The sequence below is a fragment of the Hoplias malabaricus genome, chromosome 2 (assembly GCF_029633855.1).
Source record: "Hoplias malabaricus isolate fHopMal1 chromosome 2, fHopMal1.hap1, whole genome shotgun sequence".
NCBI lineage: Eukaryota > Metazoa > Chordata > Actinopteri > Characiformes > Erythrinidae > Hoplias > Hoplias malabaricus.
In genome coordinates, this window is record NC_089801.1 from 57502359 (window position 1) to 57564172 (window position 61814).

A 61814-nucleotide genomic window follows, 5' to 3' on the forward strand; every position below is an offset into this window, starting at 1 on the left:
TGGAGATGTGTTTATGATACAGAGCTAATACTCAGATAATATACATCAGATCCTCATAGCTCTATAGTCCACTTCAAGAACTATCTACAGCTGAGGGAACGGCCGTATGTGTGACACTGAACACAGGTGTGAGAGTGACTGGATGAATGTGACACCGTACAGTGTGTGTGTGTGTGTGAATGACACTATCCACAGGTGATTGTGTAAATGTGTGACTGGGTGAACATGTGTAATTTTTCCCAAGTGCATGTGTGAGAGTGAAGGGGTGAGTATTAAACTGTCCACCGGTGAGAGGGTGAATGTGTGTGAGACTGAGTGATTGAAACACAACAGGTATGAGTGAATAGGTGAGTGTGTGGAAGTGTCTACAGGTGAAGTGAGTGAATCTGTCCACTGATGTGAGAGTGACAGTGATGTGAGAGAATTAACCAGCGGAAGAAAAACAGAGGTTGGAAATTTTGAAAAGTCATTTTTATTGAGGGAAAAGACCATGGAGGAGGAGCTATGGACCGATCGGGATCAAGATCGGGATCACGGATGAAGTGAAGCCGACAGACACAAACCCACGCTTGGGCTGGAGTTGATCCAGCTGCACGACAGATCTGATATCAACTTCCTCCTGTACAAACAGGGACTGTTCACAGACGTGGGCTCGGAACTAGATGAGGACCCTGGGAGTCGCTCTGTGTTTACACCTGTACACAGTCTTTAAAAGAGACAGACCACCAACTCCCTCACAGCGCAGCCAGCACACAGACACACTGCTACCGAGGACAGAGGAGGACGAGAAGAGAAGGAGGGACACCGGGGGGCAGTAGACTGAGTCTCTGTGGACAACAGGAAGCCTGCCCCCACCCCCAAGGATAGAAATGCAGGGAGCTACAGAGAAACACTGATCTACTGCTCTGCAGAGCTCTGATTGGTTCATAAATGCAGCCATCAGCCAATGACCCTGGGGTTACCTCCAATGAGCTTTAACCTGGACTAGAATTTACACTATTATCTCCAAGGTTGCGTTTAAGCTACTTTAAAGTGCACATGCACCTATGCTGACCACCCCCAATGCGAAGTGGTGGGTAGAGGGGTGTAGCGCCCCCCATTGTTGGGCTGTGGAGCAGTGGAACTGTGTTCTCTGGAGCGATGGGCTTCGTCCTGTACCTTCGGGACGAGCTGAAGTGGGTTTGTAATCCAGAACAAATCCTCCAACGTCAGGAGCCAATCTCAATTATCATGACATAGACGTATGCCATCAAATCCTCACCGCTATCTAGCATAAAGCCTTCCCTGTCACTGTGTTAGTGGGACAAACCCCCAACACAAGTGTCCACAAACTCCTGGCCGTACAGTGTAAATCAGTAGGTAGGGATTAACCCTTTAATCCTGGCTTAATTCCCTGCCCCTGGGGGAAGTTAGATTAAGCCTGAACTGAACTCTGAAAGACGGCGGTTCTGCCTCCGCAGAGCGAACTGAAGAAGACGACAAAATGAAAGAACGAATGAATAAAAACATACAACTGATATCTCTGAAGACTGTTAACTCTTTCATTCCAGAGTCCAACAGGTTCTAGCTTCAAAAACAACATTAACCCAGAAAAAAAAAAAAAAAAACAACATAAAAAGAAAACAACTCCCTGACGCTCGCTAGAGGACGCCAGGTCACCGCTCAGGACTCTCAGGCTGTCTCTTATAACACTCCCTCTACCTGCTCCTTCTTCTCCTCCTGCTGCTGCTGTGCTTTCCCTTCATCCTTCTCCTCTGCCTCCTGCTGCTGCTGCTGCTGTGCTTTCTCTTCATCCTTCTCCTTCTCCTCCTCTGCACCCTCCATCTCCTGCGCTCCGTCTCCTTCATCAGACTTCATCCTCGTCTCCTCCGGCTCTTTGGGTTCCTCCTGTTCTTCATTTTTCTCATTCTCCTCCTGCTCCCCTCGCTCCACCTGGTTCTCTGAAGAAGGCTCTCCACTGGCGGCAGGCTCCGCCCCCTCTTTCTCTCCCGGACCCTCACTGGTGGGATCACCTTCGGCAGCCTCCATGGCCCCGGGGTCCTCCAGGTCTTCATCGTCTGCTTCGTCTGTGAAAGGGTTCTCACCCTGAGAGAGAGAGACACAGAGAGAGAGACAGAAAGAGAGAGAGTAACGTGCGTTACTGCCATGAAGGGAGGACCGCTCTCCAGATTAAGCCCCTCAGGACAGAAGAGATGCGGGAGAAGCAGTGGTCCACAGATATTTTACCACCCTGTGTGTGCGTGTGTGTGTGTGTGTCACCTTCAGGTAGCGCTCCATCTTCTGCAGAACAGGTTTGTGGTTCAGGATGCTGCGGGCCACAGTCAGACTGGACTTTCTGGACACGTCAATCATGCGCTACAACAACACAAGCAACAACAACAAGACTTTAGAATGGCCCCCTCGTCTGAGTCTGACCAATCACAGCGCTGGACCTGCGTTTATGTGAGAGCACAAAGACGGGGTTAAACGCAGCAAATTAGACACAACGAGCACGGAGCAATAAGAGCACTGAGTAAAAACAGAAGAAAGAGAACTGAGCGAAAATTGCTAAAAAATCAGAGCTTCTGCTCCTCACTGCTGTGCGCTCGGGGTCAGGGGGAACAGCGAGCGACTCATTATCATTTAAAGGAACAGGTGCTGAAAGCAGGTGTTCTGAACAGGGCTGTTTAGACAGAGGGAGAACACTGCTGTGGGGCAGGAGGTTTTGGGAAGCAAGATAGTCGCTTTAAAGCCCATGTCTGTAAGAAACGTGTGTCTGTGTATGTTTGTACACACATACCTTGCGGTTGTAGTTGTGATCGCGTGTTTTCAGGTGTTTCTGAATGAGGGAATGCTGCATGGGAATGTAGAGGTTACAGGCCGAGCAGTATGCCGCTTCCACTTTCTTCATGAAGTGCTCCATCTCAATGTCTGTGAACCAACCGCTGGTCAGTGATGGAGTAAACAAGCACGAAAACATTAAAACTTTAAAGAATATGTAAAAAAAAATTAAACAAACAAGACTCACCTCTGGTCAGGTCACCCTCTTTGTAGAGCTGACAGACTGCAGCGCTGTGGTTCTTTATCTTACTAACCGTCTTCTCCACACTCTTACGCTTAGCGTTCAGATACTCCTGCACGCACACAAATCAAAAAGTGACGCGTGATTAAAAGGATTTTATTAAGGATTTTTCATTTCCTCCACTGACTCTATTCCACGTTATTAAACAGCTGTTATACTGACGTCTAGTTGCCACTTTGTGCTATACTTTATAGTAAACATAGCTGGCCCCATGTAGGTGACCCTTTCTATGGAGCTATACTTCATAGAAAAGACTGTAAATATAACATATAAATTATGGATTGCACCTTTAAAGGCTAAGCACCAGCTATATGAAAGTGTCAAACAAATAAATACAGTGGAATATGAGTTCCTAACTTGTGTTTATTGATAGTGAGAAAAAATGTTATTTGTTATATGTTATACTGATATATGTTATACTAATTCAAGGAATAAGGTTTAAAAGACCGTTCGGTCCTCCCCAACGGTGTTCGGAAACTCTAATAGGTGTCTTGCATGTGACGTAGATGGTGGACAACTCTAGAAGTTGCACTTAATTTAATGCAAAATGACGAAAAGATGTGTTGTTTTTGGCTGCAATCATTCAATGTACAGTGGGACATCAGTGCACAAATGGCCCACAGATCCCAAAATATCCAGAAAATGGACTAAATGTTAACTTTAAACGGGCACTTTGGAAAGGACCCTCCGCTCACTCCGTTATCTGTAGTGTTTATTTCACTGGTGCTTTTCCAACAATATGGGCATGTAAGGACACCAACGAAAGGTGTTCAAGAGCCTCTGTAACATGGAGGTAAACAGGGTAAGGACACTCACCTCGCCTGATTTAGTTGGTGTTAGTTAACGTTAGATTGACTTGCTAAACTCGGTGGCTCAGATTATACTCGGCTACGTAGCTGCATTACGGAGGTTTATAGTGTCGGATGAATTCGAGTTCGACTTTGATCACATTTACAAGAATAACGGTACCTCTAAATTTGAGTTTAGCTTATTGCTAGGCTATTGTCATGAATAATGTTGGTTATTTAGCTATAGCTAGATACTGTCATAACAGTCAGTCATAACGGTGTTTTACGGAGGCTTTGTTCAGCTGTTTTCCGTAGCGAGCTCGGGTTTTTCCTTCAATTTTATAAAATTGTCAGTTTTAAAGCAAATTTAGCATGCTATTTTCATTTTAATTCATACTTATTTATCAGTAACTAAAATAATGTGAAATATTAAGTTTATTAAGTGGTGCTTAGCCTTTAAATGGTTGAGACCCCTTCACTTTCTCCTTTAACTCACTGTTCTTTAACCCACACTTACTGGAGATTGTTTTATGCTCTTGTAAATCTTTTCCGTCTCCAGCTAACTTATTTTGGAAATGAATTTTATTTGGGCAGTGACAATATAAAGACTATAATTTCTAAACATTATATCTATAGTGAGGTCATAGTCAAAGTCACTTTTACTACCAACAAGTGCATGTATTTCAACAGTAAGAGTAAGAATCAAAATTCTTTGTCATCTCTGAACAAAGCCGTTCATGCTCCACAGAGAGGGTCCCACACAGCGGATTAAAACAGGCTTTACTCCAGAGCCGGAAACACTTCCGGGCCACTAGGTGTCAGAGAGACAGCTGTGTTATGAGCCACCACTGCAACTGGCGGCTTATCTGCTGAGAGAAGGTGGAGGTTACCAGCAGGAAGCTCATGGTGCGCTTGGAGAGGCGGCTGGACAGGAACTTGATCACGTCTTTGTGGAACTTGCTCTCGAGGTGAGCCGCCATCTCGTCGCTGTAGAACGAGCGGAACTTGCAGACCGAGCACACAAACGATATCCTGAGGACAGCAGGGACACAGGAAAGAAGACAGATGAACATCCAAATAAAGATGCTGCACTACTGGACAGTGGTGGTGAATGGAACCAGGCGTCTCTCTTTGAAAGCTCCTCAGAGACCGTTCCATCATTACACTCCTCCTATAAAGCTCTTTAGACGGGGAGAGGGCACTGCCGCTGGTGGCTGAGAGGACAGCAACTGTGTGGGGATTGTGAGGCTGACATGAGACGCCTGGTTCCATTCACCACCATTCACTGCCCCACTCTGGACATTCCACTCCACCTTAAAAAGGCACAGCAGTCATACCTGAATTTAACACGTAATTTAAGGTGGAACACCTTATTGAGAATGGAATGTAACTCAGACCGTAAACAAAGACAGGCTCTGACCTCCGGGCAGTGATCTTGACCCCCGACATCTCAAAGTAGCCCCTCTTCAGCTGGATTTCATTAGACGCTTGCTGATTCTGCAGCCTCATCCTCATCTGAGACAACTCCTCCTCAATGGACAGAGCTACAGAGAGAGAGAGAGAGAGAGAGATGAAAGTGAAAGAAAGATGGAGAAAGGGAAAAAAGCAGAAAAGAAAGAGTGTTTTTGAGAGTAATGCTTTAACACACTCAGTTTCCCTACTCATCATGATGTTAGCTGATCTCCTCCAAGCGTGTTGAGATCCATTAAAGCGGGGTCACATGTCTGTGTCTCACTAGCCCCACCCCCAAGCCACACAAAATTAGACATGTGAAGCAGTCGTGACTGAAGTGAACAGAATCTCCACTCACCACTGCTCTGTCCTTCAGTTTCTGGATTGTCCTGCAGCACAAGAGACAAGGGTCAGCTCTCTCTCTCACTCACAGAGTAAATAATATCTCACACACAGAGATGAAACCTACCTCTGTCTCCTCTGTCTTATCTGCAGAACCTAGACATCCAGAAAAAAAATACAATCTATTATAATAAATGTTTCCAGATGTTTCTCCAGGGACAACAGACCTTCAGTCAACATCTGAACCATGTTCTGACCAAGGAATCACACTGTGCGCTGTGCTGGTACAAGTGGATCAGACACAGCAGTGCTGCTGGAGTTTTTAAACCCCTCAGTGTCTGGACTGAGAACCAAAAACATACAGCCGACAGCGTCCTGTGTCACTGATGAAGGACTAGAGGACGACTGACACACACTGTGCAGCGACAGATGAGCTACTGTCTCTGACTTTACATCTACAACGTGGACCAACAAGGGAGGAGTGTCTCACAGAGTGGACAGAGAGTGGACACAGGCTGTACGAGATAAAAGTAGAGAGACTTTACCAGAGCCCTGCAGCTTCTCCTTCAGCTGAGCGAGCTCCTCTTCTATGGACAGGACTGTAGAGAGAGAGATGAAGGGATATGAAGGCTCTTAAACAGTAGTGTAGGTGAAATAGAGAGGACAGGGCAGGCTGGACCCTCACCTTTACATTCTCCTTCAGCTGCTTTATCGGAGGCCTGCAGGGGACAAGACACAGGTCTCTTTCAGCAGACATTATGTAGTTTCTAATGCAGATCATTATCAGACTCTATTTCACATACTGATATGTCCTCACTTCCTACTCTACCGGTTCTGTCATTAAACACAAACTAGAACTGCCACCCCCTGCTTTTGCCCCTGTGTGCACTTTCTCCTCACAGAACAGAACCGGGAAAATGGGCGGGGCATCTGGAGGCTCAGGTTTTGTTCACATGACCCCACACAGCCTATAGAAGAACACCAGAACCCTATCCATGCTGAAAAATCCCTCAAAAGATCCCCTCATTCTCACACAGGACTCCGGATCTGGATCTGCACTTTTGAGAGTACACAAATAAGGGGTGTGTCCCTTAGCAGCCGACCAATCAGAGCTCTCAGTTCTAGTGTCTATTATTAGCAGCCCACACCTTTGTCCAGGGCGACAGAATGGCCCACGGTGGCGCTGGTCTGTGGGGATTAAAACTGTGGTTCTGTTTCTGTGAAAACGGTTCAATTCGATTGAAACAGTACTTTTAAAGCAACTCTAGGTAGAATTTTAACCTTAAAGTTATAACTTCAAAATCATTGTGATACTTTACTGAGCTGTAAAAGGGAGAATAGAAACTCTGTTCTGGGCTCAGGACTGAAGAAACTGCACTATGTATCTTTAGGAGGAGCATAGGAAATCACTCCATCTACATTAACCATCAGTACAGTGCTGTAATATTTAACTACTCTCTGCCAACTCTAGGGGGAGCCCAGGTCGTCAAATACCAAATCTTACCTAGTGTTGCATTATAACTAACAATATGAATACATTAAAACCAGGATATGCGCTTAAAAGGTGCAGGCAGTAATTTTCCCCACTGTTTCTACTTCAGGATATGATACAGCTTTTATACTGACACCTAGAGGTCAGGAAGTACCAAAGCATTACTGATGAAAATGAGATTGTTCCTTTAAAAGGGCACCTAAGAGGATGGTCGACTAATAAACAAAGTAAGAAAGGTAGACTTACTGTGTCCAGATCTCCAACGTCCTTCGTGTCCTCCTCCTGCTCTTCTTCATCTGCTCCACAACACAGGGCAAGGACAAGGACAGTAAGGACAAAAGAGAGACACAGGACGAGACAGACTAAGACATTGTGTTCCCCTTTGCTGCAGTAACAGCTTCTACACTTAGTTGTAGATGTAGGAACATTGCTGTGAGGACCTGCTTGCTTTTAGCCATGTATATATCAGTGAGGTCAGGTCCTGATATGAAAATTAGTTCTGGCCAATCCAGAGCATCCCATTCTATTTGCAGTGGTCTTCTATGGAGGGTTTAAAGCAACACTATGTAGTATTTTTACCTTAAAATTACAGCTTCAAAATAATTGTGATGCTCCACTGAGTGGTAACAGGGAGAACAGAGCCTCTGTTGGTGCTACTCCAGGCTCAGCACTGCAGAAACTGCACTATGGGAGGAGGGTAGGAAACCACCACCCCCTGTTTTTTGCTTTTAGAATTTTACAGTGCAGCAAAATTAAATTACACCCTGCAACTGTAGGGGGAGCCCATGATCAAAAATACCAAATTACCTAGTGTTGCTTTAAAATTTTGAAGCAGGTGATTGTAACTAACGTCCTAAAGGGTGCATCACCTGGGCCTGAGCTACAGGTAAAAACAAAAACAGAGTAAGAACCTTCGCTGGTGTCCTCTCCCAAAGTCTCGGTCTTCCCCATCTTAAAATTGGGCTCGTCAACTTCTGTCTCCGAGCGCCTCCTCTTCTTCTGTCCGTCCTGTTATGAAGGGGGGTGGGGGCATGTCAAGCGTTAGCTCTCGAATACTCAGCCCCCAGCTCACATCTACACCTTAAATAGAAACAGCTCTAAAGCATAACATCCTCTCCACCTCTGAACAACAGGCACCAGTGTGATTTCTACATCCTGATCTGCCGCACCAAATCTCACTCTAGTCCTGCCCCCTTTAGAAGGGTCTATACACCCTCGATCAGTGCTGGGGGACAGACACAGCGGTGGACAAGTCATACAGACTCCTCCTGAATTAATAATAAAGTGAAAGCTGTATTTCCTCCTTAATCAGGACTCGTGAGAGTGTTTGGGTCCTGAATCTGGAAATGACTGGAGGACAGCATTCTCCTTGGCTTTAATCAGCTGTAGAAGGGTTTAAAATTTGCACTTTGAGCTGTATTTATATATTAAACACGCTATACAAATTCAGATTATTATCACTGCTATTTTATACAAATCCATCTCTGGCTATGGGTTTGGATTTGTTTCACTGTAAACTACACTCCATCTCCATACATAGTGCACTTAATAGATTATAAAATAGTACTGCACGCACAGAATGCACTAAATGTCAGACAGAGAGCTGAAACCCAACACCAAGTATAAATGTTTTTATTATCTGACATACACTGACCATCTGGAGTGCAGAAACTGTTACTTTATGATACACACTGTGCACTACATAGGGTGGAGTGAGATATTTGTGATTCAGCCCTAGTTCCTCAGCAGCATATAGGGCACCCACCCAGGCTACGGTGTAGACCCCTCACTGATTCACTGCAGAAGCACAACTCCTTTGAGCAACTCCTAGACTTTAGACTACACAAGCTTCAGTGGAAGGGGTTTGGAACAGGGTTTTGTGGGGAGTACTCACTCTCTGTGGTCTCTTGCGGTTTCGCTGTTGGTTGGACCTTCGTCCCCCTCCAAAGCGCTGGGTAAAGTCCTGGGGTCCACGCTGGGGTTGGAACCACCCGCCCTTGGGGTAAACGCGGTGGGACAGAAGCGAGGGAGGTTTCTCATGCCCACCGTCCCAGCCGCCCACGTCTTGCCTGCGTCTGAAACCCCGCCCCCCTCGAGCTCGCCGCATTTTACCGTAGCCTCCGTCCCCGGGTCCGAAATTTCGTGAATCGGCGTAACCGTATGAGTAGTTACCATAGTTACCGGCTCCCTGTCCATAATCGTACTGGTCGTACATGTACTGCTCGTGGTCGTAGTCATCAGAACCTGGAAACAGACGAGCAGGGGGCTGTTATCCTCCAGACATTGACTCATCAGGAGTAAATACACAACATTGAATCAGAATTAACACAAATACAGATGTGACTAGGGTCTTGTTTGAAGAAGTCTCGATTGAATATGGGAGCTATGCTCCAGCACCTGATTTAATGAAGGGTTAATTAACCCAAGCCACACACACAGGAGGAGGACGAGATGATGTTTATAAATAAAACTGGGTTTCCTCAAGGTCATAGAAATGGTGAGATAAACAAATGAACCTCAGCTGTGGATGTTGAGGGAGGAGACACTACATTTTTTTAAGTTGTAATTTACTTCCGTTTAAATTTTTATTTCAGTTTAAGCCAGCTGGTCTCTCAGCGCTATTGACACCATCTTCTCAATGAGAAGCTTGGGCACGGGAAGCCCACCTGCCCTGATGGATATGCCATGGATGGATGGGAGAGGTGGCGCCTCTTTCCATTGAGGACATTGAAGATGTATACCTATTCGGATTTATGATTGTGGGCTTTCTGCTGATTGGATTAGGCGGTGCCCTGGTTTATCTGAAACTTAAATGAGTTGAGTCAGTTGTAAACAGCCCAAAGAAACTGACCAGCATGATTGATGAGATGGGCAGAGCCGTTGGCTCACAAACTGGGACTGTGAGCAGAAGCTTCGATTCCATCAAGGAGCAACTAATGGCTTTGAACTCCAAGATTGAACGTTTGTGCAAAAATGGAACTTTGAATCAGAGGGACTATTAGCTCAAAATTAGCTTCAGGTCTCTGATTCTAACAAGCCAAACTTTATCTGTTTTGGCTGCCCCTGCTATCAGTGGCCTTGGCTGCTGATTATTTCAACTCCTCCAGAAGGAACGTCGTCATGGAGATCTGCTGCACCTCCCCTGTCTGAGCTGCGGGCTCAAGAACATGTGACTGCTACTACATTCTTGGACATTTTCACGAACTGAACCTGCCCCCCCACCCCCTTTTCCCCCTTGAACACGCCTCCTACTGCTTTTGTCATGTGTGCTAAAGGTGTTGTCTTTTTCAAGATCACACACTGTGCTTCTTTAAGGCATAGTCTATGACCTTTTTTTTTTTTACCACCACTTCCCTGTTGTAATCCAGCTGTTTCTTTTAACTGTAAGGTGGCGCGGGGCACCCGCTGCCGTCACGTCTGTTGCGAACACCTAACCCCTGTTTGGGTGAGTGAATAGATGTAAATGTAATTTCTCTGCAAGTTGTACTTGTATAACTTTGTATGTGACAATAAATGCAATTCATTCATTAAATACATTATGCACCACGTCTGAATAGAGCTGCTAAATAAATACATTTTAAATATTTTAAACAAATATTATTTTAAATGTAAGATGTTGAAGTGATAAATTGTGAAGTAGAGGACAGGCAGTGAGGTGGCATTGAGGGGCCTGGGGTTGATGTGTGTGACAGAGCAGGACACATCCCAGGTGTTTTGGAATCGAGTCCCTGTAGCGTTCATTTGGGAGGAGAGTGAGAGCGGCGTAGTGTAAACACAGAGACTTACAGTGAGAGAAATGAAATAAACCGCTGTAAAATCACCTTAACATTAAAGGCCCAAACTGTTAATTCAGTGTGCATCACTATGAAACTCCTTTTCCGTAAACTTTAATCATGGCTCTGTTAAGCGTCTAACGTCAGAGCTCATGTTTTAAAGCAGCAGCTCGTGTGAACGTTGAGGGGGAAAGTGTTCAGAGCACAGACTGACTCACAGAGAGGAGATGTAAAAAAATATAAAGAACCTAAAACAGATTTAAAGTGAGTACTCTTGAATATTTAGAGGAGGGAGGATGCCTCAGTCTCTGTTTATACTGAGCATGTTTAGACTACAGCCTCAGTACATCTCATCATGCCCAGAGTGACTGAGGGACTATTTATCCTTGTTAGTATAGAATAAAAAATAAAAACTGATCAAATAATCAATATATAACCGATAAATATTCCAGGCAGCCGTGGCCAAACTGCCCCCTGGGTACCGATGTGGTCACAGCCCCTGCTCTGGTTGTGTGTGTGTTCACTGCCGCCAACGTGTGTGTGTGAAGAATGGCTCACTAGTGTTTGTTAGTGTGTTTTCTGCCACGGACGGGTCAAATGCAGAGAAGCAACTTTCACATGTGGATCAATAAAGATGTTTCTTTTTCTAAAGAAATTCATTGTTAACCATTTTTCTGAACAATTCCTGCTGATTTATTGACTAGTTGCGGCAGCCTAACTCCTGTCCTCTATATGTATTTTACCCCCTCAGAGAAGCGATTGCAGCGTTCCCGTTAAACGTGTATTTACTTGTCCATAGGAGACATGCCTAAAGAGATTAAGGTCAGGCCCTGCCTACCTGTGCCCAGAAGTGTAGTGTAAAATCAGGGACTTACAATAACACTGTGCAAAGCACAGTACACTCCCACACAGCCTCAATTCACAGATATCAATTGATCAGTGATCAATACATTCATTCAGCCACTTAAACTTTCCTCCAACTGCGTAGGAACTGATGTTATAGCTATAAACTCCCTCACCTCTGGAAGACCCTCCTCTCCAGTTGGAGAACCCTGGAACAGAGAGGGACCACAGAATTTAACACACACTGTTACATAAGATTAAATATTATTAATCAATAATCTGAACACCAGCATCTCACAGAGCTGAAAAACACACATGTACAGTTTACTTATATTTCAGGGATTACAACTGATCACAAAGGTCACTCGGTAGAGCTACAATTATCTGTTGTTCTGCATACTTTGTTACTCCCCTTTCCCCCTTGTTCTTCAGCGCTCAGGACCCCCACAGAGCAGGTGTGATGTGGTGGTGGATCATTCTCAGTCCAGCAGTGACGCTGACGTGGTGGTGGTGTGTTAGTGTGTGTTGTGCTGGTGCGAGTGGATCAGACACAGCAGTGCTGCTGGAGTTTTTAAACCCCTCAGTGTCACTGCCGGACTGAGAATAGTCCACAGACCAAAAACATCCAGCCGACAGCGTCCTGTGTCACTGATGAAGGACTAGAGGGCGACTGACACACACTGTGCAGCGACAGATGAGCTACTGTCTCTGACTTTACATCTACAACGTGGGCCAGCGAGGGAGGAGTGTCTCACAGAGGGGACAGTGAGTGGACACAGGGTTTAAAAACTCCAGCAGCACTGTTGTGTCTGATCCACTCGCACCAGCACAACACACACCACCACAAAGTCATTGTCACTGCAGCGCTGAGAATGATCCACCCACCACCAGGGTGAAAGTGAGTTAGGAAAATATGCAAAGCAACTGCTGTTGGTCAGTGAATGTAGAAAGAGGGGGGTGGTCTTAATGTTATGGCTGATGGTTGTATTGTGCTTTGTTGGATCAGAACCTGAAGATGTTCTTAAAGATCTCGAGAAAACAAGATAACATCCCACTGGAAAAAAATTAAAGTAAGTAAAGATGTAAAATATTAAAGATGAAACATCTTCAGAGAGTTAATCTCGATTTATTAAACCAGGATTAGGTTTAAATTCGGGTTTAAAGCTGATGACGTAGATGCCCCTCTATCTCTTTTTGCCCGAGAATATTTCTCCCAAAAACATTAAACTCACATTATTAAACCCCAGGAACACTGATCTATCGCAGATAAACTCTATTAAAAACGGTAACCGAGCCTCTGCGTGAGTAAAACGGGAGACAAACCAGAATAAACAGCGTTAATCCGAATTTTAAAACGCGAATCCGTTTTCCAGGTCAGTTCACTGCTCAGAGAGAAAGGAGCTGAATTCAGACCCAACAAAACCCATTAACACAGCCAGCGGAGCCGCCCCCGGCTCTAACTCCAACACCCCGCACACCATACACAGTTAAAGGGCAGAAACAGGGTAATTTCAGTGTTTTTACCCGAACCGAACACCCGCCCGTCCATATTCATCTCCAACAGCAACACAACAGCGGCTCTGCTTCTGCTCCGAGCTTCAGCTCCCCGCCGCGGCGTCACAGCGCCCCCAGTGGACAGGAGGGGCTTTATAATACACACATATACATTACAGTCACACAGCGCCCCCAGTGGACAGAGAAGGCCTTATAACGTACACATATACAGTACAGTGACTTATCTTGGAATTATAATCTTGTGTTTGTATGAACTTATTCAGGAACCAAGGTTGTCACGTGTGTTATTTGGTTAGGAATAGTATAAAACTTGGTTTTGTCTGAATGATATTACTTTGTGTTAACATACAATCATTTATATTACTTTAACTTTATATTACTATATTAATTTATTTCTCTCTCAATTGTAATCAACTCACTGTATCCCGGAACAATATGCTCGCGTGAGAGACTCGTGTAATAAGACTGCATTAGGAATATTGTTTGACAATAATTTCAAAAGCATGATTTAGAAATCTTGGACACTCAGTCAACAGGAATCTTCCGTAAGTCTTTGTCTTGTTAAGTGTTGTAAATTGTATGTGATGCCACTGCTAAAGGAGGTTCTGTTCTAAAGAACGTCCAGTCAGGCCTTCAAGGCGAGATTCCAAAGGCTCGTGTTTAAAACCCAGTTACGTGCAAATCTCTCTTAGGCTCGCTTCTGCTTTTCGACATTTCAGCCCAGGCAGAAGGAGAGACATGCGTGGACGTGTCTTGCACAAGGAAGCAGATCTGCTTGTCTGCAAGAAGCTCCAGACATCCCTGTGCATCTGTGATGTCCTGCAAGCCATTTCCACTCCTCTCCAGGGATACGTAAGGTCACATGGTTTCATTTATTTCATAACTCAGGAGGTTGGTGCTGAATGCTTCCTGGGATAAACTATAGCCTTTCTAGAATTCAGGGTAATTATCATAGAGAAATTCCCTCATATATTAATCTCCTTGTTCCCTCATGTATCGCTGTAGTCCATTTCATTATATGAATGTATAACCAATATTAATTATTTGATATTACAATTAATAAACCAGTTGTGAGATAAAACCAATCCTTAGTTATTTGTTTGTGTGTGTGCGCCTTTCTTGTACGTAATTATTACTTTTAGTTCAGATTCACTTTCGGAGCCAAGAACCAACAGCTGGTCAATACGCATAATTCATTAATAATAATTAATTCTAGCTAATTCTGCTATGTGTAATGTGTAAGGCATTATAGCCTACTTGTCCAAACTGAGACTGAACAGCCAAAGACACTACATATTACTTAATGGCTCCCAAACATGGAGCTTAACAAAATGAATTAAATAATTAATTATTAATTAAATAAATAATAAATAATTATCACTGCCTCCGCTACATATATCATGCTATTTTACATTAATACAGTGCCAATTAACAAATCTACTTACAGAAAACGTGCTAAACAAATCTTGTAATGTGGTGACATCATAACTTACCTGCTGTATGGCAATAATGAAAACTAAAAAAAACACTACTGGGCACGGCTGTGCGGCAGGTAGTGTCCCTGGAGGTTGTGGGTTCTAGTCCCGCTCTAGGTGACTGTCTATGAGGAGTGTGGTGTGTTCTCCCTGTGTCTGCGTGGGTTTCCTCCGGGTGCTCCGGTTTCCTCCCACACTCCAAAAACGCACTTTGTGGATTGGAGACTCCGTGTCCGTAGGTGTGAGTGTGTGAATGAATACGTGTGTCGCCCTGTGAAGGACTGGTGCCCCTCCAGGGTGTATTCCTGCCTTTTGCCCAATGACACCGGCTAGGCTCCGGATCCACCATGACCCTGATTGAATGATGAATGGATAATTTATATATTACACAGTATAGGCAAAAAAATCCTGAAAAAATGAATCAGTGAGAACTCATTAGTGAAGTGTGTACAGTCCTTTTTAATGTAAGCATGCATATATTTTTTTTATTCACATTCACAGAAATAGTTGTATTCCAAACATTTTAATGATATCATCAATGATCAATGATTCATCAAACATGTTCACAATTCTCAACACAATTTCTAAGCCTTTATTTACAAAATAACATAATTATGAAAACATATATAGACTTGTTATTAGTAGTTCAGGTCTGTGATGTTGCACAATGTTGTGGTGTTTATTACAATGGAGGAAAACTGTTTAATTGTTTTGATTTTCTAGTTGTTCATAGATATTTCCTGGATTAGGGTTCCCCAGATTCAAGCAGGCGTTCAAAATATCTTCAGCGTTTTTCACTAAAGTGTCCTTTACTCCCTTCGCTGCCTGTTTTGGGTTGTCAGACGTCTTAGAAACATCAGCGCCAGCTTTGGCGCCCTTCACAGCCCCATAGATGAGCAGTACCCCAGCTCCAACTCCTGCACCTATCCCAGTAGCAGCACCTGCACTTAATGCTCCTGCCTCAGCAATTACTCCTGCTGCAACACCAGCACCTGCAGTAACACCTGCTCTTACATCTTTTTTCTCCACTGGGGTTTCTTGGGCTTGTGACACTTGACCAAAGAGCTTTGTCCATAAAGATTTTATTAGACCTGCCACTAACACTGCTGGTGCTGCTACTCCAACTCCAATTCCCAGCAGAGCTCCAAGTAACACTCCTGTGGCTACACCAGACACCAATTTCAGTACTTTGGTTCTGACTCTCTCTTTTGCTCGTTCTTTGATCATAACAAGCTCTTTTTGGTCAATTTGTGTCATGTCTCCAATCTCCCCTTTTTCCTCCTGAACTATGTTATACATTTCTTGTTTAATGGCTTTTCCAGTCTCTTCTAAAGCTTTGTTTGTGTAGGGTCTGTTCTGGTTTTGTTTCAGGATTTCATTAATGGACTTTATTAACTGATTCATTTGAAATCTGTTGCTGCGATGTTCCTCATTGCTCTCTTGAACATCAACTTCTGCTTCTGCGTTGTCATTGAGGTTTGACAGGATTTTTATCCATGGCTTTTCATCAGTTTGTTGTGACTGCATTTCCTCAATGATTTTGTTCTTCATCTGATGTGAAATGCTCAGCTTGTATATTTCAGCTATTACAGCAGAGACTCTGCTCTCCTCTGTCCAGTGTTTGTTGTCTATTACATGAACTCTGTTTCCACATTTCTCTGCGAGATCTTTCAGAGTTAGCTTTCCACCTCTTTTTCCTTCAGCATCAAAGTCATTTATAAAGTCATGGATGGTCATGTTCTCATCAAGGTCATTACCATGAGTGAAAATTAGCACCGTATGATGAAGAACATCATCAGAGAAGTACTTTATTAGCTTATCCACTGCATCCTGGCTTTCATTGGTGTATGTTTTTACCTCCAACACTAAAATAAAAACATGAGGACCTGGAGCACACTCTACGAGACAGGACACTATCTCTGCCTTAATTTCTGCCTCTGATCTGTGAGTATCAAAAATCCCAGGAGTGTCTATTACCACAATCCTACTGTCATTCGTTTCTTTTTCGCCCCTTTGACAAATCTTTGTTTCACTTTGTGCTGAACATGTTGCTTTAAACACCCTCTCTCCTAGAATTGTGTTGGCAACAGAACTTTTGCCGACTCCAGTTTTTCCCAGAAGCACAATCCTCAGCTCACGTTTTTCTGAAAAACAGTCCCACAAATTCTTTACTGCAGCAAAAACATTTACTTCTCAGAGAATACATAGTGTGACATTATTAGCTATAGCATCTAAACCCCTCCTTCATCTTATCCACAGTGATCATGAGTTGCTCATTTGAAAATGTTTAACACTTAAATCGTGTGTAAGATTTGATGAGTATTGAACGAGGTAAAATAAACCAGATGAAAAAGTTACATAGAAAGGAACAAAGAAAGCAAACAGAGAAAGAAACATGGGAAACAAACAAGCAAACACTTAACAAACCTAATATATACAACCTACAACTTATACTGCTATTAATATCAGGATAAGGAACCAAGCAGGGATGTAACTAACACTAGACTTAGACAGAATATTAACTAAAACACAGATGTTGGGACAGAAACAGAATAACCAAGAACTAAACACAAGAACCAAAACTGTGACCAACAAGGAAAGAACACAAGATGGAGACAGCTACAAGCTGAAAATTGAACAAGAGGAAAGGCCAACATGAGAATTAATAAACATTAAACAGGAACATAAGAAGACCTCAGGATAAAAACAGAAATTTACTTAAAGTAAAAATGGGAAAACAAAGAGACCAAAGGAGTACAGTGAACCAAACAAAGAAAGACACAGGCTGGGTTCTTAAAGAGAATGGGGAATCTACAGGCACTAGGACAGTATGCACAATGAGACAGTCAGCAACTGAGAAAAAAAAAGACATTCAGAGACTGAAACAAAACCTGAAACAAAAAGAGACTAAAACAGAACTAGAAACAAAGAGACCAAGAAACATACAGTGACTAAAACAGATTTAAGAGCCTACAGAGTACAAATACCCAACAAACCAACAGAGAAAGGGAACACGTGAACTATGATCACATCACACAGAAGAGGGAATCGTAATAGATAATAACATGAGGAGACCATGGCTAAACAAACCCAAATAACGGTCATGACCACGAGAGGAAGAGAAAGCACAGAAGAGAGATGAAACATGGTCAATGCTGTTACTCTGAAAAGACTGAAATATTGATGAAATCTGTAATGAATGAATCATTTCATATTGAATCTGTATTATTATAGGTTTATGATTCATTTTATTTCTGTCATTATATTTAAGATTTGTCCCTTTTCCATTCTAAATATAGATAGATCATAGATGGCTATGTACAAAGTGAAGATTAAAGGCTTATTTTTGTAATTATTTTACATGATTTTAACATCATGTAAAATGATGTTTTTCTAGATAAAAGAGATTTTCTACTTTTATACTTACCAGCCATTTGTCTGGTTGTGTTTCACTGAGTTTTGTTTGAATCCCCAGCCTGTAATTAACAACAAAACAGACCAGTCTGTTCGTGCTGAAGAACAACAAAATAAATATATAATCAATCTGCTGATGTTAAACAGATGTGGACACATGATCAGCATTCACACAAACAGCCTTGTTAGGCAACACATTCTGAAAGTTTAGCGGTCCTGTGGAACAGCCTTATTGCTGGTGTTAAAATCTGAGATGAAATGTTATTATGTCTTTTCAATGTTGCATTTTTATGTTTAGTCAACGATGAAGACATTTTAAACACCAGTTAAAAAGCAGAATGCAAACTAATTGTAATCAGTTTCAGTATATTGCTCATTCAGTTGTCTGAATGAGCAATATATGTAAATCATTGTTTGATAATTTTGGTGATGGGTGGCATTTTTATTAAACTTCTGTGCATTCTTAATCAACATGTAGATGGTTTTGGAGCTTATGACCTGTTTGGAGAAAGATAAATGTTTATTAAGATAACGTTACCCATTTTTAATGTGAAAAAGTGGGTTTTAAGTTAATGTTGATAATACAAACAGTTTTTTCAGTAAAAGTGTATGAAGTGGGGCAGCTGTAAAAACTTTAATTTGCTGTAGGCTCCCCTGCTTCACTAAACACAATCATTCACAGTTCTGCGTGTCAACACTGCAGCTTCATTTATCTTTCTTTAAAAACACTTAACGAAATATTTTGCCAGCAGGATTTGAAGGTACCACATCACATTAACACAAGACCATGAACTTCAGTTTTCCTCTGTGTCAGATTACAGATCAACACTTAAGCTCTTTTCTGCACTGTGTTATAGGAATAAACAGAAAGTGTGTAAAGTGATCTTACCTGGAACTGACTGTGTCACTGGTCTCTAATGAAGAGGTGTGTAGGTCAGTAGTGGTTCTGTGAAGAGGGTCGTCTCATGTGAAAGGAGCTTAGGAAAATTAAAGTTTTTGTTCTCCCTTTACACCAGTTATGAGAAGGGGAGGCATTTCCTGGAAATGTTTGTGGTTTACTTTCATTTTGTCCTCCCTTGCTCCCTGCAGTCAGCAAAAATCAGGTTAGGGTCAGTGCAATACTGTGATTGCTTGCAGAGTCATTGTCTCTTGTAATGCTGTCAGAAAATAATAAAGATTTACTGGACAAACTAGCCTTGACTCTTAATGACTATTAATACAATTAATTTTATTTATATTTTATTTATATATTAAATAAAATAACTCAAAAACACAATAAAGAACTACTTACTGCTATAGTGTTGGATTTGCTTGTTCTTATATTTTAAAACAGGCTGTGGCCAGACTGCATATATTTTCAGTCCACAGCATATTTATGTGCAGTTATATAATATATTAATGTATGCTGTAGTCTGTAAATCTGGGGATGTTCCAGAAATAACTCAGGTTGAAGTAAAACTTTAAAATTGGCTCATTAATCTGCTCTATCTGTGGAGGACATGGATATAATAATAATAATAATAATAATAATAATAATACATTTTATTTATAATGCACTTTACATTTCAAGGAAATCTCAAAGTGTTACAGGATAATCAGAAGCAATAAAAAATCCATTAAGAAACAAGTAAATAAAAACGAGATAATGCTCTCAGAGTGCCCTCAGAGAATCTGGGAGTGCATTCCAAAGACATGGGGCAACAGCTTGAAAATCATGGTCTCCCATAGAAGAAAGTTTAGTCCGGGGTTGCTGAAGGCGATAGGCATTGGTGGAACGGAGATGTCTTGAGGTATTGTGTGGGGTAAGGAGCTCTTTGAGGTACAGTGGGTCATTTCCATAGAGACACTGGTGAGTAAGAGAACAGATTTTGTACTGGATTCTGTAGTGGATGGGTAGCCAGTGTAGAGAATCGGTGTAATGTGCTCATATTTGCGCTTCCTCGTAAGGATCCTGGCAGCACAGTTCTGAATCAGCTAGAGCTTCTGCAGGCTCCTAGAAATCCCAATATGGAGAGCAGTACAATAGTCCAGCCTGGAGAAGACAAAGGCATGGACCAATTTTTTAGCATCTGGTTGGGGGAGGTAAGGACGGAGTTTTGCTATGTTTTTGAGATGGAGGAAAGTGACTTTGGATAGATGGCGAATGTGATTGTCAAATGATAAATGTGGGTCCAGTTTGACACCTAGATTTGTAACAGAAGAAGTGAGGGGAATGCTATGACCAGAGACAAAAGTATTACTGATAGAAGATGTCTTAATCTGATGTGGAGTATCGATGAGGAGGACTTCTGTTTTACTGAAGAAAGTTCTCAGACAATCACACCTTTGTCTCCTCCAGACATGCTGTGAGAGCTGGAGGGGTGGATGAAGTGGAGATGGAATCTGTTCTTAAATAAAGCTGGGTGTCATCTGCACGAGAATGGAATGATATCCCATATTTCCTGATGATGTTGCCCAGAGGGAGCATATAGACAGTAAACAGAGTTGGTCCAAGCACTGACCCCTGAGGAACCCCACAGGTGACAGTGTGGGGAGATGATCTTGCCTCCCCCAGGGCCACATAATCAACTCTGCCATTGCGGTAAGACTGGAACCATTGGAGGATGGTTCCAGAGAGTCCAGCTGTAGTGTGGAGTCGATGCAAGAGGATGTTATGATCCACAGTATTGAAGGCGGCAGAGAGATCTAGGAGTATGAGAAGTGACGGGGAGCCCTGGTCAGCAGCCATCAACAAATCATTGGTAACTCTGACCAGGGCTGTCTCTGTACTACGTGCAGAGCGGAAACCAGATTGAAAAGTCTCATACAGACTATGCGTATGGAGGTGGTGGTGGAGGGGTGCTGCAACAACTTCTTCCAAAACCTTAGAGAGAAATGGTAGATTGGAGATGGGTCTATAATCTTCCAGGTTTTCAGGATCTAATGAGGGTTTTTTTCAGGTGTGGACGAATAAGAGCAGTTTTTAAGAGTGAAGGGACTAGGCCAGTTTGCGATGACTTATGTATTATTGCAGTGATGAGTTGGCTAATGACTGAGTTGTTCGCTTTTATCAATGATGTTAGAAAAGGATCGAGTGAACATGTGGAGGGCCTCATTTTCTGAATATATCCCTCCACCTCTATGTGTAGTATCAGTGAAGTGAGAGAGTATGGTCTATGGCTTTAGAGTCTGTATCACTGATACAGGCGGGGATGGTAATGGAAAAGCAGAACTGATGAATTCTACCTTGTTAGAGAAAAATGTCATAAACCACACTGTTCTTCTGTGTGGTTGCTTCATGTATGGGTTTGGGGTTTCAGTAAGTGACTTATTGTAGAAAACAGCTTTCTTGAGTTTCCAAAATTATTACTAATTTTGTAAGAATAGAATTGAGACCTAACTGTGGCCAGAGCTTTAGAATAGGCCTTTTGATGGTCACGGTAAGCCTGCTTATGGACTTCCAGTCCTGTGGAAACATATCGTCGCTCAAGGGCATGTCCAGTTTTCTTTATTCTCCGTAGCTCATCAGTGAACCAAGGGGATGATCTTAAAAAAGAAACTCGGCCGAGTGTTGTGGCTGAGGCGCGGCTCAATGACTCGGCCCTAGTCTGGCAAGCCATAACTAAATAACAATAATCGGACCACGGCCGAGTTTGAGCCAGAAGCACGCTATTAGTGCCAGACTTGGCCCCGATCTGGCTCATTATCGGTTGTAATAGTTTATTTCTGTACACCTAATTAAATGTACAAATATGTACAATTGAAGGGTACCACCACAATGACAACATATCTGACAATGTAATATTAGTAAGTGTGCTTGTCATACAACCTTGAAACAATGTGAACATACAGCAATTGCAATGAATACAAATAGTACATAAAATCAATAAATAGAAAATACATGTGTAACTGGCATTGAAATTTGAAATTGGCCGTGTCATGATTTCCTAAATTCAATTAACATTCAAATACTGTTTTTCAAAAAAACAATTGGTTTTACACCCTAAGAACTGCCATTTAAATTCAGACTTTTCCATAAAAATATACTATGCTAAGGCCATATAAAAAAATCGCTTAAAATTCACCAGTAGGTTTGGAAAAGTAAAAAAAAAAATGGCAGAAAGGTACTTTAAAACAGTTTGAGTTTCCTCAAATGTGTGGAAGTACACATTTAACACTTATTCATGGCACACATCAGTTCCATCAACAGTTTGCACTGCCCTCAACAAAGATGGAAATATCATCTCTGACAGCCTGGACAACAAAGATCTTCAGGACGTGCAGTGTAGTGAAAGAACGCTCAAGTGTAGTCACCTCAGTTGTACTCCTTGTTGAATTCCAGCTCTGAATTTAAACATAGAGATTTTGTACATGTTCTGTTCTCTTCAATATATTTTCTTTAAAAAATATTTAATGAAAAACTGTAAACTGCTTATGCATGCAAATTCATTAACTACAGAACTTCAAATGTAAAAGATTATCAGGTTATAGTACAAAAGTTTATGCTACAACTGATGCTAAAGATCTCATCTAAGAAACTTAAATTAACCTCCTATCTGCTTTTCTCCCTGCCACCTGCATTTTTCACTGCCCCACTAGTTTTCTTACTGCAGTCCATCTTTACATAATTACATAAAGAAAATCAATTAGTTCATGTTCATAGTTGGGCAGCACGATGGCGCAGCAGGTAGTGTCACAGTCACACAGCTCCAGCCTGGAGGTTGTGGGTTCGATTCCCGCTACGGGTGACTGTCTGTGAGGAGTTGGTGTGTTCTCCCTGGTTTCCTCCCACAGTCCAAAAACACACGTTGGTAGGTGGATTGGCGACTCAAAAGTGTGAGTGAGTGTGTGTCTGTGTTGCCCTGTGAAGGACTGGTGCCCTCTCCAGGGTGTATTCCCTCCTTGTGCCCAATGATTCCAGGTAGGCTCTGGACCCACCACGACCCTGAATTGGATAAGCAGTTACAGATAATGAATGAATGTTCATAGTTAACTTTGAAAAAATTTTCTCTCAGTAAATGGGCTTCTATCGTTTTCAATATAACCTCCTTCAACCCATTAATCACTAGCCCCAAAATCACTGCTACTCCCTAACAAAGGATTAGTGCATGTGGAAATATACATTTAAAACGTTACATTACACAAAAAACCAGCACTGAGATTGAGAATGTATTTTAACATTGCAAGCTACTTATCTAGTACCTTAATGTGTTTAAGCAGTTTTATTTATTTCTTATACTGAGGAATGCGGTTCTGTGTGACATAAAAACCCACAAAAATGCTCACATCGTCTTGTAAAATACGCCATCAAACCACATAATTACTCAAATTAAAATAACTCATAACATGTATGAGCGATCGTCATGTCATTTAAATGTATTCTATGTCAGAGGGGAAAAAAGAGCTAGCTAGATTTAAACAGGTTAGCTAAAACGTTATCATTTGGAAAAAAAAACGGTTCGATATTACATATGTAACGTATAGCAGTTTATAGAATAACGTACATAACATTAATGATGTTAACTACATTTGGGCGATACCTAAATACTTATGTATCCGAAAATATAAGGTTAAATTGAAATACTTACGGGATGAAGCTGTTCCCTGAGGCCGGTGAGAGCTGCTCGCGCGCCGCGGTCACAGAAAAGAGCGCGAATCTTCATGTTCTTCTTCTTCTGTGTTTTTACAGCGGTTCGCTTCTGCCACCTTCCGTTTTCTCATTCTGAGTTCATTTATTTTAAAAGCTGTCGTCTTCAAAAACTTAAATAACTATTTCCTCCCTTCAGCACCGCACTGTCTCCTTATTAATCATAATTTATCATAATCATTTCTGTCGTTCATGTCCCAGTCATTACATCAATATTCTAAAATATTACAGTACAGAGCTTACACATGACTATATGGCATTTAACAAGTTAAAATAATGATTCTCTTTATTTAACATTTATTACATCATTTTCCAGACAGTTACCAGTATTTTCTTTTATTTTTAGATGTGAGTCACATACGATTAATACGCAGTATTTAATAAAATGCTCTGATCAGTGTAGTGTGCTAACTGCAATGGCAATAGCCTCGCCAGCCGACAGTGCCAACGTGCAGCCGGAACTGGGCCAGATACAGGGTGCCGCATTCACTCCGAGACAGCCGACAGTGCCGAGCTCGAGCCAGAATCAGCCCAGACCTACCTTGCTAGCTGGGTAGTTGACAGTTCTTTCTTATCCTGACTGAGACTGGCAGAATTAATATTTTTCAGATTTCTGAACCGGATTAGGCGTTTTGGTTTGGAGTGTAAACGTTTTACAGACAGCTCCATAGACATGACCTTATGATCAGAAATGCATAGCATGCACATAGAGATTTGTTATGGGGGCAGAATCAGTGATGACCTGGTCAAGTGTATGCCCCCTGGTGTGAGTAGGCACATTAACATGCTGCTTTAGATGGATACACTCAAGAAGCTCTAGAAACTCTGCAGTGAATTGACTTGTGGGTGAATCCACGTGAATATTAAAATCACCAAGGATATTTACATTGAATGTTGTTGCACAGAGTGTTGTCAACAGGTATTTCTGTGATGAAGCCTGGGTTGGATTTGGGGGTGGTGGTAGATAAGTAATATTGTTGTTGGCGTTTTTTAATATACATTTGAATGAAAGACACTCAAATGTTGACAGCTTGGGGCAAGGGGAGCAGGGACAGTTGCAGGTCTGCGTGATAAATAACTGCCAAGCCTCCTCCAAGACCTGTGCCCCTGGCCTTTTCCAAATAGGTGTAACCTGTGGAACAGGCCTCATTCAATGTAGAATAGGACTCTGGTATGTGCCAGGTTTCAGATAGACACATAAGTTATATTTCCTTATCAAGAATATGGTCCTCTATTAGCCTGGCTTTGTTTGATAAAGATTGGGCATTGAATAGGGCTATTTTAATGCTGGTAGAGGGCTTGAACCTTGGGAGAGGTCGGAGCAGGTGAAAATCCACTCCACGCTTTCCCTTACGCCCTGTCTGCCGCCGCCCTTTATTGGTCCTAGTGGAACAGCGTTCTGAGGACGTAACCAGTGACGCGTTGGAAGTTTGCCGAAGCAAGACTCCGGTCCAAGCACTGAAATGGAGCCGGTGTTGTGCCGAAAACAGACTCCCCGCCAGAATCCGACTCCCCTTTGCGTGCACGCGCCTGGCGCAGCAGTATAACGGCGTAAAGCGCAAATTAGAGTCGATTTTTTTCTGTTTATGCTTAAGGGTTAAGCTTGATTTTTTCCCTTCATTGGGATATTTCATTGAACAATCTGACGTCCTTATTTTAAATAGTTTTTATATCTTTTAATATCTTACCAAACTAATTTTTATTGCACTGCCAAAGAGGCAGACTACTGACGATTTTTAAGCTTTGTCAAATTACTTCAGGTTATCCTCAAATGCATTTTACTGTATGAGCCCATACACATACTATACATTCATTTGTTTTTTGCTATAAAGCAGCTCATCAGTGTTTCAATAATTCAAAGCAGGACTCATATTTTGCGGTTTTACCATGTAGTATGCTTTGATCATGTTTTGAAATCTTGTTTATAATAAATATCGTTGATTATCTATGTGTTTTTATTATTCATTTATTTTTAGTGTAGCCTTTACCAAAACAATGTAGTGTAAAAAGAAATAATAAATTAAAGGAGAAAAAAAAAACAACAACAGGGCTCCAGCACTTTCAGTGCTCAGACCCCTAAGATTGTATCTTGCTCAAAGAGACGTAACGTCGTGCATCACCATAGTGAGAGGTTGGGTGTTACACTTAGCGAGTCGCGTTTAACATTCGCATGTTTATTAGTCTTAATACGTTTACTATCTTGCAGACAGACGCTTCATAGATACAATTTTCAGTTTATCGTTATACCTTAACTCTGAAAATGGATCCTGTTCTGTGTAAACAGATTGTCAATGATCTTACTAACGGTACATATCCCGACAGATTAACTAAAGTGGAAAAAAAACACTTTTAGGAAGAAGGCTCACAATTACGACGTTGAAGGTGTGTTGACTCTCAGTTTCTATGGATTATACAAACATTTTGAGAGGGGGTTCAATCTCTAATTGGCAGCTGGCAGCAGGAAGGAGCAGTCAGCGCTAGTGGTGTTAGGCTGGAGCTGCCAATGACAGCCTCCTGTTACGAGTCTTAAGCGCTAACTGGAGACTGACTACGGAACGTTTTTAATGACCGCTGGCAAAAGGTAAGCGTCTGTCTGTGTTCATGTAGCCAGCTATGTGAAAATTAACCAGACGAAACATGACAGACTTTATACTACGAACATTTATTAAATGAGTAACATTGAAAGTGTAAGGTTTGTATTAGCTAGTAGAATGACGACAACGTATCGTAAACGTGTACTGTACATTTTTTTTTATAATGTATCTGAGTATGTATGATCATTTCATTTATATTTTTATAAGTCTTGGTGTACTACAGAAATTGAGACGAAGTGCCACTACAACTGTACTAGCAACCAAAGTATATTTCATGCCTTTTGATGTACAGTATTTTCCCTTTTTCTTTGTTTGCTTTACTTAATGTGACTTAAAACACACATTAAAAAGTGTAAATTCCAATATGATAAATATAATGAATGTTTACAGGCTGTGTAAATTAATTTTCAATCATTCTAAAATAAACAGGCGTAACAGTGAATAGTTTTGAGTGCACCGCTCCTGTTTTATACATAGCAATGTGTATTTCACTAAAATGCCAAGACACTTAAGATTTAAGAAATGAATACTGTGATAAAACAAAAACAGACTTTCATATAAATGTACTCAGTATAAAGTATCAAACAAATGAAAAAGAAGAAGCATAGATTAAAATAATTTATCTGGCTTTATATATTTATAGAATTGAATGCATTTCACGTTTGTGCTAATAATTATATAAACTTTGACCTAATGCAGTTATGTTACATATTTATTTGTGGTTAAATTATTTCTATTTCAAACACTTTATTTGCATCCAACATCTTTGCCTTATTCCACTCACACCATCCTTTATTTTGGTGCCTTCTACTGTTTTTGTGACTCTGCTCACATTTTCTCCTCTCTCTGTCATTGTTTGTTTAACCCAACAGATATTTCCTTTAACAAAAAGAAACATTTATTTACCAAAGAGATTCTTTCCCCATTTAAATATACCTTCTGTTCATCCCCCTATACTTATTTTCTCTCATCAGCATGGCAGGTAAGAATATCCTAAACTGTAAAGCATTTTTTTTTTTTTAAAGCTAAGCATGCATTGTCTAAAGGTTTCAGACTAACAAAGTTGCATTGAGCATTAGATTTTACACTTATGTTAGTGTTAAAGACCATTAATTTTTAGGAGGCATACATGTATGTGAAGTAGCTCTATGAACTGACCAGTAATAAGTTACTAAAACTCAAGATTTTAGTTTGTTACCCAGAAAAAGTGAAATTGATTTATTCTGCTATCTATATGTTGTTTGCCAAGCACACGATTGTGTTTAATAGATAACTGTTTGTGCAGATGTTGCTTTTGAGTTTACAGTAGAGGAGGAACTTTATTCATTGAGTGGTGACCTTAACTGCCCATATTGTAAGAATGCTTTTAAAGCATCTCGTGACCATCTTGTCACAAGGCACCTAAAGTATGCAGTATATTTTGAGTACAATGGCATTAGTAAGTATATATATATATATATATATATATATATATATATATATATATTTCTTTGTAAATGTTATCGTATTGCAGATGTTTCTTTGTTTTTTACTTTTATTTAATGACAGCAAATGAAATATACACAAATTTCTCTCATTCAGCTAAAATACATTGTCACTTGTCTTTATAGTTAAATTCACAATTCCTTGCTTCTGTGCTAATGGCAAAGAGGAAAAAAGGAGTCACTGGCATTGCCCTAAGTGCCGTCATCTCTTGGGTCGCACACCAGATTTTAAAAAAACATCTCAGTAATCACGGTGTGTGTAACTTTGAATTTCAATGTATTGTTTTTCTTGGAATGTATTTATTGTATTGTCTTGATGAATTTCAATCTCTTTTGCAGGTTTTAACGTTAGAGAACTCCTCCAGGCACACTTGCAGGTAAATACCTATCTTTAAAGTTATTTAATTATCATTTGTGGCACAGTTTTTTTTTGTCTCTTAATATCATGTTCCTTTCTGTCTCTGCTATTTGCAAACTGTCTATACAAATGTAGAAGAGCCCACCCCAGAAACAGATAGACCATCAGCAGAGAGGAAGAGTAGAACAATTTCAAGTCTGGAGTGCTCTGTTTGCCACATGACCTTCAGTAACAGGTCAAATTTGAAGCGTCATGAAGCTCAGCAACATGTCAAGGAGAGCCAGCCAGTCATCTGCATAGATGACAAAAGAGGGATTTTTGTCACCCCCAAAGATACCTATGGACCCAGGGTTGCTATTCATATTTGCAAGTCCATTCTCTCTCAGTCCTTGGCATGTGAAGTACCATTATGCAGAGACTATATGAGAATAGGGATGGAAAGTGGTAACGCAGGATTAGAATGCCAACATCTTCAGAGAACAAATCATGCTATTCCCTATTCAAAACCACCAGGGCTTAGGCTGGATTCCTTACATTCAATGGTAGAGACAGGCCTCATCTCTACTTCTCGAAAAGACGAATGAATTGATTTGAACTCCAAAAGTCTGTCTGCAGGTGTTGGTGTTTTTCCCATTTTTTGGGGAGAACATAATCTCTCGAACAGATACGTGTACTTTTCCATTTTTACTGGGATAAAAGACAACTGGTGTCAGTTTGAGAGAAGAAGAGTGACATTTGACAGTCAGTTAGGCCAGTGGCACTGCCAGTGCCGAAACAAAATGAAAAAATGTGTCCATAGATACATGTCAATGTGGTGGATTTTTCAAGAGAGACCCAATCTACTTCATGCTCAGACCCAAGTGCTGAAGACATAGATGATATTGAGGAGAACGTAAGAGAGTCAGGTGACACCATAAGAGATATGTCACAGAGGACTTCAGCAGATATATGTGAAATGACAGAATATATTTGGAAACAAAAGAAGGTGCCAGCACAGCTTAATATTGAACTCTCAAAAACAGAGCAGAAAGTTCCATCTCCCCCAGATTTGGGAGTGAAGACTCTGGTCACAAATCATGGGACAGTGTATGGGATATCCACATTGACCAAAGGTTAATTTTTGCTAGTTTAATTTTGTAGTCAGCAACTGCCTCATATATTTTTAGTTGTTTTCTTACTTTCTTTTTATACTCACAATCCTCACATTTTCCCTTTTGGCATTCCCCCAGATGTGCCAGTGTACATAAAAGAGTGCCTTGTTTGCAGGCGCCCAGTGAGATTCCAAGAGTATCAGTCTGGATATCACAATTATAACAATAAAGTAATTCTGACCATTCCCCTCTGTTCTCTGCTGACAACAGGACTACCAGTGAGTGAATAAAACTTGTCATATTATCAACAATTATTTTAACCTTCACACATTGTTACATATTATTAACAAATATGACTGTACAGTAGAGCATTACCAGAGTGATGTCTGCCACATTGTTCATGCATATCCATGAGAAACAAAAGTTCTGTACTGAACGTTCTTTTTTTTTTTTTTAATATAAACAGAATCACATTGCCGTAGGGCGATTTCTGCAAACTCTGGAGGAACATGCCAACCTCAAACTTCCTTTCAATGTTATACGAAGGGCATTTAACCATTTCTCTGCGATGAGGGACTATTCTTACAATTATTCTTGCAACAGATGTGGCCACAGCCCACCAATGTTTATTGCTGATGCCAATTGGAAAATAGCTTTTAATTTATCTGGTATGAAACTTATAATTCCTCTCAAATTGCTTTTCTTAATCTGTTCTTTGGGGACTCAAACATATTTGATGTAACACAACTACTCAAACAACTCATAAAAGGCCTGTGAAATGTTTTTTCTTTTTTTTTTTTAGCAAGTCAATGAATATGTGGACTTGCTAGGATCCATGATAATTTATGTTCAACAATAATTTGACTGTGAATATTAAATGCATATTAATGCAACACTTGGTTGTTATTTTGCTGATTTTTTTTAATGTACTAGTCCACCTGTTTAGACGGCCAAATTTGGATAATACCAGCCCTGAGGACACTCAAGTTAATGTAAGGACTAGATGGGAGATGCTTGAAAAGCGGATTGCGACTCTCAAAGTGTGATTGAACATTGTATAAACATCTTTCACAACAGTATTGTTTTAAGGACGACTCACAAATGTATTGTCATTTCCTCATTTGATATTTGATGTGAATGAACCAAATTCTCAAGGTTGAAATCAGTACAAAGTTTTTAATCTTGATTATATGCTATTTAGGTGGAGTGCTGCATGTGACCTGTATACACTCAGTAGTATATTATCAGTCAGCATTGTGGTGGCAGGAGTCAGCTCGTGACCATGGGCATGCTCTTTTGAGTTTTAAACATCCCCCCACGATTTATGTGTCTGACACTGCTGGACGTGTTGCCAGACATGTCAATAACCGGACTAACCAGCAGTTTTTCCAGCCACATGATGGTCGCCTGTGTGCCAACACAGAAGAGAACATCCAGGCCGCACTGGAGAAACGTCTTGAAGTACAATTTCCATGGGTGACAAATGTTGGCTTCTCATCAAGTTCAGACTCTCACAATCAGGAAAAATCTGTTAACAGATTTTCCTCTATGCACCCTGTGACAGGAACCAGTGCAAGATATTCATTGTACGATAGATTCCATCAAAAAAATCAAAGAAGACCAGAGGAAATTCTGAGGAGCTTAAAACTGGTGCCAGATTTGGCCATTCTGGTGAACTCTTCTGCAGCAGAACAGATAAACAGAGAACTATCATCAAGCAGCTACTCCTTGTGCCAAATGAATGATGAACATTACATGTTTTGTTTGAGATTGTATTTTCATCTTCACAACATCAATATCAACAAAAAATACGCCAAGACCTTGGAGGAGATGATGACCAAGCAAGCCTTATAGACATCACTGGAAAATTGAGAATCAGCTCTCATGGTACTTCTTTTGGGAAGTTAATTATTTACAGATATTCTGCTGAAGAATAAAATAACAATAAGCCTCGATAATAGTTTTTGGAATAAAAATATGCTTTTCTAGTGTTAAGTATTGATCTCAGTGGTAATTGTTTAAATGACTAATTTCAGCAGAAAGGAGGCAGGTACCATCTCTTACAGACACATATGAAGAACAGAGTCAGGCAAAGTCTGATGACTGTATTTTCAATAGCCATGTTCCCTATTGCTCCTGAAAATCAGGTAATAACAACTTAAACATAGCTTACAGTACACCCTTCTGTATGTTTCATTGTTTGTCATTGGCAGCATATGTAATTTTGCCATGTATTTTATTTAAATTAGGACAAACTCTTGGAGTTGTACACTGGACGAAGGAATGACCGACAAATAATCACAAGTTATGATGATAACCCAGTTACAATCAAAGACCTCCAGAGTATCTGTCCACATTATCTTCTTGACACTGAAATCGCACTAAAGCCAAGACTGCCCTGGCTAACTGATGATGCAAGAATTTTAAATATTTCTTACATTTTTTGTATTAATTAATCCCTTATTTGTTTATTGATTGGAGTTAGTGTAAAATGGTAATCTGGCCCCTTTCATTTTTATAGGTCGTCAACAGTCGAGTGGTTCAAATTGCTTCTGAGAGTTCCAATGTGAGTATGCTGTTCACATAATCTGCACGATAATGTTTTTACAGCTACATTATTAATCTCAAGGTGTGTGTTTTTTCTGTAACTATAGACTGTTGCTCTCTCAACAAACACATTTATTGTATGGCACCGGGAATGGCAAGCCAAAAGAAACATTCCGGAGAAAGAAATCACACCTCTACAGGTATCATGCCACATTAGCATAGATTTATATACAAACCCCATTTCCAGAAAAGTTGGGATGGTGTGCAAAATGTTAACAGAAAGCAGTGATGTGTTAAATAATTTATACCATACATATAGAAATTTGTTAAGGTATATGCCTATTTAGAATTTGATGCCAGTAGCACACAAATTGGGCAGGGGCAAGAAACATAGAAATATTGTCCTTTTACTGTTTTCAATAATATATAGAACTTGCACAGGATTTGTATGTCATTGATTTTTTTTTTAAATTCACATTTTAACCAACTATTGGAAATGTGTTTTGTGCAACAATGATTGAGGAACTTCACTGCTCTTTTATAGAATGCTGAAAAAGTGCTGTGGCCACGGATTGTTGGGGGAACTGTTGGTCCAGAATCGGGAAATCACTACATTCTTTGGGTATCATAAACACTGTTATTTTTAGCTGGTTACCTAATTTGTAAATCAGCCACTGTAGGTTGTAATTATTTATGTGTTGGATTTATTGTATAGGTTTTTGATATCCTTGGAAAAGAGATTCGAATTTACGACTCTAGAAGCTCAGTTTACACACTGGAAAGTGATGACATGGATATGCTAAGGTACATTGTTTTTCTTGATGTGAATTGATAGATTAACTTTATTTATATAAATATAAAGATAATTTTTACATATACATATAAAACCTCTTTCAGAAACATATTCCGTCAACATAATTCACTGAATGGGTGGAAAGTGTCAAATGCACAGTCATGGAAACAAATTGACAGTGTCAATTGCGGTGTGTTTGTTTGTACGGTATGTAATTTTTAAATATGTAAGTTTGTTTCAGCATTTTTACATAATTACAAGTATTAATAACAGGTCTTTTCAGTGAACATAATAAGTTCATTGAGTCTCTTGTAAATACATGCACCCTTATTGGCACCTACATTTTCCTGTAGAGAAAAGGTAACACTGTTTTGCATATATTTTGTGTTTGCTGTTAGATATAACGTTTGTTTTGATTGAAAAGTATATAAAAATCGAGTACTGTAACAAATTATGTAGTTTGTATCTGCAACAGATGGCTGAGTTGGACACAAGGGCTGCTAAAATATCTGAAGAAACTCTTCATTATGGACAGATTTGCCATTTACGGTTGTACCATGCTTCATGTCTGGTGAAGGATTGTGTTTCTGAGGCATGATTTAGAGATTTATATGTACAGATATACTGGAATTACTTCTCACTTAGAAAAACTTATGTTGATATATTCTGATGATATGAAAGGTGTCATCTGATATTATATAGACTGACTAATTAATGTTTTTTCATAGGACTTCCCAGCACGTTTAGACCGAAAGGATGAACAGGGTGCTATATCAGATAATAATTGCATTGCCCGAGATATCTATGCTTGCATTTTCCAGAAGACAGGAAAAAGGTGAGCACAGCGTATATTATAAAACTTTGTTTGAATTTGTAGTTACTTGTATTGTATAATATTGTTGCACAGTTTTTTGTTTATATATCATGCATGCCCATATTAAAACTGTGGAGTGGATCCAGTGTGATTATTGTGATGGATGGTTACACAGTGACTGTGCAAGGATTGATTTATCCACACTGGACAAAGATGCACCGTTCAGCTGTGGATGCCATCTCCCAGTGCCTTACCCATATGAATGGTAAAACCACATATCTTGATTCCTCATGTAAACGGGAGATGCCATATAACTGACAGAAAAATGGCAGATAATTCAACTCTATAATTTTATTTGTAGTACACATGAAGCATTGCGGAATGGCCTGGTTGCAGACTTGATTGAGGATGAAGAAATTCTGGTAGGAGAAGTGAATATGTTTTGTTTCATTTAACGTTTCAGTGTTTAAAATTATAAATAAAAGATGTCTATGATGATCAGTGAATTTCTAGATATAAATTTCTACAGAAACTCAGGGACGACCTTCTATCTGGGACCTTGAAATCACATCGACTGTTCCTTCACAACAATCCTACATTTAACCTCAAAGTGAAAGCTTTGATTGAACGTCGTTTCTGTGTTTTTGATGAAAAACAGGTAGTGTAATTTTATTCTTGGTTGGCTATTAAAATATTACTACATCTAATTTGACTGTATCTGATCTAAACATATTGCAAGCTTTGAATATGTACACTGACTTTCAGGAAGAACTTAAGAATGGCTAATCCACTACACTGCAGTGCACTTAGTTTTGTATACTCTTGTCAGAATGAAATTCTTTGTTTTATCTGCAAATTCTCTCTCTCTCTCATATATTTCCAAATTTGTCTTACAGACTACTGCTATTATCGAGAAGTCATTTGCAGTTTTAAAACTTGATAAGAGTGAACTGACAAATGTTTCTTTCGTGCTTAACGTCATCACACCAGAGGTAATGTTATGGAATCAGTTGCAAATAAGTTAGTTTCTTAGTTATTCAGTTCTCAGTTATTGGCACTTATACATATTTCCCACTACAAGGTCACTATCCTACTCTTAAAAAAGCTGGAGGGGTTCCACCGATATCAGGCAGAAATGACCTTTGCTCGTGATTGGGACCTCTCCAAGGACTTGGATGAATAAACTGAAAGCAAGAAAGTAAGGAAAGGATGCCTGTGATTTTGTTGTTTGTTGATTTTGTTGTGCCACTTAATCATGCTGTAATCTCATCCCTCTTTTTGTCCCTCCCTACCAATCTGTTACTATGTAAAATAAGGCTTATTATTGTGAATTGGAAAATATTGGCTTTTGTTTCATTCATTCATTATCTGTTACCCTTATCCAGTTCAGGGTCGCGGTGGATCCAGAGCCTACCTGGAATAATTGGGTGCAAAGCGGGAATTCACCCTGGAGGGGGCACCAGTTCTTCACAAGGCAACACAAACTCACACACACATTCACTCACACACTCACACCTACGGACACCTTTGAGTCGCCAGGCCACCTACCAACGTGTGTTTTTGGACTGTGGGAGGAAACCGGAACACCCGGAGGAAACCCACACAGACACAGAGAGAACACACCACACTCCTCACACACAGTCACCTGGAGTGGAGCTCAAACCCACAACCTCCAGGACCCTGGAGCTGTGTGACTGTGACACTACCTGCTGCACCACCATGCTGCCCTGCAAGGCACATTGTGTATTATAATTGTTAAAAGAGTAATGTGGATATTTAAATTTGTTAATAAATTTGTTTGAATACTACTCTTGTTGTCCAATCCTTGACTATGCAAATAAAGACAAAGTCCTTTAGTTAACATTTCTGTATTTAAGAATTTTTATATATTTTTTTTAAGTTGTGTAATTGATTTGAATACTGTGACTCTTATTGCTGTTGTATCCATTTTCAGTATTTGTAAAAATAATGAATGTTTACTGTTGAATAGAAAACCACACAATGTGAGTCAGCAGTTTTAGAAATTTGTGTCTTCCAGGTATGAACGTAAACAGTGTACACAGGACTAATACATATTTTGAATACATAATAAGATGCACAAACGTTGTTATTGTAAATCTAGTTATATATATATATATATATATATATATATTTTTTATTTTACACATAATTTGAATAACATTAACATTATGTTTTGTTTAAATTGTGGTATTTTGATAGTATAGTGATTGTAGTGGAGAAGAAGATAATAGATAAATAGATTCACTGCATTTTATTCTTCCATGGTTGTGAAAACTTTGTAATTAACAAATTGGGACAGTAAACACCACTTTATCAAGTTACTAGCCATTTGCAGTTACACTGCAAAGTTATAAAATATATTGAAAACTACTGGTGAAAAGAATGCATTTGACAGGCAGCTCCCAGTGTCTGCAGTGGCTGCAAAAACCTATCGACTTGCAGCCGCAACTGATTGACTGGCGGCTGCCAATGGCTGACTAGGGGCTGCCACTGATCGACTGGCGGCTGCCATTGACAGGTACTTCCTGCTGCCAGCTGCCAATAAGAGATTAAACCCTTACAGGACATTTTTTGAAACTGTTGTACGTGTTTGAAGATGTCTGGCCCCTACAGCGATCTCGTCCACTTTGTAGCCTAGGTTTCAGCCTTATACATTGTAGTAATACAGTACATTTTAGGCCATAAACAATCCGATAACAAACCTTTTTTATACAAAGAAGCCTAATTAAATAATCAAGAATACCTACCCACAACATGTTTAATTTGTGAGAGTTAATACTTCGCGTTTTTGAACACAATTTTTCCCTTAGTTGTTTTTACTCTATTACAATATTTTAGTCTGTGCAATTCCATTCAGTATTTGTATGTCTGTAGATAATTAATTTTATCTACAAGCTGGAAATTTAGTGCAAGTTTATGACTAAATCTGTTGGATTTATTCTCATCTGTTTTGATATTTTACTTTATTTTGCAGATGGTCAGTTATTTTACATCAGGTACAAAGGCACTTCCAGGGCTCTGAAAGCAAAAGTTCTGTGCGGTACAGAAGATGCAAATGCCATTTTCACATAATTTCATGCCAGCAGCCTTGGAGCACACTGTGGGCAGAAGGAGACAAGAGATGCCATCTACAAGAGGTTTTATTGGCCTGGCATGTCTTCAGACATTGACACATGGGTGATTACAAGTTTGTTTTTTAAACAGTGACTTCCTTAAACACTACATGAAGTTTAAAACAACTACTAACCTATAATGCATATACTGAACTATCACTGGATTAGGAACACCTACCTTGTATCTATATTCATTGTCCACTTTCTCAGCTCCACTGACTACACAGGAGCACTTTGTAGATGTACAATTACAGACTGTAGTCCACCTGTTCTTCAGTGGTCAGGCCCACAGAGCAGGTATGATTTGGGTGGTGGATCTTTCCCAGCGCTGCTGTGACACTGACGTTGTGTTGGTATGAGTGGATAAGACAACAGTTTTTGCTAGAGTTTTTAAAAACACTATGTCCACTCTCTGTTCTCCCTGTTAGACATATCTACCTCCTACATTGACCAACTTATAGATGTAAAATCAGAGACAGTAGGTCATCTGTTGCTGTTACTATGTTGGTCCTAGTTCTTCATCAGTGGACACAGGATGCTGCTGACAGGATGCTGCTGGGTTGATGTTTTTGTTTGGTGGACTAGTCTCAGTCCAGCAATGACACTGAGGCTTTAAAGACTACTGCATCACTGCTGTGTACTAAGAATGATCCACCCTGCTCTGTGGTGGTCTTGTGGGGGTCCTGACCATTGAAGAACAGGATGAAAGTGGGATATGAGAGTATGCAGAACAACATGTAGACCAATGTCTGTAATTGTAAAGCTACAAAGTGCTCCTGTATGGTAAGTGGAGCTGATACAATGGACAATGAGTGTAGAAACAAGATATGTGTTCCTAATCCAGTGATCATTTAGTGCAGTTTTCACATACAGAATGTAATTATTGTTGATAATCAAAGATCAACAACAAAGTCACAACCTACTGAGCATTTAGTTGCAGTTATTGCTTCATGGGTTCACACCAGATACTGAAAGAAAAGGTTGACATATTTTTGCCATTCATAGATATGTAATGTTGCATAATTTTCTTAATTAAATAAATGACAAAGTTCTCCTTATCAGCTTTTAGGACTTGTATGAAAATCTCCTGAAGTTTTAGATCTAATTTAGGGTCTCTGACCAGTGCTCTCCTTGCTTGATTTGTCTGTTTGGGTGGACAGCCATGTCTTGGTAGATTTGCAGTTGTAGAATACTTTTTCCATTTTTGGATGATGGATTGTTTAAACTTCTCAACAACTTTATCTCTGACCTGTCTGGTGAGTTCCTTGGTCTTCGTGATGCTGTTTCTTCACTAGTTTTCCCTTAAATAATGAAGTGACGTCTGAATGCAATTGATTGCACTGGATTTTATTGAGGGGTATCAGAATACATTTCAGTTTATCAGGATAGTTGGCTATAGGGTGGTGGTTCTCAAACCAGTCTCTGTCCCCTAACATTGTCTGAGTTTTTGTTGTTGTTGTTTTTGTCTTGGCCAGTTATCAATATATTGTACATTGCAAATGTTTTAGACACCTGAGAAAATGAGATTTAAAAACCTATTTATCTGAATAGTAAGAGTTTATTTACTTTAAAAAAAAACTTATATTACGTTCATAACAAATGTTATTACAGTAAGTATCAAATCATCAAATTTATTTATATAGAGCCTGTTATAACTGACGTTGTCACAAAGCAGCAGTAAGTAGTGATATTATGTATATGACTGTGTTGGTAAAACCCTTTCCAAATATTTCCTCATGGCAGTACAGTATTATTTGACTTTATCTACCAATGTTTAGTTAACTGAGCTTAAAAATGTAATTAAGTTAAATCCAGTGTTCTGTTGATTTAACAAATCCATACGATCAAGGAGAACATCTGGAAACTGTCACGCCTGTCTCTGCGGACGTCTCGCTTTCTCCCTCAGTTCAGGACGCAGTACCACTTGAGTCTGGGAATGACTCAGAAGACGTCACTTCCCATAATTCAACTGAGGGTCACATGACTCCACCAACCAATAGGAACCCTCTCGCGCACTCCGGGTCACCTGAGTTTTAACTCACAGCTGTTTTGTTTTAGTCATAATCACTCACTGACTATATAAACCCGGACTGTGGCATTTACCATTTGCGAAGTATTGCTAACCTTTATTGTTACATACCGAGCGAACCTTATGAATGAAAGCCAAACTGTGTATGACCTTACCTTATGTTTTTCTCGACTCTGTTTTTGGATCCGGACTGCTATTGTTTAGTACACTGTGTTTTTGACCTCAGCCTGTACCTCACTATTCTTTGGATTGTCCCTTTTGCTGTGTTTGCCTTCTCTTTACGGTGTGCTTTGCACATCCTTGAAGTAAATCTCTTCTTGCTAAACACCCGCGAGCGTCTCTCTTGTTTACCAAGCCTGACAGAAACAAACTTTGTTTGTCACACTCTCTCACAAAATATCTACTACATTTTAGAAAAATATCTATTACTCTATTTATGGTAATTATATAAATTTATACAAGCCCCACACAATGAGAAGATAATTAAAAATATATTAAAAATCTTTGGTGCCTAAGCTATTGCATAATACTATATAATTAATCTGAAAGCAGAGTTTCCCAATGGCCATGGACTGGTTTGTGAATAATTAGTATTTGAGTAAGTATTCTGATTTTCAATTCTAGCCACTATATTTGACCTACCAGTACAAATGAATATGCTAAATGATTTAATTATGCAATTATTACATTTTTTAAACCCTTACTTCAATTCTGCCAGGTCATGAATGCTTACATGCACCTCCTAATCAGAGATTTCAATGGGCACTCTCCTGAGAAAGCTGTGGCCATTGATACATTTGAAATGTCCCATATCTGGAAACAAAAGCAGGCAAAACTGAAAGTTTGTGGATTACTTTTTTTTATACAAACCCGATTCCAAAAAAGTTGGGACACTCAACAAATTGTGAATAAAAACTGAATGCAATGATGTGGAGGTGCCAACATCTAATATTTTATTCAGAATAGAACACAAATCACAGATCAAAAGTTTAAACTGAGAGAATGTATTATTTTAAGGGAAAAAATATGTTGTTTCAAAATTTCATGGCGTCAACAAATCCCAAAAAAGTTGGGACAAAGCCATTTTTTACCACTGTGTGGCATCCCCCCCTTCTTCTTACAACACTCAACAGACATCTGGGGATAGAGGAGACCAGTTTCTCAAGTTTAGTAATAGGAATGCTCTCCCATTCATGTCTAATACAGGCCTCTAACTGTCCAATCGTCTTGGGCCTTCTTTGTTGCACCTTCCTCTTTATGATGTGGCAAATGTTCTCTATAGGTGAAAGATCTGGACTGCAGGCTGGCCATTTCAGTACCCGGATCCTTCCCCTACGTAGCCATGATGTTGTGATTGCTGCAGAATGTGGTCTGGCATTTTCTTGTTGAAAAATGCAGGGTCTTCCCTGAAAAAGATGATGTCTAGATGGGAGCATATGTTGTTCTAGAACCTGAACATAGTTCTCTGCATTAATGGTGCCTTTCCAGACATGCCACAAGCACTCATGCAACCCCATACCATCAGTGATGCAGGCTTCTGAACGGAGCATTGATAACAACTTGGGTTATCCTTGTCCTCTCTGGTCCGGATGACATGGCATCCCACTGTTCCATAAAGAACTTCAAATCGTGATTCATCTGACCACAGAACAGTCTTCCATTTTGCCACACTCCATTTTAAAAGACCCCTGGCCCAGTGCAAATGTCTGAGCTTGTGGAGCTTGCTTAGAAATTGTTTCCTCTTTGCACTGTAGAGTTTCAGGTGGCAACAGCGGATGGCACGGTGTATTGTGTTCACTGACAATGCTTTCTGGAAGTATTCCTGAGCCCATTCTGTTATTTCCTTGACAGTGGCATTCCTGTTTGAGGTGCAGTGACGTTTAAAGGCCAAGAGATCACGAGCATCCAGTAGAGTTTTATGGCCTTGACCCTTACGCACAGCAATTGTTCCAGATTCTCTGAATCTTTGATGATGTTATGCACGGTTGATGATGATAACTTAAGTCTTTGCTATTTTACGCTGGGTAACACCATTCTGGTATTGCTGCAATATCTTTCTGCGCAACAATGGTGGAATTGGTGATTCTCTTACCATCTTGGCTTCAGAGAGACACTGACACTCTGAGAAGCTCTTTTTATACCCAATCATGTTCTCAATTGATCTAATTAGTGTTAATTGGTCTTCCAGCTGTTCATTATATGCTCAATTTCCTTTTTCCAGCCACTTATTGCTACTTGTCCCAAATTTTTTTGGGATTTGTTGACACTTATTTCCTTTAAAATATTACATTTACTCAGATTAAACTTTTGATCTGTCATCTATGTTCTATTACGAATAAAATATTGACATTTGCCATCTCCACATCATTGCATTCAGTTTTTATTCACAATTTGTTTAGTGTTCCAACTTTTTTGGAATCTTGTTTGTACAATATAATGTTTATATTATAATATTTATATTTATATTCTTTGATGGATTTACTTGCTATGTACTAAATAATATTTAGTGGGAGCGTAAAAGTAATTTTACGTATGTAATAAAACATAACTATTGTAACTTTTAGCTGGATCAACTTCAGTACAGATACATTCTTGGGATCATCAATGAGAACTGTCACTGGACACTGATGGTAATGTTTTATGGCAGTTTGAATTAAATTCTAATAGCATTTTTAACGAACTGTCATAGCTTGTTCATACAGTAGTTCATTCATTCATTAATTCATTATCTGTAACTGCTTATCCAGTTTTTTTTTTGGTTTCTGAGAGTAATTTTCTCATTTACAATAAAAATGGGCAAAGTCATATATTTTTTTGTTTAATTTCAGTTTGCTGAATGAAGCCTGTTAACTTCTGCACAACTGTGAAAGGCTTGGAAGGGTTAAGGAAGGAAATAGCGACTGCTCTTGTAAAATATGCAGTTATTTTACTTCTTTAAGTGGCCCATGTCCTGCATTTTTGTATTGTATACTCTTTTATTTTATAATCCACTTGAAATGGTTGTGCTGTTTTATAAACTATTAATTTTTACATCACCATTTCATAAACCATCACTATCCTTTAAAAGTAAGCACAATGTTTTTTATCAAAGCAATATTTGTAAATGGTCCCTCTTCTGATTGGCAGTGCTATATTGCACCTCATTCAAAAAGCAGTCCAGGCTGAAACATTTCTAATAGCTGGCGTTCATGATATCACAAAAACAAAGTAACACACAACAGGCTGATTAGTTTACTTTTGCAGATTAGTTTCAATATATAGACATTTTGACAATTTTAATAAATTAACCTACTACATATAATTTCATTTAAAACAAAATTACAAGAATTACTTTACTCATAATATGGGCCCTTTAATTTTGTTTTGGAGCCACACTGAATTATATAGCTGCTGAAAGTTTAATCATATTCTTTTTCACAAAACACTTTCAACATCACTTGTCATGGTGTTTTACTAGATGACCTAAATGATTTGTGTCACTTCTGTGGGGAGAGGGAAAACACCCAAGAAAACACTGACTGGGTAATTACAATTATTTCATCTTAATGTTTTTGTTATTTTATTTAAAAAAGTGTACAATATAATAAAATATAATTCTGATATTAGCTTATTATTCTAATGACCAACAGCCATAATGTGAAACTTTAATATATCTATATTTAAACATTCAGATTGAATGCGAGCGATGCCTACAATGGTATCACGTGAGCTGTGTAAGAATGCCTGCAGTGGACACAGACTACATCTGCGATGCTTGTCACATACACTGAACATAATTGACTGTTAAAAGAGTTGTAAATAGTTATGATTACTTGTGTGTATTTTATGAAACATTTTAATTTTTCTTTGTTTTTATTTTGGAGTTTTTAATTAAATTTATTTATATATGTTATTGGGTTTTGGGTAATTGGAGGGATAAATGTTGAAAGTTGTAATATATAATGTATTCAGTAAAGAGGACAATATAATTTCTAAAAGAAATGTATGGTTTTGGTTATTTGTATAATAAATATCCTTCTGGTATAGCTGCAGTTCTAAGCAAAATGAAATTAGAGGTAGGGTTTAGCAAAGACTGTGCAAAGCATGGATAGATGAATTTATTGGGCACCCCTGGCTAAACTGTGCATAATTTATTTTGAAAAAAGTTACACATCCTCTACTGTAACAATACTTCTGCCCCTGCTGATGCACAAATATTGAATATGTTGTGAATTTAACATATGACTAAATGTAGTAATATTGACAAAAATGCACTCCCTCTAAAACAAATCACCTCATTACAAAATTACCCCATCTACACACCAAAGCATGTCACCAAAGTAATTTTTGTGTGTATTAGGCCTTACAGCTCAGATAAGAGAAGATTTTTATTTTGTAACAGCATTGCCAAAATAGTACTCCCCTTCAAAAATCCCCCATATATAAGCTACAGTAAAATCCATTTGAGGGTAACTTCTACACACCATGACATGTCACCAAAACAAATTGGAAGTGTATCAGGCTTAACATTCCAGAGATAAGAGGGGAGAATTATTTCGGCAGGTGTAATGATAGCATTGCCAAAATAGTACTCCCCCTTTAGAAATCCCCCTATAAGCTACAGTAAAATGCATTTGAGGGTAACTTCTACACACCATGACATTTCACCAAACTAAATTGGAAGTGTATCAGGCCTTACATTCCAGAGATAAGAGGGGAGAATTATTTCGGCAGGTGTAATGATAGCATTGCCCAAATAGTACTCCCCCTTCAGATATCTCCCCCTATATAAGCTACTAAATGCATTGAGTAATATGGACATTTAACATATGTGGGGCTTTACATACCACACACAGATAAACATATTTGGAACCCAGTTACATGCAACAGTGTTAACAGGATAGAAAAAGAGCATAGTTAAACCAGAAATTTCACCATCCATCCATCCATCCATTATCTGTAACCGCTTATCCAATTTTAGGGTCGTGGGGGTCCAGAGCCTACCTGGAATCATCGGGCGCAAGGCGGGAATACACCCTGGAGGGGACGCCAGTCCTTCACAGGGCAACACAGACACACACACATTCACTCACACACCTACGGACACTTTCGAGTCGCCAATCCACCTGCAACGTGTGTTTTTGGACTGCAAAACCTAAATGAAGCAGTTTATCCGAGCATTTATTTCATGCTGATCTAAACTGATGTTTTTAACCAGGGGTTTGAGGGTTTAATCTGAAGACTGTGCTTAAATATATATTCTTTCTTTCCTTTGACAGATTCTTGTTTAGGTAGTGCAATCCTTTTTTCTGGGTTACTGGTCACAATAATGAAATGTGTATAACCCAGCTCAGTAAGCACAGTTGATTTGTTATAACACAGCTATTGTCTGAGAATATTTTTATATAGTTTAATTATTTCTTTTTAAAAGCTCTGAAAATTACAGGATTTCAGACAATGATAAGAGATTCCCTTGGTGGTTGTACAAGGTTGTGTAAAAAATAGGTTGAGTGTAAAAATAAATAAATAAATAAAAATGAAACTAGTGCTTGATGCCACTTGGCACTGTTTTCTGTGAGTGAAAAAAGATTAACTTTTTTTATAAACAGAAATAACAGGAATCGCGAGCGTAACCCTTTAAGTCCGTGTACTGCTGCGTGGGGCGCGTGCACGCGAAGGGGAGTCGGATTCTGGCAGGGAGTCTGTTTTCGGCACAACACCTGTTTTTCTGAAAACATTCCTCTTTTGGACATAACTGGGCAGGCAGGTGAATCTTGACTGCTCCTCGTAGATCCGCTCGTGCTGCTGTTGCTGCAGGTGGGTGTGGATGGCACACCATCTCAGGCACATTGATCCTTTGATGTTGTAGTGATTAAGATGATTGATCATTGATTCCATAATCGTGAATTGACATTCTGCCAGTGGATATTGTCCTAGAGGACCAGAATTGGAGATAAAAAAAAAAAAAAAAAACACTTCATATTCAGCCACGCTCCGCCACTCCCCAACATCAAAAGGAGCACACCGAACTTAACAAAAAATCATGAGCCATCGCAGATAGAAACAAGTTTTGAAACCAAAACAGCATGCAAGGAAGGTCTGTCAGACTTATAAATGTGTGAGTGTGCAACATTGTTTACCAGTGTGTGTTTTTGTGAGTGAGCGAGTGAGTGTATGATATTGTGCGGTAATACCAAGGTGTATAAGGCCACTCTGCCTCAAATCCCCACCAGTTCAAGATGGCACAGGGCTGACTCTTTCAATGAGGGAACCTCAGAACATATACATATTCAATAATTACACTGCATTGAAACAGTGCCATACCACCGCATAAAATTCATTATTCACTGAAAGTAAAATTAATTCTATAACTAAAAAACAGAGGCATAGCCTAAACCAACAGACAAAGGGCAGTCATCCTGATGAGGGATAACCAGTAAAATCACTATAGATAGAACAACCTTTGTTTTTGTTTTTTTATTACTCATAACAAGAGTAAGCAGTGTCCACATGTAATCACGTTTCTGAATGGCATAATTTCCGTGCTTATCGATCCTGCTGAGAGGCAGCTGGAAATGTATTATATTTGTGAAAGTTCTAATTTCATGGTGCACCGCGGCGCAGGAGCATGGTCCCTTTGTTTACACCCGGGATCAGCTGATCGCGCTGAAGCCGGCCGGCATGGAGATCAGGGCCGCGAACATCCCAGACGAGCTCTGGAGACGGACGCACAGGGGATGTAGAGGAGGAACGAACCAGCGCTCGGGGAAATCGAGGGCAAAAAGACGGAGGCTTATGGAGAAAAAGGGATATAAGCCGCGTCTTCCCACCGTCGTCATGGGCAACGTTAGATCGCTGGCTAATAAGATGGACGAGCTAACAGCGTTAGCCATGAGTCAGAAGGAGTATCGGCAGTGTAGTTTAATGTGCTTCTCGGAGACATGGCTACACCAGGACATTCCAGATGATAATGTTTCAATCGCTGGCTTTCAGACTGTTCGGGCCGACCGGAACCGCACCGAGAGCAGTAAGCGTAAAGGGGGAGGGCTGGCTGTGTTGGTGAACAACCGCTGGTGCTCTCCTGGTCACATTACCATCAAGGAGCGTATCTGTTGTCCGGACATTGAGCTGTTGGCTGTTGGACTCAGGCCATATTATTTGCCGAGAGAATTTTCCCATGTTGTTGTGGTCGCTGTGTACATCCCCCCCTCTGCCAACCCGACGTCGGCGTGTGACGTCATTCACTCCACCATAACGCGTCTCCAAACTCAACACCCGACTGCCTTCATTGCCATATCAGGTGACTAACCATGTCACTATGGCCAGGACATTACCAAACTTCACTCAGTATGTGGACTGTCCTACCAGAGAGGAGAGAACATTGGACCTGATGTATGCTAATGTTAAGGAGGCATACAGCTGCTCCCCCCTCCCCCCTCTGGGTGGATCTGACCATTACTTGGTCAACCTTAGTTCAAAGTATGTGCCTCAGGTGAAGTCAGCCCGTGACCATGAGGACAGTGAGGAGATGGTCAGAGGAGACTTCTGAAGTGCTGCAGGACTGCTTTGAGACCACAGACTGGACAGCACTCTATGAGCCTCATGGAGAGGACATTGACGGGCTCACAGAGTGCATCACAGATTACATCAACTTCTGTGTAGAATCCACTGTCTCAACCAGGACTGTTAAATGTTACCCAAACAACAAGCCGTGGGTAACAAAAGACATTAAAGCACTCCTCAATAAGAAGAGGGCTTTCAGAGCTGGAGACCGGGAGGAGGTGAGAACGATTCAGAGGGAACTGAAGAGAACCATCAGGGAGGCTAAGGAAAGATACAGGAGGAAGCTGGAGTGGAAACTCCAGCAGAACAACATGAGGGAGGTCTGGAGTGGTATGAGGACCATCTCTGGCTTAAGGTCCAGCAACAACAGGGGAGTAGAGGGCAGTATGGACAGGGCCAACGAGTTAAATTTGTTTTTTAACAGATTTGACACTGTGAGCCCTGACTCCTCTGCTGTCGGGCCTCAACAGCCCACTCCACTCCCCCTCCCCCCCTCCTGTGATAGTCCATGTCACACCTCCTCTCCTCCCCCACCAGGGACCTCTACAGTGAATCTCACAGCTGACCAGGTGAGAAGACAGCTACAGAGACTCCACACGAACAAGGCTGCAGGCCCTGATGGTGTTCCCCCCAGGGTGCTTAAAGCCTGTGCCACCCAACTTTGTGGAGTCCTGCAACATGTCTTCAACATGAGCCTGAGTCTCCAGAGGGTCCTGGTGATGTGGAAGACGTCCTGCATTGTTCCTGTGCCAAAGACTCCGCGGCCCAGTGACATCAAGGACTACAGGCCGGTGGCACTGACGTCCCACATCATGAAGACCATGGAGAGACTTGTCCTGGATCACCTCCGGCCCATGGTCCAGCCACTTCTAGACCCCCTCCAGTTCGCCTACCAGCCTCGTCTGGGGGTTGAGGATGCCATCATCTACCCGCTGAACCGAGCGTATGCTCACTTGGATAAGCCAGGCGGCACTGTGAGGGTCATGTTTGACTTCTCCAGTGCGTTTAACACCATTCAGCCTGCTCTTCTGGGTGACAAGATGAACGCGATGCAGGTAGATGCCCCCCTCGTGTCCTGGATTGTTGACTACCTGACTGGCAGACCACAGTATGTACCTCTGCAGCACTGTGTGTCAGACAGAGTGGTCAGCAATACTGGAGCCCCGCAGGGAACTGTCCTCTCTCCCTTCCTCTTCACCCTCTACACTACTGATTTCAACTACTGCACAGAGACTTGCCACCTCCAGAAGTTTTCTGATGACTCTGCACTTGTTGGATGTATCAGCAGGGGTGATGAGGATGAGTACAGGGAGACGGTGAACGACTTTGTTGCGTGGTGTGAGCTGAACCATCTGCAGCTCAACGTGACAAAGACAAAGGAGCTGGTGGTGGACCTGAGGAGGGACAAAACGCCGGTGACCCCTGTGTCCATCAGGGGGGTCAATGTGGACATTGTGGAGGACTATAAATATCTGGGCGTACACATTGACAATAAACTGGACTGGGCTAAAAACACTGACGCCCTTTACAAGAAGGGCCAAAGTCGTCTCTATTTTCTGAGGCGTCTGAGGTCCTTCAACATCTGCAGAACTATGCTGAGGATTTTTTATGAGTCAGTTGTGGCCAGTGCCATCCTTTATGCTGTTGCATGTTGGGGCAGCGGGTTGAGGGTGGCAGATGCCAACAGACTTAATAAATTGATCCGTAGAGCCAGTGAGGTTGTGGGTGTAGAGCTGGACTCGCTGACGGCAGTGTCTGAGAGGAGGGTGCTGTCTAAACTGCAGGCTATCATGGATAATGGCTCCCACCCTCTTTATCACATGGTAATGAGACACAGGAGCACGTTCAGTGCAAGACTCAGACAAAATGCACTACAGAGCGCCACAGGAGGTCATTCCTACCAGTGGCTACCAGACTTTATAACTCCACACTTTAAGCACGACACCTTTCACATGTACAGTAATAACAATAGAACAAATTTTTTAATTATGAGTGTAACAACGCAAATGTGCAATACTCATACTGCTGTATACAGTATATCCGTATTTATTATTATAGATGTGTACATATTGTAAAAAATTCCTTTTGTGTTAAATTTTTATTAGAGTGTTTATTCTTTTACAACTGGCTGCTACTGTAATTGCAATTTCCCCCTGGGATCAATAAAGTATTTCTGATTCTGATTCACAGAGCTGGCAGCCTGCATTCCAAATCTGGTCACAGACTCAGACCCATACAAGTGAAGTTTAAAAAAAAAAAAAAAAAATTATGCTAATTATGCTGGGCTAAACTTCTCTAGAGCCCTGTAGTGCTTTACCCACCAAATGTAAGGATAGAGACTAAGGAGAGACATATGTAAGTTTTCACTGATCATGAAAAGCTCTTGCTTCATTGAAGCAATGGGGTAAGTACACCACAGAGTGGCGCTGGGATTTTAAAGAAATTAATTGTAGAGCCCAGATCCTGAAACGTCTTGGAGATATGGTAATATTAACTTTAAGAGTGAATCACAGACCTTTGTTTAGCTGAGGTGGTGGGGGTTGTGTGTATGATTATGTGCAGTTGTTTGTTAGACTTGGGTGTTTTGGTCATTGATGGGGGCGATGATGATTATGGCTTGGGTTTTCAATGTTTTAATTTATTTAGCACAAAATGCTAGAAAAATAAATTGTGACAAAATGTCTGACCATGTGGAATGCTAATGGATTAGGGCATTTTGTAAATGGGAGCCAATTTTGTTCACTGCAGGTCATAAAAACATTCTGGTTATTAATTCAGGAGACTCATCTTTCTCCAGTGGAATCAAGGTCAGGTGTAATGTTGGGTTAAGTAAGAGTAGGGGAGTTAAAACACTGTTAAACAAGCTTTAGCAGTTTAAATGCTGTAAACAAATAATGAAATGTTATGTAACTCATTTGACCTCACTTTTGCTGGATCTGTGTGCTGAGGATTTGGAGAGGGGTAACTTGCCCCCTGCCTTGACCTAGCATTGTGGATGTAAAAGTTATTGCCCAGTGGCTAAATTCCAAAATTTGTAGCTAACTGACTAAAGAAAGTAATCACATTGTATGTACAATATGTACTGATCAGGAAGGCTTTAATCGAGTCTAGAGTTTTACAGACATAATAAATAATTAGTTAGCATAATGTGGTCAGTAGCTAGCTTCAATTCTTCTGTCACAGACAATTCACTAGATACAGAAAAGGCATTTGATAGGGTGGAATGGGGCAATTTATTTGAAATATAGGCGTTTGGTTTTGGAAGTGCTTTTATAAAATGGGTTATGTTATTGAATAAATAGCCAAAAGCTATAATGCAAATCCATGGAAAAACATCTGCTTATTTCTTTGCTGCTCTCCCCCTTTTGGGCCTGGCATTGGACCATTGACAAAAGCTGTAAGGAATAATAAACCTTGCCATGGAGTCAGTGCTGGGAGTGAGAGAGAGGATGGTAGGATGTCCGAACAAGAACTGTGTGTTGAATGGAAGAGGAGAGTCCACAAATGTGTAGCTATGAATTTAAAGGACATGTTTAAGTATCAGTTTGCTGCTTCTGCGCACAATGAGTCCAGGTAGGCTCTGGACCCACCACGACCCTGACTTGAAAATATCAAAAGTACAAGCAATAATGAATGACTTTAGTTCAGATCATTTTGCTCGTATTTTTGCCTGTAAGTTGGTGCCAGTACGTTAGGAGGAGACTCTGTACTGAACATTGAACTGTGAAACATTTACTTATGAGACTTTATCTTTTCAGATTACTTCCAGCTAATGATAGGAATAAAGCGTTCCACATACAAAGTCCGGAAGTGAGGAGACCAAGATCAGAAAACTATTACACTCTGCCCCTAGCTCTGCTTGTGAAGGTAAGGACATTTACTGTGTTTTTATGATGTTCTTGTTGGTCTTGCTGTAATAACACCTCTGGGATATCATTAGTTTCTCCTGTAAACCAGGGCTACTTTATTAATATGCTCTTTGTTTTTATTGAATATCTTTGTTAGTAACTACAGTAGTTTACTTTACTGATGGTAGTGACTGAATTTCATAGAAAATTTACTTTGAATTCAACACCTGAGAGACACACATCGCTTCATCTCAGTGGTCATTTGTTGTGTAATCCTCTATGGGATGGAGTTGTGTGCACATATAATAGTTTACCTTTGATGATTTTAATGAGAAGTTTGAAATTCCTCTATGATTCAGTGTGTGAGCTGTAAACAGTGATTGAGGGAGTGTAGGTGTGAAGTGGTTGATTGGAGAGAAATGTGGATTTATTTCCAGTTACAGTAAACTGAACCCTGTTATTCCCTCTCCATCACCACCAGTGACGTCCACCCAGCTCTAAAGAGCTTTATGTGGAATGATGTTGATGGTGAGGGAGACGATGGAGGAAAGTACTCATCTCTAATTTCTTTGGGGACTACATTGTCATACCGGTATGAATGTATGTTTTGACCGATGCATTTTTTGAATAACCATAAAACTGACTCAGGGAGGATGCGGCATATTTATAACAATGTTCTCAGGGTGAAGTCTGGTTCTATTCATCCCCTGTCAAATCTTCAGACTGGGAATTTCTCTAGAATGGAGTCTTCCTTTGTTTAGTAATACAGAGACTTTAACAATCAAATGAATTCTCTCTTCGATTCACCCTGCTAATCCTGAGATACTGATGTTTATTGGATCTAATGAAAGAATGTATGCTTTATAAGTGTACAATCTTTTTAATGTTTTTTTTGTCCACTGACTATGTCTATTTTCCACTGACACCTAGAGGCCTGTATACATCAGAGACATGGCTGCTCTAATGTGAGGAATATACTCTGGAGTATACAATCTAGTGACTTTTATCTGTCTACCACCCCCTCCTCGCATCCTTTCATTTTAACATGTGTGATTGCTCTAGCACGTGCCCTTTGTTATTCTAATTTTTATAGCAAGTACCAGCCGGGTCCCCGCAGTACAGACGCTGAAACCTTCTGACAACACGAGATGGCCACTCCGACTAAACAGCAGAAACTCGACAGCATCTACGGTGGATGTCCAGGGCTTTGTGCACAATGTAAGCCCTGTGAAAATCTCTGGTCAGAACCACAAATTTCAATTTTGTGATGCAGACCACTCGAGAAGATTTTCACAGTGGAGTGGTGTTTTCACCTGAAAAACAAACTGGGCTTATTCATTTGTAATAATTAATATTTGTCTAGAACATACTACAGTTCCCTCATACTCTGCCAATGTGATTATTTTTCTTACTTCATCAATTTGAAACAGTCTAACATCTTTAGAGAAAAGTTGTGTTAACATTAAACATTTATTTGCCATAAAGGTCATGCCGTACAACACTTCATTACATAAATAACAGACTAATAGATTTTTACCTCTGAAGAACCTTTCAAATGTTTACTAATCTTTTCCTCAATCTTCAGTTTCTTTACCAATTTAAACAAATCGTTTAAACCCGATTTAGTATATAATCAAATATGTTTTTTCCTATGGCAAAAGTAAATCTTTATTTAAATTCCTACAAAAAATTAATCCAATTATCATATATTCTCTCATTTTCCTCTCAATTTATAAATTTGAGGTCAGTTTGTGCATGTATATCAAGGATCCAGCCTCAAGCCTACTGAAGTATTTTGGAATAAATGCTCCAACAGTTAACCAAACCCTCACTATCTCAGCTCTTCAACACCACCAAAAAGTGAGCATTATTGTATATTTAGAATAGAAACAAAAATGATCACACCTAATAAGGTATTTAATGGAACACTGAAAAATACTGAGATGTAAGTCTAGTACTTCAGATTAATTCATTTTAACTCCTTTTTACACAAATTTAAAGTAGCTATATTGTCTTCTACTTGAACAATATTTGCATTTTTTGCACTCAGATTAGAATATTTTCAATAAATATAAGCGAATGCGATAATTTATATTGACAATATACCATTCCATCTGACACCTACATTAAACATATTACATTAGGTCATTTCTATACATTGTAATTACACCAAGAATAAGATTTCATACCCAATGCATTAACACTTAACATTGTAAAACTGCACTGTTATCATCCACGCTGTAACACTAAAATCATACTCCTGACCACTAGGGTTACTAAGCACATTCTTATTCTGATCAGTAGTAGTCTGTAAATGGATTCAAGTGCAGAGTAATCAGAAAACGAAATTCAACTAAAAAGGACTTGCAAATTAAAGGAAAAGACAACTAAACAGGCAAAGATGCCAAATCAAAAGATCTAAGAAAAGAAAAGCAATAAGCTTAGAAATGAGAAAAATTAATTTTTTTTTTTAAATAAGAGAAACAAGAGGCTCAAGAAGAGTTCACAGGAAAGAGACCCAAGAGAACACTAGGGACTGTACCAAAATTACCAGCCAGGCTTGTATAGCACTCTTGGAAAGAGAAACCCAAGACTGAGCACTGAGGTGCATGTTGGCTTTCCTTAAGTAGGAGAGAAACAGGTGCTGCTGATTTCTCCTAATTAAGGTGTGCTGCCTCCATCTGCTGGCTGGGGTTGGTCTAGTGGGTAACTGGGCCCCTGTCTGAACTTAATTTATTTCACAAATTAAGAAAACATCTGCTATTTCTTAAACTTGTGTGCATTTCATTTTTACATTGCAGTAAACCACTACATAAATTAAGCGCTCTACACCAAATGCACAATCATCCCTAATAAAATTACTACACATTAAAATACTTCATAGGTTAGTATGTAATTTATAACTAGATTTTTCATACATTTCACCTCTTGCGTCTGTCCAAGAACACATACTTTAAAAAATATATTTGTACTGTTTTACTCTTTTGCTACTTTAATACTGAACTGTTCTGTAAAATATTTGATTTGCCTTTGTACAAAGATGTTCTATACTTCCACTTACCATGCCTTCCTTCACATTCACTTTATCTGAAGTAAAATATTCTTGTGTTTGTTTTCTTATTCTACAGGTTGGCAAAGGTCATTGCTGTGCAGGACTCTACAGATAGTCAACATTTTTGGTTCTGCTGTGGAGGAAGAGTGCAAAATTGCTGACACGACTGGCAAGATTACACTCGTCATCTATGAGGAACTCATTTCTCAGTTCTCCCCCAGCTACTCCTATGAGATACATAACACCGCCACACGGAGCCTTGGCACAACAACATACTTAATCTGCACAAGAACAACAGTCATCAAGCAAGTACCAGATGTCTCAATTTCAGATTTCATTCTTCAGAGCACTTCACCCAGAGAAGCCCTGCACACAAAGAAAGGACAACTAACAGCCATCCAAATCCATCAAAAACACATGCACCCACTGCAACAAACCACATTTCTTTTAACAGAAAAGCTAAAAATCACCAATGTCATGTGTGCAATTTTCTGCAAAACTCTTCCAGATATACAAACAAAATCCACAGGACAGTAATTCTATCCTGTGATGGTGTTGATGCTTCCCTTACCCTATGATGGTACTTATTAAATTCCTCAGTGACCAATACATTACTCATCTTAAAAATGAAAAAGAGAAACCCAAGTCTGAGCACTGAGGTGCATGTTGGCTTTCCTTAAGTAGGAGAGAAACAGGTGCAGCTGATTTCTCCTAATTAAGGTGTGCTGCTTGGTTTGGTCTAGTGGGTAACTGGCCCTCTGTCTGAACCCTTACAGGACTCCCCCTCCAAGGAACAGCGCCCGACATTCCCAATGATGCAGCACGATCACGTTTAAAGGCCCTTATAAGCCCAGAGTTCAAGATGTTGCGGACCCAAGAGCGCTCCTCAGGCCCATACCCCTCCCAGTCCACAAGGTACTAGGTGCGGCCTCGGACTCACTGTGAGTCTAACAGATGACGGACTAGGTATGCTGGTTTCCCCATACACCAGCCATTGCGCTGGGGAATCTGGAACTGGGGCAAGGGTACTGCAAAATACTGGCTTAAGACGTGACACGTAGGATTTATGCGCATGGACCTTGGGAGACGTAAGTGGTAGGAAACAGGGTTCACTCTCCGAATGACCTTGAAGGGACCCACATAACGTGGGGCCCGTTTCCGGGATTTCACACGGAGGGGCAGATCACTAGTGGAAAGCCTGGCCTGCTGCCCTGGCCGAAAGGTAGGCCCAAGTTTTCTCCTCTGGTCAGCAGCTCACTTCTGGACCACAGAAGCAGTCTGAAGAGCCTTTCGAGATTTTTGCCATATATCTATATATCTTTACACTTATATAGCGCCTTTCTAGACACCCAAGGACGCGTTACAATCCACACTGCTCAGAAAGCTCAATCCACACACACGTGAGAAGCAGCAGCCAAACGCGCACAGTGTACTCTTGACCCGGAATGACCGTCCACCTGGAGGACTGCATCGGGCACTAGGGTTTAACCCAGGATAGAGCGCCAATCCATATCTGGGCTCACACATTAACAAATTATTAGAGAAGCCAATTCACCTACCCTCCATGTTTTTGGACTGTGGGAGGAAACCCACGCAGATACGGGGAGAACATGGAAACTCCAACCAGATGGGACTTGAACCCAAGATCCCAGCACTGGGAGGCAAATGTGCTAACCACAAGCCACCGTGCCGCTGCGGCATCGGCGAATGAAGTGTTCAGCTGCTGGAACCACTACTTCAGCCTTCTGTTCTGGAAACATACCCAAATTGGCACTCAAATGGAGACATACCTAGGGATGAGTGCAATAGAGTATTATGGGCGTACTTGGCCCAAAGCAGGTGATCAGTCCAAGAAGTATTATCCGAGACCAGACACCTTAGAGTTTTTTCCAGATCCTGGTTGACCCTTTCAGTCTGGCCATTGGACTGTGGATGAAAGCCTGATGACAGGCTCAGAGGCACCCAGTAGCTGGCAAAAAGCCTTCCAAAATCAACTGGTAAACTGGGGGCCATGATCGGAGACCAAATCTCTAGGAAACCCATGAACCCTGACCACATGCTGAAGGAGCAGTTTGGTGGTCTCCTTGGCTAATGGAAGTTTGGGCAGGGCAATGAATATGCAGGCTTTAAAATATCTGGCAACTGCAACTAAAAATGAGTGTTGCCTTGGGATACTGGTAATCCTGCGACAAAGTCTAAGGAGAGGTGAGACCATGGGCATAATTGGGATGGGCAAAGGGTGAAGTAGGCCTGCCAGTCGTGTTGTAGGCTCCTTGTTTTTTGCACAGATCTGGCAGGCAGCTAAATACACCTGAATGTCTTGGTCCACCAAACTACTAGTGGGGTAGTTTGATAATGGACTTAAGTGCAGAATAACCAGAAAACAAAATTCAAATAAAAGGACTTCCAAATTAAAGAAGGAAAAGACAACTTAACAGGCAAAGATGCCAAACCATAAGGTCTAAGAAAAGAAGAAAAGCAATAAGCTTAGAATTACAAGAAAATGTTTCTTTAAGTATAAAATAAATAAAAAAAGGAGGGGGGGGCAGCATGGTGGCACAGCTGGTAGTGTCACAGTCAAACAGCTCCAGGGGCCTTGAGGTTGTGGGTTTGATTCTTGGGCCAGGTGACTGTCTGAGAAGTTGGTGTATTCTCCCTGTGTCCGCGTAGATTTTCTCCAGATGCTCCAGTTTCCCCCCACAGTCCAAAAACACATGTTTGTAGGTGGATTGGTGACTCAAGTGTCCATAGGTGTGAGTGTATGTGTTGCCCTGTGAAGGACTGGCGCCCCCTCCAGGGTGTATTCCCACTTGCGCCCAATGATTCCAGGTAGGCTCTGGACCCACCATGACCCTGAACTGGATAAGCAGTTACAGAGAATGAATAAATGAATGAAATAAACAAAAGACTCAAGAAGAGTTCACAGGAAAGAGACCCAAGAGAACACTCTAGGGACTGTACCAAAATTACCAGCCAGGCTTGTATAGCACTCTTGGAAAGAGAAACCCAAGACTGAGCACTGAGGTGCATGTTGGCTTTCCTTAAGTAGGAGAGAAACAGGTGCTGCTGATTTCTCCTAATTAAGGTGTGCTGGCTCCATGTCTCCCTCTGCTGGCTGGGGTTGGCCTAGTGGGTAACTGGGCCATTGTCTGAACCCTTACAATACTTACAACTATCTCAAAATAACAAATATCTTACATGAAACATTTTTATTTTTGTGCATTTAATTATTACATTGCAGTAAACCACTACATACAAACTGGATTCCAAAGAAGTTGGGACGCTAAACAAATTGTGAATAAAAACTGAATGCAATGATGTGGAGATGGCAAATGTCAATATTTTATTCGTAATAAAACATAGATGACAGATCAAAAGTTTAATCTGAGTAAATGTAACATTTTAAAGGAAAAATATGTTGATTCAAAATTTCACAGTGTCAACAAATCCCAAAAAAGTTGGGACAAGTAGCAATAAGTGGCTGGAAAAAGGAAATTGAGCATATAACGAACAGCTGGAAGACCAATTAACACTAATTAGCTCAATTGACAACATGATTGGGTATAAAAAGTGTCAGTGTCTCTCTGAAGCCAAGATGGTAAGAGAATCACCAATTCCACCATTGTTGTGCAGAAAGATAGTGCAGCAATACCAGAATGGTGTTACCCAGCGTAAAATAGCAAAGACTTTTAAGTTATCATCATCAACCGTGCATAACATCATCAAAAGATTCAGAAAATCTGAAACAATTGCTGTGTGTAAGGGTCAAGGCCGTAAAGCTCTACTGGATGCTTGTGATCACCGGGCCCTTAAACGTCACTGCACTTCAAACAGGAATGCTTCTGTCAAGGAAATAACAGAATGGGCTCAGGAATACTTCCAGAAAGCATTGTCAGTGAACACAATCCACCATGTCATCTGCTGTTGCCAGCTGAAACACTACAGTGCAAAGAGGAAGCCATTTCTAAGCAAGCTCCACAAGCTCAGACATTTGCACTGGGCCAGGGGTCTTTTAAAATGGAGTGTGGCAAAATGGAAGACAATGAGTCATGATTGGAAGTTCTTTATGGAAAACTGGGACGCCATGTCATCCGGACCAGAGAGGACAAGGATAACCCAAGTTCTTATCAATGCTCCGTTCAGAAGCCTGCATCACTGATGGTATGGGGTTGCATGAGTGCTTGTGGCATGGGCAGCTTGCATGTCTGGAAAGGCACCATTTAATCCAGAGAACTATGTTCAGGTTCTAGAACAACATATGCTCCCATCTAGACGTCATCTCTTTCAGGGAAGACCCTGCATTTTTCAACAAGATAATGCCAGACCACATTCTGCAGCAATCACAACATCATGGCTACGTAGGAGAAGGATCCGGGTACTGAAATGGCCAGCCTACAGTCCAGATCTTTCACCTATAGAGAACATTTGGAGCATCATAAAGAGGAAGGTGAGACAAAGAAGGCCCAAGACGATTAAACAGTTAGAGGCCTGTATTAGACATGAATGGGAGAGCATTCCTATTTCTAAACTTGAGAAACTGGTCTCCTCTGTCCCCAGATGTCTGAGTGTTGTAAGAAGGGGGGATGCCACACAGTGGTTAAAAAATGGCCTTGTCCCAACTTTTTTGGGATTTGCTGACGCCATGGAATTTTGAAACAACATTTTTCCCTTAATGATACATTCTCTCAGTTTAAACTTTTGATCTGTGATTTGTGTTCTATTCTGAATAAAATATTAGATGTTGGCACCTCCACATCATTGCATTCAGTTTTTATTCACAATTTGTTTAGTGTCCCAACTTTTTTGGAATCTGGTTTGTAAATTAAGTGCTCTACATGAAATGCTCAATCATCCCTAATAAAATTACTACACATTAAAATACTTCATAGGTTAGTATGTAATTTATAACCAGATTTTTCATACATTTCACCTTTTACGTCTGTACAAAGGCAAATCAAATATTTTACACAATAGTTCAGTGTTATTAAAGTAGTAAAAAAGTACAAATATTTTTAAAAGTATGTGTGTTCTTGGACAAAGATGTTCTATACTTCCACTTGCCTTGCCTTCCTTCACATTCACTTTATCTGAAGTAAAATGTTCATGTTTGTTTTCTTATTCTACAGGTTGGCAAAGGTCATTGCTGTGCAGGACTCTACAGATTGTCAACATTTTTGGTTCTGCTGTGGAGGAAGAGTGCAAAATTGCTGACACGACTGGCAAGATTACACTCGTCATCTATGAGGAACTCATTTCTCAGTTCTCCCCCAGCTACTCCTATGAGATACATAACACCGCCACACGGAGCCTTGGCACAACAACATACTTAATCTGCACAAGAACAACAGTCATCAAGCAAGTACCAGATGTCTCAATTTCAGATTTCATTCTTCAGAGCACTTCACCCAGAGAAGCCCTGCACACAAAGAAAGGACAACTAACAGCCATCCAAATCCATCAAAAACACATATGTACCCACTGCAATAAACCACAAATTTCTAACAGAAAAGCTAAAAATCACCAATGTCATGTGTGCAATTTTCTGCAAAACTCTTCCAGATATACAAACAAAATCCACAGGACAGTAATTCTATCCTGTGATGGTGTTGATGCGTCCCTTACCCTATGATGGTACTTATTAAAATCCTCAGTGACCAATACATTACTCATCTTAAAAATGACCCCGAAGGCATCGAGGAATACTTTTTGAACGGCCAGACATTTGAAATGCAGCACAGTGTAAGTAATGTTGTGACTAACATTAAGCTATTGCTTGAACATGCTACTGAACAGGAAACAACTGTTGATTTTCCCCATCCGCAAATGTCTTCACACGATGCTACTTCACATTCAGTTTCAGAAACTCCTGAAGATGAGGACATCATTCTTTTTGACACTTACCTGTAAATGTACAAGCCTTTGTCAGTACTCACAATGTTAACGTCAAGTTTAAACTCCTAAATAACCCGAGCAACCAACACATATTTGCACCACACTATTTGTATACATTGGTCATCTCTTTATTTCTATGTAAAAATGTGAGTGTGTATTTAAGTCTCATTGTTTGCCTTGACTCCTTAACTATTCTTTTAATGCATATCAATATTTTAAAAAAATGTTATATTCCTTATAACTTGATATTTCCATCCCACTCATAATTACACTCAGTAAAAATGTATTATGTCTTTAAACTCTGCATATAATTCTATATTCACATTCAAAAAAATCTGTAGTTCTTTCTAAACTGTCTCTACATTTGATTGTTATATACCTTTTTATAACTTTGTATAATTGTTGATAAATATTATTTTACTAGTTTTAGACAAATAAAGCAAATATATACATCTTATTTTCTTGCCTGGTATTTTTGACAAAATTCAATCCTATTCCATAAAACATGCTACACACTGAACTTTAACAAAAGTTAACAAAAACAAAAGACTAGAATAGTTTTACTACACAGAACTATTTATTAAAACATGTCAAATACATTTAAAATCATACACTACATGTGCAGCAACCTCAACATACCTATGTGACCCTGTACATATAATTTACATTTTCTGATTTCTGATAGCAAGTGCTGACACTGGTGAATTCAATTCTGCACATTTTTGAATACAGCCCATTATTACAAGATCACACCAATGGTGTGTATAAGACAATTATTAAATTCCTCATACAGATTTTACATCACAGATGTCTACACTATAAAAACCAATAATATAACATTACCAACAACTGTGAAAAACACAATAACACACCTGACATATGATGGTTACACTGAAAAATTTAGCACTGTTTTATTTACATTATTTGCTTATCTAAAATAATATCCAGATAAAGAAATGAACATAAATTCAGTACATTTGATTTTGAACTGAAATATCCTTAAAGTGCTAATTTTTGTTCTTAATGTCAGTTTAACCTCTTTTTCCTCTTCCCTAACAATCCTGAGTAAAATGACAGTTGCACTCCACAAAATTGTCTTTACAGCTTTTTGTACTGAATCATAAACACATATTTCCAGTAACCATCACCAGAACACCACAGCAGTTACTAAAACTCTACATTTAGATTTTATTACATTTACATTTGAATACCTCTTTCTTACAGTTAAAATAATATTTTAATTTGGAGTTCAGTCACAGCTACTGTTTGTGTCACACAGCTGCACAGTCTTGAAATTGTAGATTCTACACATGCCTCACAAGATTCAGATTAACATCCTCTCTATATGACTTTACTGTAGATGCTCAGGTTATTTCCAGTACAATCAGTACAATATCAACAGTTATAACTGAATTTTACTAAGATATTCACAGTTAATGTGTGAGTATATGTCCTCTGCTGGACTGTCACCACTTATAGCAAATAGCAAACACCTAATTTTTCTGTAAAATACAAGATCATACATGCATTCTTATCATTATGTTGTTACACAGTACAAGTCTTATGTGGTATTTACACACACACACACACACACACATATATATATATATATTCTATTTTTATGTCTATTTTTTATGTCTATTTTTTTACTATATATATATATATTACCCTTACTGACATTTCTTAGTTTTTTCTGTTATATGAGTTATTATATGCATATACTCATTGTATTACTCACTACAAAAACCTTCACCTTCAAGATCATTCAGATGCTAATTGTGTTACATTGAGATGTACGGGGATGGAGGTGTTAATAATCCAAAACTCAGGAGAACTATTGTACTGTTAAACTCAAGGGCTCAAGGGTACCGATGCACTCTTTTGTACCTAATTCTACATTCATTTTACACTGTTCACTTGCTTTTCTTTCTGCAACATCTTTAAAATATTAAATATAAATAATTATTTGTGTATTAAACACGTTACAAAACATTGCTATTTTTCTCTTACAATATAAAATTATTACAAAATAATATCTTCTCTGCTGATCTTAAGTCCCTGAACAGTGCAATCACATGACAACACAAACAAAACCCAATTCATCCTCTTTATATCCCATTATATTGGCTCACATCCAGCAACTCAGATTTTGCCATTTTCTGATATTTTTTCCTCTAAAATAAAATGTTTTCTAAATTTACACATCTTTTCCACAAACTCTCCCCAGCCACTAAAATTGTCTGTGCAATGCTCCGGCTCTGTGCAACTTCCCTGCCCCTATTCAGTAATATGCGTTTATTTCTGTTTCCTGCTACTCATGGGTTAAACACAGATATCACCTTCTTTGTACTTTTTTACATCTATCTTAAAGCGTATATATTACAATTACTGCCCTATAAGCATTAAATTAAATTACACGAACTTCAATTTCCAACCTATGCCAACATTCCGTTTTTTTTAACATAAAACCTTTATCTCAAATTTTTACTTTGTTTTTTATATCTCAAACAATCTTTATACACGATACAAATATCTTGTTACATTGCATTCCTTTATGACTACTATTTTATAATTTCTTAAAAATTTCCATATTGCACAAATTCAGAAGCAAATATACTTTATAAATTTCACACTCAACAGAACTTAAGTAATGATAATTTACTACTACACTGAGTACATGTCTTGGACTTTACTAAAAATGACTAAATCATTCACTCCTCTTAGATCTTAGAAGATTTACAACTTTGAGAACAGGAGCTGCTCATATGGTCAAACTACAGTCTTTGTGAAAGAAGCGCCATCTAGCGACTATTGCATATCACTTTAAACTGTCATTGTAAACAATAGGCTGTTTA

At 39.9% G+C, this 61814-nt stretch overlaps 2 protein-coding genes, 1 long non-coding RNA gene and 1 pseudogene across 3 annotated transcripts; 2 read left to right on the forward strand and 2 right to left on the reverse strand.

The window, feature by feature from the left end:
* Window positions 1-469: 469 nt before the first annotated feature.
* Window positions 470-13391, reverse strand: LOC136673409 (A-kinase anchor protein 8-like). The gene is made up of 15 exons (XM_066648858.1): window positions 13276-13391; window positions 11928-11960; window positions 9030-9379; window positions 8047-8143; window positions 7382-7431; window positions 6329-6362; window positions 6189-6242; window positions 5771-5799; window positions 5660-5690; window positions 5270-5393; window positions 4740-4881; window positions 3008-3113; window positions 2780-2910; window positions 2260-2355; window positions 470-2085 (listed from the first exon to the last, which is right to left on the reverse strand). The coding sequence occupies exons 1-15, from the start codon at window positions 13304-13306 to the stop codon at window positions 1684-1686; spliced, it is 1710 nt and encodes a 569-aa protein (XP_066504955.1). The 5' UTR covers window positions 13307-13391; the 3' UTR covers window positions 470-1683.
* A 1808-nt stretch (window positions 13392-15199) lies between these two features.
* Window positions 15200-19173, reverse strand: LOC136687656 (GTPase IMAP family member 7-like). Its single transcript, XM_066662170.1, has 3 exons — window positions 19045-19173; window positions 18169-18217; window positions 15200-16885 (listed from the first exon to the last, which is right to left on the reverse strand). The coding sequence occupies exons 2-3, from the start codon at window positions 18173-18175 to the stop codon at window positions 15444-15446; spliced, it is 1449 nt and encodes a 482-aa protein (XP_066518267.1). The 5' UTR covers window positions 18176-18217; window positions 19045-19173; the 3' UTR covers window positions 15200-15443.
* A 6828-nt stretch (window positions 19174-26001) lies between these two features.
* On the forward strand, window positions 26002-30156 carry LOC136687689 (uncharacterized; annotated as a pseudogene).
* A 1809-nt stretch (window positions 30157-31965) lies between these two features.
* On the forward strand, window positions 31966-32841 carry LOC136675174 (uncharacterized). The gene is made up of 4 exons (XR_010796140.1): window positions 31966-32055; window positions 32400-32477; window positions 32571-32659; window positions 32753-32841. It is a non-coding gene; the product is annotated as an uncharacterized lncRNA (long non-coding RNA).
* The last annotated feature ends 28973 nt before the right edge of the window (window positions 32842-61814 follow it).

Coding starts and splice junctions, on each gene's coding strand:
- LOC136673409 (XM_066648858.1), bottom strand. CDS start 13,306: ATGAATATGGACGGGCGGGTGTTCGGTTCGG. Junction 8,144..9,029: donor ACCGCAAGAGACCACAGAGA/GTGAGTACTCCC, acceptor CCTTCATAACAG/GACGGACAGAAGAAGAGGAG. Junction 2,356..2,779: donor ATCACAACTACAACCGCAAG/GTATGTGTGTAC, acceptor GTGTTGTTGTAG/CGCATGATTGACGTGTCCAG.